The 72,089-nt window shown below is 36.4% G+C and overlaps 1 protein-coding gene across 1 annotated transcript; it reads right to left on the bottom strand.

Annotated features, from left to right (window-relative positions):
- Positions 1 to 30,929: 30,929 nt before the first annotated feature.
- LOC149847191 (protein SMAX1-LIKE 3-like) lies at positions 30,930 to 63,580 on the bottom strand. Its single transcript, XM_089993519.1, has 6 exons — positions 62,712 to 63,580; positions 62,400 to 62,489; positions 62,086 to 62,278; positions 60,908 to 61,957; positions 32,223 to 32,426; positions 30,930 to 31,106 (listed from the first exon to the last, which is right to left on the bottom strand). Exons 1-6 carry the CDS (start codon positions 63,578 to 63,580, stop codon positions 30,930 to 30,932), a joined length of 2,583 nt encoding a protein of 860 aa, XP_089849645.1.
- Between the last annotated feature and the right edge of the window lie 8,509 nt (positions 63,581 to 72,089).

The raw sequence follows: 72,089 nt of genomic DNA, 5'->3' as shown, positions 1-72,089 counted from the left end.
ATACCATTTTTTCTATTCAAAGTTCATGATCCAAGTGTCAATTCCTGGTAAATCAATCATGAACACATCTGTACGATCAGAATTTTGAAAAAAATAACAAAAAAATTCCATTTTTGTAGGTTTGAAACCGTTTTCATTGGGGAGGTTTTCATTCCTCCCACAAACATTATCTTAACATAACATGATAAAAGGTACCCTTCTCTACTATCACGTTCACAAATATATTCCACACAATGAAACTGTTTGCCCTGTCATCCAAATCACACTGAGCACAAGTTATGTTTCTATTCATAACATATTCTTTCCTCAAATGGAGGACTAATGGATATGACTAGCCATCCTACTTATGTGCTAATCACCAAAAACCACCAACCTTTGAGCTACAACATTTAATTTTTTTCTTCTTTGTTTGGAGGACATGAGAGGGTAGTGTGCGTTGTATGTGGATTAAAATTGGAACTTTTAACTCAATTCACTTGTGGAGTTGTCGCTAGAAATATTAGGGGTCATCTGAAAAATCTGTACCATGATTTGAACCAAACAAAAGACTAAAATGTCTGTTCATGGTCACTTATGGTATTGTGCTAAAAATCAGTGTCATCTCTATCATTGTTTCAATATAATATGCCCATCAAATCCATCAAGTTACATCTAAAAGTTAAGAAAAAATGTAATGACATATTGTTTTCTGCTTAGATTGCTTGTACAAATGACTACATATATATATATATATATAGAGAGAGAGAGAGAGAGAGAGAGAGAGAGAGAGAGAGAGAGAGAGAGTATGAGAACTAGAATATGAGAACTAAAAATATAGGTATTTTCAACATTTTTTTTTTGCAAATCCAACCATGTAGTTATGCTTGGCATGGTGAATTTCCTAGGAATCAACCATTATTTTCGATGAAAAAATGTGATTTTTGAATGCTTGAATATTTATGAAGATTATAAGCCATTGCTTTTAAAGTCTTAAAAAAGTCTCATGTATGCATCAAAATCGGATGATTCAAAAGTGGGTTCTTATAAAACCAAGCATGATCATATCCTCAGGTTAGATTCAAGAGAAGAGAACAAAAAATCCATGAAAATCATGGTCCACACATTAGTTCTCATATTTTCGGTTCTCATATTCTAGTATATATATATATATATATATATATATACTGTAATATATAAACCAGCAAAATATGTAAACTGGTGTGCACCGAGAATTTCATATATTTTTATTTTTTTATAAAATTTCACTATCCGGGTGTAATCTAGATGTTTGATTTGATAAAAACAGACTCTTAGATCATCCGATTACGATGTATTAAAATAATCTTTTAAGGCATGAAAATCAATGGCTTAGAATTTTCATAAATATTCAAGCATACAAAAATACATTTCTTCTGAGCAAACAGACCATGCCGAATGCATTTGCAGGGTCAGATTTGCAAAAAATACTATGAACTACTTATTTTGCTGGTTTACATATATATATATATATATATATATATATATATATATATATATATATATATATATATATATATATATATATATATATAGTGATAGTTGCAAGACCTTTAGGTGCGCAGCTACGAGTAATATGCTGCTGAGCGTGATGGATGCTCGGCATCTTTTTTTGGCAAAAACATTGTTCAAAAGATGCTTTAGATGCAGTTTTTGACCGCTAAATATTCATTTTTTTCATTGGGACTTTTAGCTATGGTTAAAACTGCCACTAATGCCCCCAGGGATGCATGCATCATTTAAAAAAATACTTAAGCAGGGATTTCGACCAACGCTAAAGGTACTAGCGGAAAAATGAACCTTTAGCGGCGGTCAAAAAAAGGTATTTTTGGGCGATTTCATGCTGAAACAACATTTTTTGGGCGGATTTCACTGTGATGGATGCTCAACAACATTGCACGCTCCTACTGATTCCGCACCTACACATCTCTCTCTCTCTCTCTCTCTCTCTCTCTCTCTCTCTATATATATATATATATATATATATATATATATATATATATAGAGAGAGAGAGAGAGAGAGAGAGAGAGAGAGAGAGAGAGAGAGAGAGAGAGAGTACATAAGGTGCATCTACTCGTTATTGGCAGTTGTAGCTTACCCAATTAAACAATTATGATAATGTTAAAAAAGAATGTTTTCATCTATTAGTGTGATGCCTTCAAACCCTTCACAATTTCATGAAGTGCTATGCCTTGGTATGTGTCACATTATATTATAGGTATACTATACTTTTATAGTTTTTTAAGTGTCAAAAAATTCAAGATTTAGTTTAAAGAAAATTAACTGATTTTTAAAATCAATTTTAAATGATCTTTTGATTCTAATTATTGAAAGTGACATTGAAGCTACTTTAGATCTTTTATCTAAGTTCATTGGACCAAGAATTTCTCCTGCAAGTTGTTGGGAAATGGTGCCTTCTCGTCTATGTGAAAATTGACGGAGAATCACACGCCATAAAAGTGGTCAACCACATGATATTTATTTTTACGTACAAAAACCTTATAATCAAGTGAAAATTTCATGCAGTAGTGCCAGGAAATTCTACTATAGTGATAATGATAAATACAATAGACCATTTCAAGTTCCATGACCTAACTCAAGGATTAGAAGAAAATTAACCATAAGTGATAACTCCTGAACTGTTCGGATTCTGGAGCTCGGATCTGCACCATCTTTTAAAATTTAAGTTGTAATATTTTTTTTTGACACAAGTCAAGAAAATAAAACTACTTTGAAACTTTTGAAGTTTTGTCTCCCTTTGATTGTGTTTGTTCTTTTGAAGTTTTTTTTGGTGCCTTTGATTACCTTGGAATAGGGATCCGAGGTTTTTGAAGTAGAGATACTCGGATCTCTAATCCTAGGTTCTCTAGTCCCAACAAACTTTTCTATTTATTTGTTTGTTTGTTTCCTTTTTCTTCATTGAGGAAAACCTGTCTCACTTATTGTGTGCTTTCGTCAATAGAACATAGAATTTAAAACAAATATTAAATATTCACTTAGAATATTTTAATCAGAAGTCACTTTGTTCTTCATTTTTAGTTTTCTTTTTTTTTTAAAGAAAATAGGTGATCGGTGACGAGTCATCACCAAGTGCGAAAGGCAGGTGATACGTCCAGGCACAAACACAAAGCAGAAATTCAGTTTATAGAGGCCCACAACAACAATGTTTATGATCTAATGGAGTCAATCCAGGATGTATCTTGGTCGGACCATTTGAGCTTGACTCTGCCAGTTAATTCCTGTGATATGATAGATATTGCCTTCTGCAGTGAAGAAGTGGTGGGAGCGAAAAAAATCGATTGTTGTGCTCTTGCCAAATCCATCTCCAGGTGATGAGAAGCCAGCAGCGTCGTGCGAAGATCCATTAAGGCCCAAATCGGTGAACCCTGTCTGCAATGAACAGAGAGTGTAATTCAGCTTCAATGGGTCAGTTCAGTTTTAGATCTCGCCAGCATGCATGGTAAAGATCTTGGACAAAATTACACAACCAGAATAGATGAGTATTTGACTCTTCCACTGCACAGCATAAGGAACATCTGCTCGCAAGGTGAAAGACCCTTTTCTTTAGATTGTTCTCTGTTTGGACTTTGTTGTGAAGCATCATCCAGCTCAGGAAAGCACCCCTGGGTGGGAAACCCGCACCCCACAGTGAGCTTGCTGGTAACCATTAAGCAAAAGGGGGCCAAGAGCGTCATGGATGTCATTTAGTCAGACCCATTTAACCTGTTCATTGGAATGAGCCATTCGTCCATTTCCTGCACACTGGGGGATATCCTGAGAGTGATTTCCCATGATCCGGTAGATGAGAGAAAAGCACAAATAGGATTCTCTTTGTGCCTTGCCAACTAATATAGAGAAGAAAACTTGTCCTTAAGAGGTTCCTCAACAGAGCTGGACCTGTCAAGAGGCCAATGAGACTTGGGCCTCATGCCCTTGGGCCAAAAAAATTTTAGGGGCCCATTTTTAATAGGGATTCCATTTTCAATAGGGGCCCAAAAAAAATTGGAGGCGCTGCCTTCGAACTCCTACTTTTAATAGGGGACTCAAAAAATTCCGAAGCCCTGCCCCCAAACTCCTACTATTAATGCGGGGCCTATGCCCCCGAACTCCTACAATTAATAGGGGGCCCATTTTTTCCCTCCACCTCAGGCCCCATAAAACACAGGTACGGCTCTGTTTCTCAAGCACCTAAACATCTTTCCAAAATTTTGTTGAGTTATCATTCCCCACCTCTATCCTAATTTCTGCAAGGAAGAGGTGAAGCAGCGGCACCCATCCTCTCCATATTCCCGAGCCCTCTGACCATTTGGAGTTCAGAAACCATTGCCATGGTGACCCACAAGATTGTATTTACATTTAATAACCCTAGTCCACCATTGATCTGTTGTGCAATTTGTCCACAGGCGCTTGATGAGAAGCACTTTATTCAGTCGTGCAATATTTCCAATCCCCAACCCTCCTTCACGAGTGCATGTGACAATGTCCCAATTGACATTTTGATGGGATGTCACTTTTGTGACCAGAAAAATTTTAAAGGTATTGTTTGGGTGCTTAAGATCCTTTTTGGGGATAGCAAAAATCTGTAAAAAGTGCATGAGAATGCATATCAAGGAGTGTTTGATCAGGGTTGTGCATCCCGCAGTAGAGAGAAACTGGGCAGACCATGTATGTAGTTTATCCCTTGTCTTACACTAAATCCGATCCCAATGGCGAGCCTTGGAAATCCCTTGATACGAAGGCAGGCCAAGGTACATGAGGGGGAGGGAGCCAAAGATGTTAATGGCAGCTCTCTAAAGTTGTTGATCACCATTGAGAACCAAAATCTATGACATGCTGGTATTAATTTGTAATCCTGAAATAGTAGAGAAGCATTGGAGGGTTGTCCAAAGTGTCCAAAAATTTTCTTTCGATGCCTCATAAAAAATGAGAACATCACAGCGAACAAGAGGTGAGAGAATTTATAAAGGCCCGGGAGAGAGAGCTGTTTAAAAAGTCCACCTGCAACAATACTATTAAACTTACAAGAGAGACCCTCCATAGAAATGTTAAGTAGGGGGAGAGTGGGTCTCCGTCTAAGACCTCTAGAGGGTTTGAAAAATTCTCCTCATTTTTCATTTACAGAAACCGCAATAGAGGCGCAATGAAGCAACTCTCTTATCCAATTTGTTCATCTATTGACAAATTCCGACACCTGCAAACAAGAGAGTATGTAGTCTCATTTTACCATGCCAAAGGCCTTGGCTGAATCCACTTTCAAAATGAAGACTCCTTGGATGAATGGATTGTGTGGAGGGCTTCATGCGCTAAGATGCATGAATCATGGATGCCTCTTCCAGGAATGAAAGCGCTCTGGGCTTGGGAGTTAGATGCTATGACTTTCTTGACTCCAAGTGCAATAAAATTTGTAACAATCTTGAAAACAATGCCTATTAGACAAATTTATCTAAAGTCTTGGATGTCCGAGGCACCTACTAAAGAACAGTAGAACTATAGAAAACACCACAACAAAGATATACGTGGTTCGACATATACAACCTACATCCACGAGTAAGAGAGACTCATTTTATTAAGAGATACTCACTCACATCATGACACCCGCAACATAAATATATAAGAGATGAGGAACATGTTTCCTTCCAAAAAAAAAAGGTGATAAAGGAGGAAACCCAACAACCAAATCTAGGTCAGCCTTATCAGGGTAACAGAATGCCACTTAATAAGGTAAGATCCAGAAACTACCTACTGTGATGGTAGGTCTCCTTAACAAGGAAACTGCAAATGCATATCCAAAGAAGATATGCTTAACACTCCCCCTCAAGTTGGAAGGCGTGAAGATTCACAATTCTCAACTTGAACATTGTACTAAGCATTTTTTCTTTTGTCACCGGTTTAGTGAAAATATCTGCATATTGATCTTCACTTCTGACAAATGGCGTTACAATTTCTTTGTTTTGAACTTTATCACAGACAAAATGGCAATCAATTTCGATATGCTTGGTTCTTTCGTGAAAGACTGAATTGACTGCTATATGTATCACTGCCTGATTATCACATAAGAGTTTCATGGGGTTATCTTGTTTCAACCCTATTTCCTTAAGAAGAGCATTTAGCCATGTGAGTTCACATGCTGCATTGGCCATGGCCCTGTATTCAGCCTTGACACTGGATCTTGAGACGACCTTCTGTTTTTTGCTCTTCCATGAAACCAGATTTCCTTCAATCATTGTACAAAAACGAGTAGTGGATTTCCTGTCAAACGCACTCCCTACCTAATCAGCATCTGCATATCCTTCAATAGTAGTGCTACCATTTCTTTTCATCCACAAACCTCATCTCGGAGCCTCTTTTAGATACCTAAGTATTCGATTTACAGCCTGATGATGGGTTGGCTGAGGCGCATGCATGTATTTACTTACCTCGCTAACGGCATATGTGATGTTCGGTCTAGTGACAGTCAAGTAGATGAGCTTTCCCACAATTTGTTGATATCTTTTTATGTCTTCAACTTCTCCTTGGTCCACCATATCCAGCTTGTGATTGACTTCAATAGGCGTCACAACAGGTTTGACTCCAAGTTTTCCAGTATTTTTCAAAAGATCTAAAGTGTATTTTCTTTGAGAAAGATATAACCCTCTTTTTGAATGACTTATTTCTATTCCAAGAAAATATTTTAACCTTCCCAAGTCTTTGATGTCGAACTTTTGATGTAGATATTTTTTCATCTTTTCAATCATGGAGACATCACTTTCTGTAATTACAATATCATCAACATACATGAGAACTAGAGAGATTTGGTTAATGGATCTATATGTAAAGAGAGAATTGTTTGACACACTCCTTTCATATCCAAACTCTAATAAAGTTGAGCTTAGTTTTGAATACCAAGCTCGAGGAGACTGTTTAAGTCCATAGATAGACTTTTTTAGCTTGCAAACAAGCTCACCTTGATTATTATATCCAAGACCTTGTGGTCTCATCATATAAACCTCTTCTTGGAGATCTCCTTGAAGGAAAGCATTTTTCACATCCAACTGAAATAATTCCCACTTTAGATTGCAAGCAATTGAGACAAGAGTTCTGAGAGTGGTCATCTTGGCAACAGGAGCAAATGTCTTTGTATAATCGATTCCCTCAGTTTGAGAAAACCCTCGAGCAACAAGACAGGCCGTGTGTCTGTCCAACGAGCCATCACTTCTAAATTTCAATTTGAACACCCACTTACAACTAACTGGTTTTTTTCCTGGTGGAAGAGAAACGATATCCCACGTTTCATTTTTAATTAAAGCATCTAACTCAGCTTCAATAGTTTTTCTCCACTCTAACTCTTGATAAGCTTGCTCAAAGGTTTCAGGCTCAATCATATTTGACAAGTATGTAAGAAAAGTCGTATGTTCACGAGAGAAATTGTCATACATAGCATGAGATTCAATGGGATATTTGATAGAGCTATACATCACATAGTCTCTCAGTCTAGTGGAGGGTTCTCAGATTCTTTCTGATTGTCGAAGAGAGACCATGTTGTTTTCATTCTGCCCAATATTGTCTTCTTCAATAGTAGAATCAGTATTTTGAGTCTGAGTTTCCTTTTGAAGAAGCATACACTCGACTTGAGGAGTTATATTTGGGAGAGGTAATTGATCGTTGTTGGTGGCTTCTTGCTCCCCCTGACCAACAATAGTGTTGAAGTAGATTTGAGATTCATCAAATCTTACATCACGAGAAATAAACATTCTTTTTAAAATTTTATCAAAGCAACGATAGCCCTTTTTTGTTGAAGAATAACCTAAAAAAGCACATTTGATGGCCCGACTTTGTAGTTTATTTCTATGTTTTGATGACCTTCAAACATATACCACACAACCGAATTTTCTAAAATGCTTAATTGAGTACTTTCTTCCCTTTAGGATTTTGATAGGAGACTTATTTTTATGAGCACGTCTAGAGAGACGATTTATAATGTAGTTGTCAGTAGAAATAGCTTCATTCCAAAAATACTCAGGAACTTGACTTTAAAAAATCAGAGCACGGGCAACCTCTAGAAGATGACAATTTCTTCTCTCAGAGACCCCATTTTGTTGAGGAGTCTCACTGCAAGAGGTCTGATGGTCAATCCCATTTTGATTCACAAACTTTGTGAATTGTTGATTTATATATTTGGTTCCATTGTCAGTGTGTAGAGTTTTAATCTTGACTCCAAACGGAGTGACAATCTTATTGTAAAAAATTTCAAATCTGGAAAAAACTTCATCCTTTGTTTTTAAGAAATATATCCAACCAACTTTAGAATAGTTATCGACAAATGACAAATAATATTTGAAGATGTTATACGATTCAATAGGGGCTGGACCCCAGACATCAGAATGAACTAAGACAAACATATTTTCAGATGTACTCTCTGAGGAATAGAAAGGAGGCCTAGTAAGTTTGGCATACCGACATATTTCACAGAAAATGCATTCAAAGTTCAAATTCGGCTTCAATTTTTTTAGCACAAAGTTGGATGGGTGTCTCAGACTGCAATGCCACACTTCATCATCAGTTTTATTTGAATTGGCTGCCAATGCCTTATTTGATAGGTAGTAAAGTCCGCAAAACTCTGAACCTTCACCAATCGTCTCCCTTGTGATCCGATCCTGAAACACAACCTTTGATGGCAAAAAAATTACATCACAGTTATAAGCCTTGGTTATCTTGCTTACTGACAAAAGGTTTGAAGCTAATTCTGGCATAAACATAGCATCAATGGAATTTTTCTTTGCAAAAAATTGAACATCTCCTTTCCCTGCAACTCTAATCTTGCCACCATTAGCTATAGTAACAGGTTTGATATTCGAGTCATTTTTTATGTTAACTATAGCCTCTCTAGAATCGGACATATTATCTGATGCCACTGAATCAATAACCCAACTATTATTTTCAGCGAATTGAGAAAAGAAGCCAAAGTTACCTATCTTATCGGTATTCTCGCGAGTTGAATCCAATGTCGCTGGATTTTGTCTAGTAAAATTCTGCAATAGTTGAGTAAGCTTTTCCATCATTACTGGAGTCTCACCTTGCTCTTCATGAAGGGCTTGAGCAGCTTTGTGTTTACCCTCATTGGTTTTTTTATTTAATTTCTAGCATCTCTCACGAGTATGGTTTTCCTTCTTACAATATGTGCAATATAATTTTTTCTTTTCCTTCAATTTACTGTCGGACATGGAACTATAGTCCTTTTGCTTGATCATCATAGCTGCTTGAGATTCAAGTATTTCCTCAGGTTTACTTGAGGTGTTCATAACTTGTCTCCTACATTCTTCACGCATAATAATGAAGCAAATGGCATTGAGTTTAGGGAGATCAGGGGTCATAAGTACCTGGCTTCGGAGTTGTTCATATTTGGGTCCCAAACCAGCCAACATTTGGAAGATCTTGTCTTGTTCTCTCCATTTCTGAAGAGTAGCAGCATCGGCGACCGAGGGAGTATATGACTCCCACTCGTCCCATAGAGCTCTAAGTTGGCCAAGGTATTCACTGAAGGTCTTGTCTCCTTTCTTCAAGCCATTGATTTCTTGAACGAGTTGATATCTTCGAGCAATATTGAACTACTGGCCATAGAGTTCATGAGCAGCTTCCCAAACATCTTTGGCTGTCTCAAGAAAAAGGAACCCTCGAGCAATCTTCTTGTCCATCGAGTTCAAAAACCACGACATGCCCGTATGGTCATTTGACTCGCATGCTTCTAACTTTGGATCTCCTGCAGCTGATTTTGGCTTGCTTCCGATAACGTGGCCAAGTTTTGACTTTCCACTCAAGAAGAGTTTAGCCGATTTAGCCCATGTCAAAAAATTGAACCTAGTGAGTGGTTCGGTGGTGATTCAGAGTGCAGGATTCATATTATCATTCATGCTAACCTACTACTCAATAGTTGAGCTATCTTCTTTTTGTGATGGTTCATCCGCCATGAAAAAAAAACACCTTGAGTTTCTTCAGAACCTAGCTCTGGTACCATAAAGAACAAAAGAACTATAGAAAACACCACAACAAAGATATACATGGTTTGGCATATACAACCTACATCCACGAGTAAGAGAGACTCATTTTATTAAGAGATACTCACTCATATCATGACACCCGCAACATAAATATATATATGAGATGAGGAACATGTTTCCTTCCAAAAAAAAAAAAAGTGATAAAGGAGGAAACCCAACAACCGAATCTAGGCCAGCCTTATCAGGGTAACAGAATGCCACTTAATAAGGTAAGATCCATAAACTACCTACTGTGATGGTCAGATGCATATTCAAAGAAGATATGCTTAACACCTACCATCTTGGGAATAAGGATAAGAAAGGACCGAACAAACTCCTTATGCAAAGTACAGTTCGCATGGAATTCCTTTATGAGCTGGAAGATTTCATCTTTACAGTTGTCTTAAATGCTTCTGAAAAATTCAATGGGAAAGCCGTCAGCCCAACAGTCCTACCCGAAGGTAGTGACCAAATAGCCCACTTGATCTCCTCAAAGATAGAAAGCTACCTCGAGAAGAGATCTTTGTGCATCATTCAACTTAGTAAGTGGCATCTTTCTCAGATGTCAGGGAATGGGAGTTGAAGAACTTGTTGAAAAAATAATGATGAATGGCCTGATGAAGCATGTTACCCTCAACCCTCTAATCGTTGATGGTTATAGCTGATGGATTGTTTATCCTTCTGCGGGTCTAAGCATACATGTGGAAGAACTTGGTATTTTAGTTGCCATTTTGAGCCATTGGATCCTTCACCGCCACTTCTATCTATTTTCTTCATTAAGCTGCCATTCAGTTATGCATGAGATGAGACACTCTTGCTTCTCTTTTAAGGCCTTCGATATCTCTCTTTCAGCTTGTGCCTCACCCTTTATTTGGATTTGAACTTCTTGCAGTTTCATTTCTCACTTTTTGAATAAGGTGGAACTTAGCACTTCCTTGAACTTTGTTTCAGAGAATTAGTTACTTCCTTAGAAAATGCAATTGGTGTGAGAAGCTTAAAGCCACCTATCTACCTAGTTGATCCTATTCCCACCACGATATAAGGTGCTCAATGAAGCTTTAAACACGTAACCACCATAGTTCAAAATGAAGCATTTTACTTGGGGCTTCCCAACCTATCGCCCACTGAAGCGATACTAGAGTGTGGTCTGAGATATTGAAAAGGCCAATCAAATCCTGGAGATCCTGGTGGTTTTCAAAAAATTGCTTGAACAATTCAAATCTATCCAATTTCCTCATTTGAGGTTGAGCTCTTTTGTTCGACCAGGTGAACCGACCACCCTCGATCATGCTGCGGTTGAACCAGTGACTGGAGTTAGTTTCTTCAAGCCTGAGTGTATATACAGTTAAAGTCGACTCCTATACACCAAGGTCTTTGAATTGATTCAGCCAAACCATTTAGGTGTTCCCAAAAAACGTCTTTTAGGAAACCTGTAGATGGCTTGTATACCGCTCTCAAGCAGAATGGGTCGGGTTTGTATGTGCTACTAAAGGTAATAATGATTGACTATTTGTGAATTGCGGTATTCTAACCCGAAATTGACTTGCACCAAACAACTAGGATGCCACGAGAACATCCTTCCGGAGGAGAGAAATTGAAGTTGAAATTTCTCCATATAATGTTTAACGAATGTTCTGTCAATAGTTTCCAGTTTGGTCGCCAACATGCAGAATATATCATAGTTTTGTTGTCTTATGTATTTTTTTATGAGAGAAAATAAAATATATTGATCATAATATGGTATGTTCAGGAGATATATCTTTTCAGCTAAAATACAATGAGATAATGGACGAGCAACGAGATATCACAAAACCCCATTTGTGAAAATAGCAAAAAGAAAGAAAGAAAAAGATCCTATTTGATAACAACCTCAATCAAGAAGTGCGAGAACAACCAGCCCGACACTCCTCGATCCAATCTGTGGATAGGCCACAAATTCGCACTGTCGATTTCCCAGCATAGTTAGTATTATATGCCCTCAATATCACCAGCTTTCCCATAGAAGATGTGGTGATTCCTTTCTATCCAAACCATTCGCCAAGCCATCAAAACCCATGAATGTTAGAGGAACTTACAGTGGTCTCCCTTGGAGTTGATGTGCGGTGCAATCAAAACCTCTCTAGGGAAGGTTAAGCAATCTCAATCTATGAAGACATTGTTCTAAGCACGGTGCAATAAGGTGTGAAAGAAGCAAAATTTCCAAAACAAGTGGTTTGTAGACTCTTCCTCACAAATGCATAGTGGGGAACGACCAGCGAGGTGAAAACCTCATCTCTTGAGTTTAATATCCGTATTAACCACATCGCAAAGAATGAGCCATCCCATGAGAGATGCTCGCAGTGGTAGGCACACCCCCTACAGGGCATGTTTAGGAAGCAAAGATGTTGACGGTGGCCCAAGAAAGATATACATGGACGAAGTGAAGAAATTCCCATCACTAGTGAGAGAACAAGAGGTCGTGTTTGTTGTCTTATGTAATTAGCCAGAAATGCCTGCTTATCCTAGCAGCCGAGACCCTTGAAGTTCCACATCCCAACTTTCATCCTAACAGCATTGGATATCCCCTCTAGAAGATGAGCCTTCAGTGCCCAAAGTGTCTACCCATCGCGCTGCCTAGCTCAACTTTTTTGAGCTCAATCGTGACAAGATGTCTTCCTTGGTGGGAGTTGCTAAGAGGATCTCATAGAGCTTTTGGATATGGGTCAAAAGAGTCACCCCATTAAATGTACCCTCTTACGTGAGTTTTATGAAAATGATTTTTAAAATAATATTTTATGTAAAAACAATGTGAAAGCCAAACACCAAATAATAAAAACTAGTTTGCACGAGTGATGGAGTCTGAGTTGATCTAGAGAACGGGAAAATATTTTATATTCAATCAAACAATTTAACTACTCTTTATTGTCAAAATAAAAGGATTAATTGAATAAATAAATGAGAGAGTGCGGCCCTCTGCGGAGGGCTAAAATAAATAAAATAATAGTGACCTTATTACAAACCTAATTAATAAAATAAAATAAATCCTAAGCCAGAAAGAAGAGAAAAGTCTTCAGTGCTTCGAGTCTTTAGTCCCTTTGATGTTTCACTTTTCTTCTTTGCATATCACTTTATGGTCCTCTTGATGAGCTTTCTGAGGGCCTTTTGAGGAGACCTTTTTGGGAGCTCAGAGGGCTCTTCGAGGGTACTTTCGAGGGTTCACCGTACATCTAAACGCTTTCTTGCAAAAACACAAATACAAAATATAAAACAAAACACAAAAACTCACAAAAATTCAAGGTTAGTTTCAGCTAAAAATCACAAATCCATGAATTAAACTAACATAAAATAAACTCATAACATGTAATTAACCCTACACTAAAAGACAAAATAGCAAAACAAACTAACTACACTCAAGAAACTAATGTTTAACAAACTAATGATTAATTAATTTAAGAAATCAAGAAACTAATTAAACCAAAAGATCAAGAAAACAATAAGCCTAATATGACAAACTAACTAATTAATTAATCTAGCATCAACAAGTAATAAAAATTAACAAAAACTAACGAAAGATAATTAGCTAACAAACAATGCTAATCAACTAACACGAATTAATTAAAACTCTTTACTAAACTAAATGCAAGAGGAAAAACTAACTAACAACCAAATGACACAATGAAACATGTACGGATTTTCAAAATTAAGCTTAACTGCCAAACTATGAAATAATATAACTCTTAATCTAATCTACTTAATCTAGAAAGGACTAAAAGAGCACCACACGGCTCGACTGAATGTGTTTTAAAAGAAAAGAAAAGTGAAAACGATAATCAAGTCCTAAACTAACTAATGACATAAACCAAAGGATATAAACTGACGTGACTTAGTATACAAAACTAACTGAATTAACAAATTAAAATTGCAGCAATGATGAGAATAACATAAGTTGTGCTAACAAAAATATACAATAATGGATGAAAACGAGGATTCAGCTACTTGTTCATCTAACTACTTTGGCAAAAAAAATGAAAAAGGTATGAAATCAAATGCTAGCTAACCTAACCTAGATTTAAACTAACTGAATGTGAATTAAAGCTACTATTGATCTACAACTAATCACGTGTGAATAAAACTTAACTAAAAAAAAAAAACGGTAATTGCACTTGGAAAAGGGAATCAGCTAATGTGCTTTTAATCGATCTAACTAATCTAAATAATCTAACTATGACTAATTTAATTCTATCAAAACAGCAGGAAACACATGGTTTAATCTGAACCTAACTAACCTTTTACCAGTAATTTAATCAAGAGATAACAGTGTTAAACTACCAAAAATTAAAATGATAAAAATTAATTAGAAAAGTCTAGCCGACTACTTACAAAGAATCGATAAAAAAAAATATTGAAATAAAAAGGGTATGATCCGAACTACTTTTAACCTAAATCTAACCTAAACTAGATTAAAATTCAAGAAAATATAGGAAGACGCTATGTTAAATATACCGATTTGACTAAACTAAAGTTATTTTATGCACAATCAAGAAAAATGGCTAATCTAGATTAAGCTATATATATATATATATATATATATATATATATATATATATATATATATATTTTCAGATGCTAAATCTAAACTACTCTAAACTAGAGATGATGAGTATGCAATGATCAAACAAAATAATATGCAATGCTATGATTTATAAGATGCAGAAACTAAAATTACAGTGAAACAAGGGATTAGAAGCAAACCATAGGATCCGCTTTCGATGGAAGGGTTAAGAAGAAGAAGTGTTTTTTTCTACTGCAATCAAACGAACTTTGCTCTTTCTCTGACACAGGGGATGCAAGGAACCGACAACGATGGGGTTTATAAGATGGATTGAAAAGCATAAGAAGCAAAAAGAAAGAGATAGGCAACCAGTTGATCGAACAAGGGGAAGAAAGAAAGAAGGGGAGGCAGAGAGGAGAAAGAGAGGGGGTGCAGGCTACTGAGAAGGAAAAACATGGGCTGCTACTGATAAAAATTAGGTCAAAACATGATTTTTTTTAAGTCTATTTTTTTTTTAGAAATTCCAAAACAAGTCTTCTTCAAAAACATATTTTTCAAAAGAGGTTTTTCCTAAACTAATTAAAATTAGTAACGACTCTCCTAATCTAATTAAACTACAAATTAAAAACTCCTAAATTAAATAAAATACTAAAAAATACAGGGCAAGCTTTGAAATTGGCAATTTTCTGATATTTTCAATTTTGATGCGGTTTCTCGAAACTAATAATAAAAATGGGTTTTTAACATGATTTTTCTATGGATCATGCATAAAATAAGATAAATAAAATGCGAAATATATGCATGATCACCCTCCTTGGAGTGACCATCATTTGGGTCAAACTCCTCCAAACCGGGGAGTTGCAGATTCACCCAAAAATCTGAGATGGTTTTCTTGTTATACATCTCACTCTGCAGGTCAACTGAATTATGTGGTGTGTTAGTGGGTTCGATGTGGACCCAATCATTGGGGCCCTTGATGAGATTAGAAACAACTTCAAAGTTTGTGGGTTGATGTTTGTGTATGTAGGGTGTTACCATGTAGTGGCATAATGGTGGAGTTTTGGTTGGTTAAGGATAGTGTAGTGGATGCTAAAAAGTAGGAAGTGGAGTAATGGGTTGGTCTAGTTCTTACTCTCTAGGAATGGTGGTTTTTGGTTACGTAAAAGATGGAGTAGTGGCCATATGTATTGAGTAGTGGCTACGTGTGTCAAATAGTGGATGGTGATGGAGTCTATATATATGTATATATATTTTTTGATATATATCATGTGTTGCCTTTCCACTTTTCAAATATGTCTCCTTCTTTTCTCTATCTTAAACATTTTACATGTTATTTTATGAAGAATAAAAAAATCAACAAGTTGTGGTATCAGAGCATTCAGGTTTCGATCAGAAAAGGAAGGGCCCATTGGTGCAAGTAGTCTTTGGTAAGAGGGTTGAAGTGAGGTAAGGCAAATGACCACTAACCCATATACATTAAATTTATCACACTCCTTGGTACCAATTTTTAATGGTGAGAATTATGAATTTTGGGGCATAAAAATGAAAACTTTTTTCCTTTCACAAGATTTATCGGATCTTGTTGAGAATGGTTATGCAGAAGTAGAGGCCTTCAAATCAAGGAAAACAAATTGAGAGAAAAGTGATGTCAAAGAAAGTCGTAAGACGGATGCTAAGGCGTTGTTAGTAATTGCAAATGTGACTAAATCAATGGAGGCATGGACCATACTAAAGCAAGAATTTCATGGTGACATGAAGATCACTATAGTCAAGCTTTAAACACTACGTAGAGAATTTGAAACATTCTCTATGAAAGGCAGTGAGTCGATTCAATTTTTTTTTTAAGGCTTGCTATTACTGTTAATCAAATAAGGACCTTTAGAGAATGTATTGTTGATCAAAAGGTTGTTAAAAAGGTGTTAAAAAGTTTCCCACCTAAGTTTGATCATGTAGTTACTGCCATAGAGGAATCCAAGGATCTTTCTATTTATACCTTGAATGAATTAATTGGCTCATTATTAGCACATGAACAACGAATGAACAAGGGTACAAAAAATGTGATTGAATATGATTTTTCATCCAAAATTGATAACAAAGAAGCAAACAACAGTGATAAGAAAAATGACAACAAAAGATGAGGACAAGGAGGCTATCGAGGTGGCTATCATGGTAGAGGAAGAAGACGTGGAAGGTCAAACTACCAAAGGAACAACAATGCTCAAAAAAATAATCAAGACACCCAATATTTCAAAGGTAAGCAATGATTCTTTTATAAAAAGTTTGGTCATTTAAAAGAAAATTGTTTTGAGAAGGCAAAACAACAAGCAAACTTTGTAGAGGAAGACAACAATCTCTTTCTCACCAACACAAATTTAAATCTTAGTAGTCAAGATGTGTGGTTTTTGGATAGTGGTTGTAGTAACCACATGACTGGTGAGAAAAGTTTGTTCAACAACCTTGATTAGTTTGTAAAGTTGAAAGTTTGGCTTGGCAATAACAATCAAGTTTAGATTGTGGGGAAAGAAATAGTAGGAGTAAGTTTTAAATCAGGTGAACAAAAGTTTATCAAAGATGTATATTATGTACCTGGTTTGGCACAAAACCTACTAAGTGTGGGTCAACTTATACAAAATGGTTGTTTCATTGTTTTAAAAAATGATGCATGTAAAATAATGAAGGATGAGAAGTTTTTAGCCAAAGTTCGTATGGCACAAAATTGCATGTTTTCTCTTGAACCTTCATGTTTTTATCATCTTTCCCTCGTTACTAGTATTGATGATACATCTCCACTATGGCACTTGAGATATGGTCATTTGCATTTTAATGGGTTAAAACTTCTTGGTGAAAAGAAAATGGTGTTTGGGCTGCCTCTAATTATATCCTCAAAAATATATGTGAAGGATGTGTTTATGGGAAACAACATCAAATGTTATTTCCAGTTGAAAAGGTGTGGAGAGCTCATAGGCATTGGAGTTAGTACATGCAAAATTGTATGGGCCAATGAAGACACTATCAATGAATAATAGTAAATATCTTCTATTGTTCACTGATGATTTTTCTCGAATGAGTTGAGTATATTTTCTCTCTCATAAGTCTAAAACCATTGAGAAATCTAAAAAGTTTAAGGTTTTTGTTGAAAAAGAAAGTGGTTGTGTTATTAAAATTTTACGCACAAATAGAGGGGGGGAATTTTTGTCTGATGATTTTGGCAAATTTTGTAAGGAAAATAGAATACACAATCAGTTGATAGTAAGAAAGACTCCTTAGCAGAATGACATCGTTGAAAGAAAGAATAGAACAATGGTGAAAATGGCTAGAAGCATACTAAGTGCAAACCAACTTCCTTTAAACTTTTGGTCAGAAGCAGTAGCTACTTCAATGCATCTATTGAATATATCATCAACATAGGCTATGAGGAACAAAACACCATATGAATCATGGAACAAAAGAAGGCCCAATGTAAGTAATTTAAAAAAATTTAGATGTATTGCATATGAACTAATTGACTCAAGTGATCGTTCTATATTAGACAAAAAGAGTAAAAAGTGCATTTTTATTATCTATAGTGATGAATCCAAGGGTTATCAGTTATAACCCTAGTTCAAAGAAGTTAATTGTTCGTCGTGTTGTAGTCTTTGATGAAAATAGCAAATGAAAATGGAGTAAAGAAGAAGCCAAATACTTAGTATTTAATGAAGATGCATTTGGACAAAGCAAAGAAGACCAAGCCTCCATTGATGATGAGCCCACATTTATGCCAAGGGAATCACCGATTTACAATAAAGGGGAAGGCTCAATAGAAGTTGATGGTGATACAAGTGTGCCTTTGCCCTTATGATAGTTGAACATTTGAATTATGAGAAAGCTTATGAAAGAAGAAATGCAGGCTATTGAAAAAAACTAAACTTGGGAATTAACAAAATTATCACTTGGAAAGAGTCCTATTGGTTTGAAATGAGTTTACAAAGTGAAATATGATGAAAATAGAAATGTGAAAAAATATAAATCCAGGTTGATAGTTAAGGGATATGTTTAAAAATATGGAGTTGATTTTTTTAAACATATTTGCTCATAACAAGGTTTGAAACTGTTAGAATAATTCTAGCGTTAGCCGCACAAAAGAAATGGAAAGTTTATCAACTTGATGTTAAATCATCCTTCATAAATAGGTATTTGAATGAAGATGCTCATGTGGAACAACCTCAAGGTTTTATTGTTGCAGGCTAAGAAAAAAAAGTATACAAGTTGAGGAAAGCATTATATAGTCTTAAACAAGCTCCTTGAGCTTGATATAGCCAGTTAGATGCCTATTTTCACCAAAATTGTATCCACAAAAGTGAAAATAAGCCCACATTATATATTAAAGTGGAAAATAATAAAATTTTGGTTGTGTGTGTATGTAGATGATATCATATATACCGACTCTTTAAAGAAACTTTGTGGTCAGTTTATGATGAAAATGATGAAAGAGTTTGAAATGACTGATTTAGGGCATTTGCACTATTTTTTGGGTCTTCAAGTAAGGCAGACTAATGATGGAATATTTGCCACCCAAGAAAAATATGTAGAAGGATTACTCAAGAAGTTCAATATGAAAAATTTCAAAAGCAGTTCAACTCCCATGAATGCAGGTGAAAAGCTCAAAATTGAAGATGGGACAACTATGACAAATGAAACATATTTTAGAAGTTTGGTGGGCAGCCTAATGTATTTGACACATACATGACCTAACATTTTGTTTGCAGTTGGGTTAGTTTATAGGTTTATGCATAAGCCAATCGTTCATCGTCTTGGGAGTGCGAAAAGAATCCTTACTACATCATAGGAACCTCAGATTTTGACATTTAGTTTAAACTAGTCACTAATTTTAATTTATATGGTTTTTTTATAGTGATTGGGCAGGTTCTGCGAAGGATAGGAAGAGTACAAGTGGCTTTGTATTCATACTTGGATCAGGCGTCGTATCTTGGAGTTCAAAAAAAAAAGTTTGATAGCATTATCATCCTTTGAAGCAGAATATGTAGCTGCAACAACAACATCTTGTCAGGCGATTTCGATGAGGCGAGTCCTTGAAGACATACAAGTCAAACAATTGCAAGCAACATAAATATTATGCGATAATAAAGTTATTATTTCTATGGCAAAAAATTAAGTACTATATGGAAGGACAAAACATATAGAACTCAAACATAATTTCATTCATGAAGTTGTAGCAAATGGAGTAATTGCAGTCAAGTATTGTAGTACGAATGACCAACTTGCAGATGGTTTCACCAAATCTTTAGCATATAAAAAGTTTATTAAGTTTAGAGAGTCATTGGGTGTATCTAGGTTCTCACATCAAGGGAGAGAAAATGTGGGTTGATGTTCGTGTATGTAGGATGTTACTATGTAGTGGCGTAATGGTGGAGTTGTGGTTGATTAAGAGTTGTGTAATGGATGCTAAAAAGTAAGAACGGGAGTAGTGGGTTGGTATAGTTCCTACTCTCTAAGAATGATGGTTTTTGGTTAAGTAAAAGATAAAGTAATGGCCACATGTGTTGAATAGTAGCTACGTGTGTCAAATAGTGGATGGTGATGGACTCTATATATATATATATATGTGTATGCAGTTTTTGATATATACCATGTCTATTGCTTTTCCTCTTTTTAAATATGTCTCTTTTCTCTTTCTTAAACATTTTGCAGGTTATTTTTGTGATGAACAAAAAAAACCAACAAAGTCGACATCACATAGACTTGTGTAGGAGATGTGGGTGGTGAATTTAAATGTGAAAGGTGAGTGTGTGTGGGACCCCTCCGGATGGACCAGGGTAGTCCCATGAGTGTAACAGTTGAGCCTTCTTGATGGCAAATTGTAAAGAAATACTTCACATAATGGGTTTCTCGAAAGCCTCACCAGTCAGTTGCCTGGGTATAAAAAGTAAATTTCTATTTTCTTTTAAATTGATTGATTTTATTATCAATTGATCATGGAAGCATGGGAGGCTACTGGCTAGGAAATTAAACTTGCCGTGCAGTAAAATTCTGTTATCCTTTTTTATTTTGGTCACGTAAGTGACTTTGAAGATAATGATTTTTTTTTTAAGACAAGATAACGGCCTTCATTGTACTTGACAATAATTCAGGTAGATTTAAGTTCAATATTCCCTTGCTGATATAAAAACACGAAACGAAGAGCCCTCTTTTCTTTTGACCTTCATTTCCTTCTCAAATGCTTTTTGCTAAAGTCTGCAAAAGGCCCAAGGTGTGGAAACTTTGTCGTCATTCCTAATATCTTTTACAGTTGCCACAAATGCTTTTAGAATACTAGCAAAAAGCTTTCAATGTGAAAATTTGTCTTGATGTCATAATGCAAGAATAATAATCCCAGCCAAGAATATTCTCCAAGATCTACATGTCTAGAAGAATGAGTTGAAAGAAGGCAACTAACCAAGAGTTAGTTTATGCATTATTGTAATATACTTTATCATAAGCAATAAGTTTTTTGATATTCCTAATATCTTTTGCAGTTGCCACAAATGCTTTTAGAATACTAGCATAAAGCTTTCAATGTGAAAATTTGCCTTGATGTCATAATTCAAGTATAATAATCCCAACCAAGAATATTCTTCAAGATCTACATGAATAACCAAGACTTAGTTTATGCATTATTGTAATAATATACTTTATCATAAGCAATAAGGTTTCGAGTCTTGAAACAGCAAATGCGTGGGTCGAAATAAAAAGCAAAACGATGAAAATCTAATAATGAACTTTGTGAGAAAATGATATTGCCATTAGAAGAGATCTAACAATCGAGTCTTGGATTTTAAATTTGGCCTTTCTAGAAAGTACACCAAAACTTGCTTGATCTAAAGGTCTTCATGTTACTAAATACCTTTGTGTTATTAAATGAATGGACAATAATTTCATCAACAACCAATTGCCACAATAAAGGTGCAACTCCTTTGTAGAAAGAATTCTAACAGATGACACACTTGAATGCTTATATGATATTTTGTTTCAAGAATTCCACATAATAAAGAATTCCACTTAATAAAGACATTACAAGAAAAATGTCTTTTAGTGGCACGTCCCTCCTCGCGTGTGCCATTAAACGAGCATTTTCACTGACGCTATTTTATGCAGTTGACGTGAAAGTGTTGGTTATACTGGCTCTACTGTCCCAGTATAATAAACATTTTCTGGTGCACACAGAAAGTGCTCCAATAAGTAATTTTTTTTGGCACAACAAATATTGTTCCAGAAAAAAAAGTTTCTTCTTACGCACATAAAAAGTATGCCATTAAAAAAACTCATTTTAAAAAAATTAAAAATTCCCCCTTTTCTGTCTTTCGTACACTCTTGCTCTCTCTCCTCTTTACCCCAGTGAACGGGTGACCGTCGACCACCCCTGTAACCGCTGGCCACCAGCTCTCTCTCTCTCTCTCTCTCCTTTGTCTTCACCACGTCTGACTGCCAGCCACCACCGTGTTCTCCAGCGTCCTCACTGAAGGTTCTCTCTCTCTTCCCCCGCAAGCTATTAGGGGTTTGTAGTGTCTTTTATTTGTAAGAACTTGTTTTACCGTAATTATGTGAGATCGAGCTCTTAGTGTTTTGAAGTTGAAGATAACAGGATTAGATTTAAACAGACGGACTAGGGAACAAATCATTTTCAAAATTTTGATTACCAATTTTCCTTTATCTTTTAGTACCTTAGTATTCTTTTATGAACAAAAGTGATTGGCATCAACATTGATGCAATGTGATTCATGCTCTTTAATTAAGCTCTTTCTCGATCAACTACATTGATTCTACATGTTGGGGAGGTTTCAGGCTTTTGGTACGGTAGATGGTGAACAATGTGGAGTTTTGCTCACTCTTAAGTAGGATGTAGTGGATTCAAATGCTAAAAAGGCAAAACCCCCACAAATTCCTTAATTTGTTGTGTTCCCTTCTCCCCAAAAAGGCGTAGTGTACTGTTTTTGAGTACCAGCCATATTAGCCCCCAAAAAAGGAGGTAGCTCTAGATTTGCATATTTAGCTTTGCACTGCATAACATAAGAAAACATTTAATAATATGCAAACATTTTACAATGGAGTCCCTTATCCTTGTTTGATGCGATCCTCCAGAGATTTTCAAAGGGAACCACTTTATAAAGTGGTAAAGGCACGTATGAGAAAGAAGCACCATTTAAAAAAACAGCAATCCAAACTTTGAAATTGTTCATGATTGTTTTCTTTTTTTTATTTTCTGCACATATTTAAGTTTTTTCCTTTAAGGATAATTTATAAAAGAAGTAAAAAAAGCGTTTATGTAGCTTATTGGTTGTCACAAAGTTAAGCGGGGTTGGCCTCAATGAGTGTGCCTCCATATGCAAGTATACCAACTTTGTGACCCCCTTTCTGCCAAAAGAATAATTATTTATGACCAACGTAGAGGCTTTGTCTTCATTTGACTTGTGCTCAAAAAATCATCATTTTGAGTGCCACTATGGTCTGATACAAAGACTATGACCAAAACGTAATATAAAATTTTGGAAAGGACAAAAAATAACCTCTAACTTAAAATTAATGAAACAGAGTACAGAGAGCAGCCGAACCTTCTCATGTCTTCAAGTAGGCACAGTGAACAGCTGAGAGTCCATTTGATAGGTCCTTATCAACAGAACCCCATAATAGCTGAGGCTCTAGGGAACTCTAGGATGTTTGACTGGTAAATGGGGAGCTCTGGGGCCAAGTTGCTTATATCTAGGGCTGATAAACGAGCCAAGCAGCTTGTGACTCGGCTAGGTTTAGCGCGTGACAAACTAGTTCACGATCGGTTTGTTTAGCTGACAAGTTGAGCCATGAACAGCTCGTTTAGCTTAATTGAGTTGAGTCTAAATATAAGGTACGTTTTCTACTCGGCTCTGCTCGGGAAGTCTCGTATAGATAAAATATATATTTTTATGTATAATATATATTTTAAGTCTAATATATAAAAAAATCCATAATATATATATATATATATATATATATATATATATATATATATATATATATATATATATATATATATATATATATATATATATATATATATATATATATATATATATACACAAAGAGAAGGATGCATGAAAATATATACCTAAACTATGAACTATTAAGTGTAATATATAAAATATGTTCTTTAAGTATAATATATATAATTATATATATTTCATGTATAAATAGAATAATAATGTTTTTACACAAGTTAGCTCGCGTTCAGCTTGTCTCATTCAGGGACAAGCCGAGCTTGAGCTCAGCTAAGATAAACACGAGCATGAGCCAAGTCACCAGCTCAATCCACTGGTAAACAAGCCGATCAAGAACATGCTCTGTTTGGTTCGTTGGGCTTGTTTACTAGCCGTACTAATTATATCTGACATCGGTTCTATCAGATGCCCAAGTGAACCAGTCTATGTTTGAGATATTTTTTTTAGTCATTTGAGAAATTAAATTTCATAATCGTCCTTTTGTCTATTTGAAGAAACAAGTTTTCTTTTATTCTTGCAGACTTGATCCTCCTTTATAAAAAAAAATCAGGAAATCAGGTAAATATGCATATGGTCAAAGCTGCACCAACAGCCTAGATCAACTTTTGATTTGAGTGATATTTTTTCAATTAGTTTAATATTACAAAGTAAAATAAAAATAGTGTGCTCTTTTTTCATTTATTATACGGAAAAACCAACACCAGATTGAGAGACCTGCCATGTTGGAATGTCCTGCCGATCTATATAGTACTGGCTCGGTGCTGCAAAATCCCAAGGCTGCCTCCCTGGCTCACCAGTGAGCCAGGTGCTTCAGTGTTGTGGTAAGAGACATGCACTCTGAGTATCAAACTCTTAAATGCCCTTCTACTTGAATGTCTCAAGCCAAACCAGAGTTGCCGGAAGCGCGGAATGTCACGCTTCCGAAATGCGCAGGGAAGCACCTTTTTTAAATGGGAAGTGTGCTTCCCCGCGCTTCTCCCATTTTTTTAATTTTTTTGTATTTTTTTTCCACTTCCCCCTCGCTTCCTAGGTCGCTTTTGGTTCGCTTTCTAGGTCGCTTCCAAGACAATTCCCGATTCGCTCTTAAGTGGTCCCACGCTTCCCGCTTCCTAAAATTTTGAAAGTACCTCGCTTTCCGCTTTCCGCTTTCCGCTTCCCGTATCTCTTCCCGCTCCCGCTTCCTCAACTGGCAACCATGAGCCAAACTACCTATTCAGGTGCATGAAGCTCTTGTGGATAAGTCTAAGTATGTTCTTACATATTAATTTTGGTTGTGGAATAATCTTCGGTTTGCTATTGCCTCTGCCACAGAATCCATCCCTGTTTGAAGCTATGCAACAGTAGCCTAAAAGTGGTGGTGTTGTCTATGTGAATGTAGCCTAAGACCGGGATGCCTGTTGTCTACAAAATTATATTCTATACATGGTTACTACTATGTTGTCTACCATATGTAAGTAGGCTCCACCACTTAGGGTTCCAATAGGTTGATCCCCTGTTGAAGCCGGATCTGATCCAGATCTGTCAAGTCTAGTCACGTACTTGGCTTGTGGAATATTGATACAGGTTATCCGGTCGGGTACCATCAGAAGTCCACTTGGCTTGGATCTGGGATGCTGTATTCAATCTTTCTGACCATATCCTTCTGTTTTATAATGGGGGAGCTTTGTGGTCGTGGCTGGAGGAAGCCCTGAATCCAAATCAACTCCCATATATCTTGTTGAGATTAGGATAAGATTGTGTATTGAAGATCTTATCTCAATAATATTGAAGATCGACTTATCTCAAAGATGGACTTGTCCCAACAAACTTCCTTCTCTTAAGGTAATCGTACTAACTAGGAGTTTTATTTCAAACAAATCCCTTAAGGATTTGTTATCCGTTGTAGCCGTGATCTACTATAACTCTTTTTATTTTTATAAACCTTATAATCTTATTTATTTTTGGTAACATGTGTAACCTCTATATATATACAAAGTAGTATTAAGAAATGACAAATCAAGAAATCTTTTATATTCCTTTTGCAAACTTTACATGGTATCAGAGCTTGGTGTCTTGAAGTAATCTTTTGTCGTCCATCCTCATCTTCTGGAGTACTAGCCGGACATCAGCAGGTACCCAAACGAGTACAGCAAGCTCCCCTGCCTCATCGAGCTTCCTGACATTCACTGCAAGCAAGCTTTTGTCATCCATCCTCATCTTCTGGAGTACTAGCCGGACATCAGTCGGTACCCGAACGAGTACAACAGGCTCCCTTGCCTCATCGAGCTTTCTGACATTCACTGCAGCTAACAGCGCCTTCGACTCGTGGAACAAACATGATCGACTTCCAGTTCTGCGTGATGGTGCAATGGACGGATATTTGTCTTGGAGCTTATAAAAAGGATCTATTGGCAATACCTATCATCATTTTTTGGTTACTGCTCAGGTTCGCTTTCCTTTTTTTGCTGCAAGATCTTTTGCAGTCGGCTTGTGTTTTCCTTTCCTGTTTTTCTATTTCAATAGCCATATACTTTTATAAGCTCAAAGGATTTTGTGACAAATTGTTTTCATATAATCCTTTACCCTTGTGTACATATGGTGCTGCCAAACAATTGAAAGAGTAACAAGAACGTGAATGAGTCTTTCAGTTTCTTATGGGTCTTAATGACTCTTATGGTACAGTAAAGGGACAAATTCTCCTTAAGGACCCATTTATGTCAATTGCCAAAATATACTCCTTGGTTATTCAGGATGAACCAAGTAGGGAAGCTCGAGTTAACCCTATAACTACATCAAATAAATAAGCTTTGTATTCAAGTTCTCATAATGATCATCGTGAATCATCAGTTAGTGTCATTCAATTTAGTTCAAATGAGCGAACCAAATATGCAAGACGTAGTAGACCTACCTATTCGCATTGCGCTATCACTGGACATGTTAAAAAAAATTGTTTCAAGCCGAATGGATACCCACCTGAACATAGATTTCATAAACCAAGCATGAGCAAGTTTGCTCCTACATCAACGGTTAATGCATCAGTATCACACGGAGATGAAACAAAAGGAAGTATAGATAAGACTGTTATGCTCACCCGAAGTGAGTATAACCAACTCATGGCTTTCATTAAAAGCAAGTCATCTACAGCCAACATCATAGGTTTGCCCTTTCATTCTCCTTCAAATACATCTTGGATCATTGACTCAGAAGTCAATAATCATATTGTTTCTTCTTCTGATTTTTTTAACAAACATGAAAAATTCACCATTCATGTTAGACTCCCAAATGGATCATATATGGATTCATCACATCAAAGTTTTATAAAAATTTCAGATTCAATCTCCTTGCAAAATGCTCTATGTATTCCTTTATTTAAATTTAATTTGACTTTTGTTAGCCAGCTAACCAAATCCTTGAACTATTCAATTACTTTTTTTTTCTAACTCGTGTGTTATCCAGGACCTAGCATCGAAGACGAAGATTGGTGTGGGTGAAGATCGAAATGGGCTATACTTGTTGAATGTATCATAACCTCTTATTGCATCGTTATCATCTCCCATGAATAGTTTGAACATTTGGCATCAATGTCTTGGACATCCCTCGACTAGTCGCATGAAACTTTTGTTTAAATATGATTCTAAAATTCCTCGAGACACTTCGTGTTATTGTGTTGTGTGTCATCATGCTAAACATACAAGACTACCTTTTGGTTTAAGTGACATATCTACAAAAAAAGTTTTTGAGTTGGTGCATATTGATATTTGGGGTCCTTATTCTCAAAGCTTCTTAAGTGGGGCTCATTACTTTCTCACTTTGGTAGATGATTTTCTTCGATGTGTTTGTGTGTACTTGATGTGTCATAAAAGCGAAACCAAACACTTACTTCAGAATTTTGTTTATATGATCCAAAATCAGTTTCTACATCGTATTAAGTCTATTATATATCTAACAATGGTTAGATTTTTTTTCTCATGAGATTAAAAGTATTTTTGAACACAATAGAATTAATCACCAACATAGTTATGTATCCACACCTCAACAAAATAGTGATATTGAATAGAAACATCGACATTTGTTAGAAGTAACAAGAGCTCTAATGTTTCAAGCTAGTCTATTATTCAAGTTTTGGGGTGAATTGTCTTAACCGCTACTTGATCAATCACACTCCTACTCCTCATTTAGGAGATCTATCACCCTATGAGGTTTTGTTCAACCGAAAAACAACTTCCAATCATCTTAAAGTTTTTGGATGTTTGTGTTATGCTACTAAGATTAATCAAAATAAATTCAAGTTTGATCCAAGAGACAAAAAATGTGTTTTCATTAGATACCCTTTTAGACAAAAAGCTTACAAAGTATACGATTTGAAAACTAACTTAACTTTTTCCGGTCATGATGTTATTTTTTATGAATCAACTTTTCCATATTATACAATTAAAGAGGGTGACAATGATGCAGTGTTGCCAATCCCTGCATCCATGGATGAATTCTCCACAGATCATGATCCACTTGAAATTAGTTTTGCTCCAACATCCACTTTTGAATACACTATTCCTCCAAGTAACCATAGTACCCAAGTATATGAAGTTGAACCAAATATTCGAATATCAGTTTGAGAAAAACGTTTTTGTGACATGTTAAGAGACTTCTACTGTACAGTCACTCAATCTGATCCTACTCCAATCAAAACTTCAACCAATGCACCAAAAGGTACTCATTTTCCCTTAGTAAATTGTATCTCCTTCTAAAAGTTCTTGCATGCCCGAAATCAAGAACGCATATTATCAATAAGGCACATGAATAAACCTAATTTAAGAATGTAAAAACCATTAAAAATGCAAATAATGTAACAAATCATGATTTGATACTTGAATACATAAAATAAACATTAACATGATAAAATAAACAAAAAAAGTCACGGAAGCATTACCACAAATTTGATTTAGCCACTAAAAGAGGGATTCAACCCATTGAATGATCGAATCTCGATCTTTTTTGGGCGTTTATCATAACAAGTATATCATCAACGAATTCAATGGATAAAAAATATATAAAATCTCATGGATGATCAATAGATCATCCTTTTAGGTCATGGGACATGGTATTTGAACAAAAAGAATAAAAAAAATCATGCATAGAGGGTCGGCAATGGCAAAAGTACCTAAAAAATAAAAAAAGAAAAAAAAAGAAAAGGAGAAGATGACTTACCTTGGGAGCAGCAATGAAGGAGGAGGAAGAAGCTTGAGGGAGAGGGAGAGCAATGAGAGATAAGGAGAGAAAAAGATGAGTTGACCCCCTTGAAGTCCTCCTTTTATAGATTTTCAAAACATTCATTAGGAAGAGTTTTGATTGGTTTAAAACTGCCTTAATTAAAAAAAGATAAACCAAAATGAGAGGGGTGATTTTTGGTGGAGTGTTCTAACCTAATCCAACTCTAACCTAATTGAGTCCTAATTAGACCCTAAAAAGATCAAATGTGGCACCACCTAGTGTGGGCCCATATTTGATTTTAAAAGTTATTATTTCAAGGTTTAAAAACAAGGTTTTAAAAAGTGGAAATAAAGGTTATGTTTTAAAATCAATTTTGATCTTTTTGAAATTCTAATTCAATTAGGACACTAACCAAACTTGAACTAACATCCTTCAATTGTGGTGCCACCTACTGTGAGCCCCATTTGAGTTTTCAAAAAATAATTTTTAAAGGGGTTAAAAACAAGATTTTCAAAAAGGGTTTAAAACAAAAGGTAAAAATCAAAATTCTAAATCAACTAGAGTCCTACATGAATTGAAAATCTCTTGAATGTGGCACCAATTGTGTGGGCCCCACATTTGAGTTTTTGAAAAGGTTAGAATAAAGGTTAAAAAGAGTTTTTAAAATAGATAAAAATAAAAGCAAAGAATAAATTCGAGAAAATTAGAGTCATAAACCAACTGAAACTCCTGACTAGAGTCCTAAAATTTTGAAACTCTTAAATTTTGATTTTTGAAAGACAAACAAAGAGATTTTGAAAGATCTTCTCAGAGATTAATAAAAATAAACAAAAAAGCAAAATGAGGGTGAGAGTCCTAATCAACTGGGACTCTAGAATAGAGTCCCAAAATTTTGAAACTCTGAGAATTAGATTTATTTTCTTAAAACAAGTGAAATAAAAGTAAAATGATGAAATCAGAGTAGAGTTTTGGACCAACTGAAACTCTGGGGCAGAGTCCTAAAATTTTGAAACTCTACAATAAAGTCCTGAAATTTTGAAATTTGATTTTTTTAAGGACAAATGAAGAAGTTTTTGAAAGATTTTCTCAAAAATGAAGTCAGAGTTAGAGTCCTAATCCAACTGAAACTCTAGAATAGAGTATTAATCCGACTAAAACTCTAAAATTTCAATCTCTTTCGAAATGTTTTGAAGATTTTCTTGAAAACAGGTAAAAATAACAACGCGAAATAGAGTCCTACTTCGACTGAAACTGTGTGATAGAGTCCTAGTCCGACTGAAACTCTAAGATTTTGGCTTCTTTTGGTTTAAAACTAAAATAAAATTTTAAAAAGGTTCAAAAAGGTGAAAAGACAGAGTCCTAAATCAACTAAACTCTGAAATTTGAGAAATTTGAATAAAAGAAGGGATCCATTAGCAACACCACCTAGATGGGTCTCATTTGATAACTGAGATCAGTTAAAAATAGATTTTAAAATGAATCCAGATCGCTTTCTAAAGAAAATATTTTGAAGTATAAGATCCCGGGGTTGGTAAATGGCAAATATCGATCTAAAACCCAAGTATTTGAAATTGATTTCGAAAAAAAAGGTTTTAACATCGAATCTAAATTTAAAGGTTTTGAAAAACCAGAGTGCTGGATCTCAAAAATGACATGCAATGATGTGCAATGCGATGAAATGATATAAAATAAAATGCAAAATGCAAACCCTAGATGATGGATTTGAAGTCTCGGACCCCTGGCAGAGACAAGGAATTAAAAATTCTTGTTTTTGGATGAGAATTGATAACTGAAATTGAGCCAAAATAAAGATTGAATTTTAAAATATTTGAATTTGGGGCAAAATTCGGGCTCTGAATAGCCCTGGCTCAGATGTCGACCGATTGGTTCCCTGAAGGATTTAGAGAGCAGGAAACAGCGGCAAGAAAAAAGGGTTTGTGAGCAAAGGTGGAAATTTTGGGGTGTTTACACCCAACCACCCTCACCTCTTCTTTTCTTTCCCACATAGCCGACCCTCTCCACTCTCTTCCTTCCTTCTCAAATCCCAGTCGAACAACCCTTTTCTCTCATTTCTCTCTCTTACCTCTGCAATGCTCCCCACCATAGTCGTTCTGCTACCAAAAAATTTTGTTTTCGCCTGGACAGTGGTTGAACGACGACCTAGCTGACATTCTCTCTCATTCCTCTATGGTCCAGCCCCAACCAACACCCACACTGGGAGTCACACGGCCACCAACTGCCACTCCTCTTGTTCGCCGAATACCACCCTCACCATCATGCGCCCTCTCCCTTTCTCTTGCTGCTACACAAGAAGAAGAATAGGTAGGATTTTTCTTTCCACTTTCCCCTTTCCCCTTTCATGCTAAAAATTGTAGAAGAATAGGTAGCAAACAAACCTAGAAATCGCAGAGAAGGTTGAGGAGGGAGGGAGTAATAGAAGATTTAGGGTTTTTTTTTCAATCGCGATCCTTATATAGGATTTTTGTTGGTTTCTAAAACTCTGTGAGGGTGGAGATGATTTCGAAGGAGTTTAGGTTAGGGCTGAGCCTATTCTCGGGGAGTCACTACGAGATGCAGTCGAGGCTCTGCTCTGAATCTTTGTCTCGTGTTTGGGACACAACTCTCTATGACGATCTCTCATCAGAGGGGGACTCTGAGATGTTCAGAGGAGAGACAACCCTTCCTTCAGAGGATCGATGTAAATTGAGTGTCTGTGATGATGAACCAAGATGACTACGAGGAAGAGGAGGAAGGTGTGGCGACTGCTTCATCTTCAACGAGCATGATCTCGAGCCTGAGCTTGAGCAACAACAAGTGGGGAGCGAAAATCGATTTCCTCTTGGAATTGGATTTATGAACAACTAAAGAATAGGTCAAGGCACTAACACAAAACCAACTTGATGAGGCTATAAATCCTTTAGGTTTTAAATCTTGGGTGTCTCCTCCAATTAATCATAACAACTTGGTTTTGGAGACCACCAAAGGAGCAACCTGAATCGATGCACAGAATAAATCATTCCCTCAACAAGCTCTCATATCTAACTTCTTGGTGGGGAAAAAATTGATTTTGATCAAAAGAACCAGCAATGACAACACTACAAGAAAATATGGAATTAGCGACGGAAGTTAGCGACAGAATTATTCCATCGCTAACTAGCGACGAATTAACAAGAGAAACAAATTCGTCGCTAAAATGAATAATATTTACGAAAATAGCGATGAAATAGATTTCGTCGCAAACGTTGTCGCTAATTAGCGATGGATTTTGCGATGGAAGGTTTTGTCGTAATAGTCGCACCATTTAGCGACGTATTTTGCGACATAATCTATTACGTATCTATTTAGCGGCGGATTTGGCGACGGAATAGATTCTATCACTATTTTTGTATTTTGATTTACGACGGCGTAGCGACAGAATTATTTCGTCGCTAAGCCGTCGCTAAATGTCGCGTAAATCCCTAATCCCAGACCTCTTTCTCTTTTCCTGTTTCGTTGCCTCTTCCACTGCTCCCGCCCGCCGCCCTCTCCCTCCCACCGCCCTCTTCATCCCGTCGCCCGTCGGCCTCTCTCCGGCCCCCACCATCCACCGCTCGCCGGCCGCCGCTCCCCGTTAGCCGCTCGCCGCCGCTTGGAGACGCGTAGGTAAACGTTTTCGTCGGCAGGGGGTCAACCCCCTGTGTTTCCGTCGGCAGGGGGTCGACACCTCTGCATTTCCAGCAGGGGGTCCACCCCCCTTGCGTTTCCGGCAGGGGTCCACCCTCTGCGTTTTCGGCAGCAGGGCGCAGGGGGTCGCCCCCCCTGCGTTTCCGGCAGGCAAGGGGTAGCCCCTCCTGCGTTTTCGGCAGGCAGGGGGTCGACCCCCCTGCGTTTCCAGCAGCAGGGCGCAAGGGGTCGCCCCCCCCTGTGTTTCCGGCAGCAGGGCGCAAGGGGTCGACCCCCTTGCGTTTTCGGCAGGGGGTCGCCCCCCTGCGTTCTGTGAAACTGCGAATGACTCATTAAATCAGTTATAGTTTGTTTGATGGTTCCTGCTACTCGGATAACTCTAGTAAAGCTAGAGCTAATACGTGCACCAAAGCCCGACTTCTGGAAGGCTCGCATTTTTTAGAAAAAAGGCCTATGCAAGATTTTTTCATTTGCCTCGGGTTTTTTTTTTTCGGCAGGTGGTGACTTCATTTTAACATAGTGTTTTTTGTAGATTTCTTAACGGAACTCGCTTGTGCCCCACCACCCATTGTAAGTAAGTGACAAAAACAATGCAAATCGGGTAAATACCCATGGTGAGTAAGTGATGCAAGCGCATCACATGTTATTTAATTTATTGGATATAACACTTTATTGTTCACATACTCACTTAGTTATTGTTATCTAGGACTATTTTGTTGGAGTTCGGAGATCATGCTGAGCATGATTTTAATGTATGAGAATAGAAGTGTTCTTATTTTTGGAGTACGGATTCCATGCTAGGCATGGTAGTAGTTAGCGGGATATTGAAGTGTGTTTGCTGCAGGTACATGTTTGATATAAATGATTTTGATATATTGCAATGTTTGATGTGATTGTATTCATGCTTGCATGTAGTTACTTTCAATTTGATTATGGCTTCCATATGAAATTGTATAATGAAAGCATGTTTCAAATGAATGTATCATGTCATGAATAGTTTGCACATGAAAATATTAAGTTATCAATGCATGCATCATTTGATGTGAATGAATTGAATTATTTGAATGTATTGTAATACTTGATGTGAATCATTTGAATGTATTGCAATACTTGATGTGAATGATTTGCATATATTGTAATACTTGATGCGAATGATTTGAATGTATTGCAATACTTGATGTGAATGATTTGAATTATTTGAATGTATTGTAATACTTGATGCGAATTATTTGAATGTATTGTATGCCATTTTTTATTTGTTAGAATATGTTCGTGAAGATTACAGTGGTCGTTCATCCAGTAGTATCCAGGCCCAGCCTTCATCTTCACGGGCTCCTGTGATAGGTATATCATTTAACTAATTGGATGCTTGATTAGTTGAAATGTGCATTCTGAGAATTTCTAACGGATTTTTTTACAGATGATGTTTCGCCTGTACATGACCCACCTACACCAGTTGATCACACAAGTCAGGAGCCAATACAGGATGCAGGGTCTTCTCAGTTTGGCACAAGAAGACTCATTCGAATAGTGTATATCGATAATCGACCGTAAGTATTTCGTTTTCACTTATTGCATATCTTATAAATATTTTATATTGATATTTACTGTGTACCAATTCATATGCAGCACGAGGTTTGAGCCACAAGAAGTAGTACCCGAGATTAGGAATTCACTTCTTCAACATCTACCAGGATCGGTCGCTCAATGGAAAGAGTATGCAAAAGAGGTGATAGACAGATTGTGGTCCTCATTCACGGTATATAGTTGTTTGTCATAGTTAATGTATTTCATATTTAGTTTTTTTTTATAGTTATGTCTACTAACTTTTTGAAAATATATATAGGCTTCGAATTGCTTCGCGACTATAGTGGAAAAACATGATGCAAGGAAGGTGTGACAGAAGGTGACTGCCAATCGATTTGCAGATATGATGCACAATATGAAGACTGCAGCAAAAAAAACATCTGGCGGAATAGATGATCCACTACAGTGGAAGGGCCATGGCCCTATTACTATCAGGAGAGATTATTGGGAGGGAATGTGCGACAAGTGGGCAGAGGATGCATTTCAAAATCGCTCTGCGAAGGCTACACAAAATCGAGCAAAAATGTCCGAAGCCCATCTACACACAGGTCGATCTAAGACTTTTGGGAGCCACCTGAAGAAAATGGTAACTCATAAATATATAATATCAATTTTATAAGTATTGTTGCAAACCTGTTAACTAAATCTTTTATCATTTAACTTCGCAAAAAGCAGAAAAAGGAGACATTGTACCATATAAAGATGTATTTATTGAAACACATAAACGGAAGACCACTGGAGACTTCATATCAAAGAAGGTGAGAACGACAACGATATGTATTTATTCTATTAATAATCATTGCAATATACAAGTTATCATAAACATTATAATTCTTAATTATTAATGCATACTGTAAACATTATTTTGTAGGTGGCATATGAGCAACAGATGATAGAGCGATATGGCGATGACTGTACTCAGCATCCATCATTTGATCCTGCAGCATGGGTGACTGCAGTAGGTGAACCCAAAAAGGGTCGTGTGTTCGGATTTGAGAGTAATATGAACACCTCATTTGTCATTGCTTCCTCTAGTCACATCTCACAGACTTCTTCCGTCGACATAAGCTCTAAGCAGCATCCTATTTTTTTGGGTGATGATGTACGCCAGATCATTAAGAACACAATGCATGACTACTTCCATGAAACCATCGCTGACGTTCTCCGATCTGAGTTCAACAATTTTTTGCTGAATAAGGGAACTTCGATTGCAGGTGCCTCTCAGGTATGAAAGTTTCATGCAATATATTGCACGTCGTTAGATTTCATGTAACTTTGATTGCCTTAACTTAGGTGCATTGGATATAATTTATTTCAGTATATTTTGTTTATCAATACTGACCTTTTATATAATATTTCAGTATAATATTTTTACTGCCTTAGAACACATATGAGCATAATAGGATCACATATACAGCTTTTTGCCTGCCTTAGAGCACATATGAGCATGGTACAATCACATATAGAGTTTTTTTGACTGCTTTAGAACACATATGAGTATGATATAATCACATATAGAGTTTACTGCCTTAAAACACATATAATTCATGATAGAATCACATATAGAGTTTTTTGTTTGCCTTAAAGCACATATTATTCATTATAGAATCACATAGAGTTTTTTGCCTGCCTTAGAGCACATATGAGCATGATAGAATCACATATACATTTTTTTTTACTGCCTTAGAACACATATAAGAATGCTATAATCACATATTCAGTTTTTTGACTGCCTTAGAACACATATGAGCATGATAGAATCACATATAGAGTTTTTCTGACTGCCTTAGAACACATATGAGCATGGTAGAATCACATATAGAGTTTTTTTGACTGCCTTAGAACATATATGAGCATGATAGAATCACATATAAAGTTTTTTGCCTGCCTTAGAGCACATATGAGCATGATAGAATCACATATAGAGTTTTTTTTACTGCTTTAGAACACATATGAGCATGCTATAATCACATATTCAGTTTTTTGACTGCCTTAGAACACATATGAGCATGCTATAATCACATATTCAGTTTTTTGACTGCCTTAGAACACATATGAGCATGATAAAATCATATATACAGCTTTTTGCCTACCTTAGAGCACATATGAGCATGGTAGAATCACATATAGAGTTTTTCTGACTGCCTTAGAACACATATGAGCATGATAGAATCACATATAAAATTTTTTGCCTGCCTTAGAGCACATATGAGCATGATAGAATCACACATAGAGTTTTTTTTACTGCTTTAGAACACATATGAGCTTACTATAATCACATATTCAGTTTTTTGACTGCCTTAGAACACATACGAGCATGCTATAATCACATATTCAGTTTTTTGACTGCCTTAAAACACATATGAGCATGCTATAATCAAATATTCAGTTTTTGTCTGCCTTAAAGCACATATTAGCATGCTATAATCACATATTCAGTTTTTTGACTGTCTTAGAACACATATGAGCATGCTATAATCACATATTCAGTTTTTTGACTGCCTTAGAACACATATGAGCATGATAAAATCACATATACAGCTTTTTGCCTGCCTTAGAGCACATATGAGCATGGTAGAATCACATATAGAGTTTTTCTGACTATCTTAGAACACATATGAGCATGCTATAATCACATATTCAGTTTTTTGACTGCCTTAGAACACATCATTCATGATAGAATCACATATAGAGTTTTTTGCCTGCCTTAGAGCACATATGAGCATGATAGAATCACATATAGAGTTTTTTTTTTATTTCAATATATTTTGTTTATCAATACTGACCTTTCTTTTCTTATGTAGGTTGCTGGCGATAATCAATGTAGCAGAGCTGAAGGGACAGATCAAGGCAATGAACAAGAAGACGCACAAAATCTTGGCGATGATTAGATTAATGTATTGAATTTGTTCTACTTTTTTTTTTGTTTCGAAAATGTAATTGTTGAATTGTAAATAATTAAAAGTTGTGAATTTAAAGTGGAAGGATTAATTGTTTTAGTTTCCTTTTATATGTAATTTTATGTGTACTTTGTTTTTTATTCACAGAAAATATAAATTGTACAGGAAATATAAATTGTAGCGCGAGAAATTTTTTCTCGATATTTAATTTTCAAATATTTTTTTTAAAATTTTTTCCTTATTTGTGACGGATTAGCGACAGATATATCTGTCACTAGATGTATAAGTTAGCGATGGATTAGCGACGGCTGTAAAGCCGTCGCCAAATTGAGGTTGTCGTTTAGTACCGACGGCTTTGCGACGGACGTTGTCGTTCGTTATTCCGTCGCAACTTAGAGACGGAACTGGCGACGGATATATGTTGTCGCTTATTAGCGTCAAAAAATTCTCGATTGAAGATATCCGTCGCTAAGCCGATTAGCGACGGATTAACGATGGAATTAAGTCGTCACTAATCCACTGATTTGTTGTAGTGCAACCACTATCTAAATCACGGTCCTTGCTTGGGCAATACCTCTAGCCTAACCTCAAATCTGGGTCATTTCCACTCCAGCAGCATGTGAGGTATGTGTTCCTCATTGCCATAATATTTTTCCTTCTTACTTTAAGCATTCTTTGTCAATTTTTTTATCGATTATGTCTTTCTTATTTTTCATGCCTGATTTTCAGCATTGAGAATCATGCCTAGCTATTGATGACACCCGTGTAAGCCATGATAGCATGGGTCTCTTCCATTTAGCCACCTTTTCCTTTGAAATTTTTATTTTGGATCGAGTTTTCAAAGAAATTCAATATTTTCCTTGAAATAGGTTGCCTTGATCTTTATGCAAACATTGTGGGTGTGCTTTAGAGAGCGTGAAAACCTATGGAGACACCTAGCACAACTATCCAACCTTGTTTTGAATTTTTAGTATATTATTTTATGGTTTTTCATCAATCGAGTTACTGATTTGTATTGTAATTTTTGTCATTTTTTGTACGAAAACATATTCCGACAAGTGAATTGTTATGTGCAGCACTGTAACACTCTCCCACTGTGAGAGGACGCCCAACCGACCCTATTCTTGTGGTTTGCTTGGTGTTGTGTGTCGCATACCAAGTATTCGGTGATTTGCCTAAGTGGCAAATTTGTTGCGGTTTTGTAGGGCCTTTGACTTTTCGAGGTCTGCTATATATTTTCATCAAATTGCAAAGGTAGGATTCCTAAACTAAATTTGTAGAATATAAATTCTTGTTGTTTGGTATTAATCTAGTGTATTTTAATGATATGTTACTTAAGTATCGTAACATAGTGCTATATGCAGTGAATTAGGTTTAGAAATGCCTAATTCGATAGTTTTGCATGAAATAAATTAGCAAATGCATTGATTTTGTTATTAGCATGATTAGTGTAGCGTATTAACATTGTTAAGCATATTGTATAATTCTGAAATTTGATTATGTCATGAAAATTTTGCCGCACACTAAGTGTTCGGTGAAATGCCCATGTGAGACCAAATTTCAGTTTTGAATTTGGTTTTCGAACAAGATTTCAAAAGAATTTTTGAAGGTCAGATATGCATGTTTGAAACTTTGTTTTAAAATAGGTTTTACATATGTTATAGATACGCTTTTGATTTCTTAGTTTGCATCATAAACATGTGCTTGAGAGTGTGTGAATATGTGTAGTTAACTATATTAACACGTACATTGCTAGTGTGGTCTTCACGTGCACGTGCATAGTTTGTATTTGCAAATAGAATGTGCTTAGATGTAATTATCAGTTTTCATTGTAATAGCATAAATACTTAGAGTTATATATATTGCACTGCACTAATTGATTTGCATGTACAAAAAAGAAAATAAATAATACTTATTGCTAAGTATTGTTTATGGCTAAAAAAGCCATGCACATTGAAAACAATGCAAAATGCAAATCAGATAAATACTCATGGTAAGTATATGGTGCAAATGCACCATACAGTAAATTTATTTTATTGTATGCAACACCTTCATGCTCACACACTTCACTTAGTTGTAGATATCTAGGAGTATTGTAACTATAGTTCAGAAATCATGCTAAGCATAATTTGAATATATGAGAATAAAAGTGCTTATATGCAACACCATTATGTACACACATGCCACTTAGTTGTGGATATCTAAGACAGTTGTGATTATAGTTCAGAGATCATGCTGAGCATGATTTGAATATATAGGAATAGAAGTATTTTTCTTGTTGTGATTCAGTAGATCATGATCGTCATGGTTTTAGATAGTGGAATATGGAGTCTATTTGCTATACGTATATTTCATGATTAATGTAATGGACATGACTATTATGAATGCTTGTAAGAAATAATAATTTTGTAAAGCATGTCATGTACATAAAATATGTATTGTGAATGTATGCTTTGAAATGAATGAATCATGTGTGTGAACATGAATAAGTTCTTACATGTATCTTATTTGTATATTGAATTATGATGTGTCATATATCATGCATGAGAAATTGAATCAGCTATGACATGTTTCATGCATAAAAACATATATGGTTAAATCATGCATAAGGCATGTTGTAACCAAATCATACATTTAAGTATGTTATAAATAGGTCATGCATGAGAGCATGTGTAGAGGAATCATGACATGATAAGATCATGCATAAAAGCAAATATAAATATGTTATATAGTATGTATGAGAGCATAGTTACGAGATAACATATAGCATGCATGAGAACATGTAAGATTAAGTCATGCATATGACAAACTGTTTAGTCATACATGAGGGCATGAACTATTGATATCATGTATGAGGGCATGAGAGGGTTATCCTGTGAGATAATGATACTTGAATATGACATATGACTTAATAATAAAGATAACCCTAAACCATGGGTCCATTTAAGGCATCAGTGAAGCCAGGCTCTCAAAGATAACTTGTTTTATCCTTATCTTATAAGATGGCTAGGTTCGCCCTGATCTCTTTATTTTCTTGGAAAATGAAAGGGTGGTATAAGCCTCGTGGGACATAATAAGTTTTTTAGGGCTAAAGGTGTCTCGTGTTTCTGTCCCACAGAGGTTACGAGACATGTCTACTAATGAGTTCTAAGTGGTAGTACCACAACTCTTTAGAGTTAAGAATGCATGCCCGATTTTCGCTAATGATTTTAGTTTGGCATAGGCCAAGACCTGAGACCATGGATCTGTTCTCTCAACCGCTGCATTGTAGGATTGAATCACTAAAAAAAAAAACTAGTTAAGCCATAGGAGGATAAATAAAATATATAAAATAATAAATACTCCTATGATTGTTTACATATGTCTATACCCTTGTACCAGATGGGTTTAAATAAACAAAAAATTAATAAATTAGATTTTTTTAGAATCACGGTTATCGTATGCATAAACATATAGAGACTACTAAGGTTTGCATGTCATTGCATATGAATTTGACATGAGAATGAAAAAGACATGTTTATGGTAGTGTGATTGACCTGTTGATGCAAGTTACAAACTTGTTTATGCACGTGAGGTGCTTGTGTATGTGAGACATACATGAAAGGTTGAGTTAGGGTTTGTTTCTTATATATATTAATGCAAGAGTGCATTAATGTCTTAAGAATAGTCCTAAGAATAATTGAAAGAATGCATATCATAGTCATGAGTTGGACATGAGTATGTTCTTTTGAAGAAAAAGAATATGAAAGTTTACATTTTCATAAACTGTTATGTCTTATTGCATTTGAAAGCATGCACGTATCAAGTACGCTGAAATGGTTAAATAAGATTTTGACATATTGGTCATATGCATTCTTTTAAAAGCATATACTATATTTGTGATGGACTCTGATGTCCTGAATTGTTTGAAAAGCATGTGCGTGTGTTTCATGCTAGACACAGTCAAATGAGATTTGACCTAATTATGTTTGTGCAAATATGTATGAATTGTGTATTGTCATTCATTTATATGAATACCTCTATGGATATGAATGAATATAATATTTAATGTCATCGATGCAAATGAATAAAATTTTGAATGCTATGTATGCAACTTACGTAATCATGAATGTTATGAAATGAATAATTATAAATGTGAATGAATGTTATGTGGATGTTTTGATGTGGATTCTTTGGACTCGTATTTTTTTAAATGATGGGAATCATACTTTGATTGTACTATTACAAACTTGATATGTATTCTTCATGCTTAGTTTTTGGTTTCTTACGGGCAAGTGGTTGATACCCTATAACATTATATATAACCTCTTGAAGGACTAAGGCAAAGTGCGGGTTGTTGCGCGGCTTAAGGATCCACTCTTACATACTACAATCTTTGGGGGATCCAGATAGTTTTGATGGTTATAAACTTGTAACGATGTAACCATGTTATTTCTGAATCTTTACGTTTGAAGACTTATAATATTTTAGAATAAGAATATTTATGAATTTTGTCTTTCTACTTATGCGATGGTTGTGCTTATGATTTTTAAATTTTAAATCTTTATGTAACTCCTCAATTGTCTTAAACCTTAAATAAATTTTGCCTTACATATTTTTCTACATGTATGTATCATTAGAGTAATAACTTTAATCAAGTTGTGTTTGTGAATAATTTCATACTAGATTTGATACTGGGAGGCTAATATGCGCTCGCACTTGCGCTCAGGCGAACTATCTAGTTTTTGAAACGGTTGAAATATGGTCATAAATGAACTCATTGATATATTACTCTCGGGAATCATACAAAACTTTGTAATAAATAAAAAGTTCTAAATTTTTCTCAAAATTTTGGGTTTGAGAAAGTTTTAAAACGGTTGGATTTTTTAGGGATGGTACACTTAATTGTCACCTTCATAGCCTATAACAGTGATTTACTTTTCGCTATTATCGACAATAACGGCAAGTTAATTCTCTCCATTACAGGTTATAAAGGCGACAGAATGTCATCGATATAAGGTGGGTCATCGCTATTGATGTTCACAGCTTCAGAGAGATTCTTCGTCGGTGTTGGGTTACACATTAACGGTGACCTATAAATATTGCCATTATTATTCAACTAAGGCAAAAAATTGGTCACCATTTTTTGTCACCATTATAGACTTATAGCGGCGATAAATAGGGCAATAGCGGCAAAAAAAGTCACCGCTATTGACCCTCATACTTGTGGTGTATCATCGCCGAGTATGCTTAAATAAAAGCATATCCATCCAAATTACAATAAGCAACATTTCTTGATGGACCCTTCATACATTAGTTACATACACACATGCATTTATGTGGTATGCTACACACGATGCATGTATACTATGTACAAGTGTAAATTTGTATGTTGACATACACAGACATGAATTATAATGTAATGGGATCATGCATCTGCATGTGCTATCTTGTGGTTAAGAATGGGCATTGTTTGTCCAAGAATTGTTGCAAGTAGACATGGCTGGCATGCATGAATCCTAATTGATGGTCCATCATATTTCATAATATCTTCATATTTGGTCTTTTATTTCTCCTTACAATTACATACACTTAATTATAAATTAAAAAAACACATATAAAAGGCAGCCCACAATGGCTCTGCTTTCCTCTCTAGGGGCGACCATACCTTGTCACCTGACATGAGACCACCATGGTCGGTGTATCTTGCAGTAAGATCAAAGTTGAGTGTGCTCTCTGGCAGGCAAGGGGACCTCAACGGTTTTACCAACTAGAGGCTCAGTGACAGAGAATTTTTCCTTAGTCTAGCCACACACACATATGTAATATATACATATATATACAGAGAGAGAAGTGTATCTTCGAGACTATTTGTCTCCCACACGGTCCCAGACCCTTTTAGAAAACATACTTTCATTTGTTTTTTTGTTTAATGTAAACCCATAGATGTGATCTTTATGCTTTACTTAGTAGAAAACATGTATTAGTTTAAGCATTTTTTATGTTTAGATATGTTTTTAGCTCAATAAAAAATTAACCGTATATATTGCATTAAAACTTGATTAAATAAAAGTCTTGTTAAATCGATTTGATACAAAACATGGTTTTAAGTAAATAAGCATTGGTAAAACACATGTATAGGTTTGGATTAAGCAAAAAAACTTTCACAAATATGATTTTTAAAAAGATACGAGACCGTGTAGGAGATAAAGAAGATACCCCATCACTCTGTTTATATATATACACACACAGAGATAGTCCTTTGAACGTGGAGATAAGTGGTTCCTCCAAACAAGCGGTAGTAGGTAGATCCCCATATAGAATAAACTGAAAAACATCAGCATATAAGCGAATATTTTCCAAATAATAACTAAATTTTTTTCTGAGAAAACTAAAAAACGTTTTGTTTTTGAAAGAAACAAATAATGAAATAAATTACTATAGCATTTTATTTGCTAGGAAAAGGAAGGTTTGAAAGATCAAAAAATTGATGTGTTTAAATATTTACCAAGCTATGCATCTGAGAATTTTATAGTTTAAACAAAAAATTTAAAATCTCATTAATTCTTCTATACGCAAAATACAACTTAGAGTCGTGCATGCAAGCACACATGATACATGCATGGATGAAATTAATTGGTTTTTATATATATGGTAGTCATTTTAGAATATGCAAAAATAAATTAAAATTAATAAATAATCTCAGTTAAAGGATAACAAAAATAAATGTTGGCAAAGTGGTTTTCATAAAGGGATAATTATCTAATGTTGCTTGCCGTTTAGTGGAATTAGCGTCTTCGAGAGGAAGGGAAAAGGGGGAGAAAAGCAGTCACGTGACGAGAGACAGACTTGCTCCTTTTTGTGATAGAGAAAAAGCTAGAAAGAGGAACCTAAAAGGAGGGGAATATATAATACAGTTTGAAAGGAAAAAAAGGATTGTGGGCGATGAGTCCATCATCCCTTCACACTTGAAAATAATTCATTAATTTTCCTAACACATTTTTTGATAATCTACAAATGACAAATTCCTACTTACAAGTAGGGATGGCAATGGACTGGGGGTGGGGGCAGGGGACAAGGTCTCCACCCCTACCCCATCTCAAAATCCGAACCTCCACCCCCGCCGCCATCCCCGCACGGAGATGGATTTTAACCTCTGCCCCTGCCTCCATCCCTGTTTCATGTCCTCCATACCTGGTCCAAACGGGGGCGAGGCGGGGCAAGATGAGGATGGGGATGGGGCTGGGCGGGGGAAAGCATAAGTCCATCCCCGCTTCCATACCTGCACGGAGATAGATTTTAACCTTCATCCCCATTTCATGCCCTTCATCCCGGGTCCAAACGGGGCGGGGCTCCGCTTTCCCCCGGACCACTGCCATCCCTACTTACAACAGCACGATATTGTCACTTTGGGATTCTATTAAAGCATCCAATTTACTAAATTCTCCTCCAACTCATGGTTAATGTATGGTGGTGCTGATCACTTTTGAAAATTAAGGGTTTCTTCCTTTTTATACCTTTTTATTTGACAAAAATGCCCCTTGACCAATGCTGCATGCAGTCCCTTTAAATTTGAAAAGGTTTTAAGGGCATTTGGTATAATATAAGACATCAAAACATAGTGGTTTTGACATTTAGGCTATGTCATTAATCAACGTCTTAAGTAGATTATCGTAATCTTCTTTGATTGGCAGAGTGATATCTTTTCTTGTAAAGCTATCATTCTTGTGAGGCTTAAAGGGGAGATGCCCTTTTACATTTTTGTATTAGATCTTTTTTAGCTCCTCACTTTCAAAAGATGAGGATGTTGCTTATGGCATCAAAAAGAAAGAAAAGGGATTCTTTTCAACGCATCACAATGCATTAAAAGGAGTGCTCTTTTTTTGAATTGAATTTATTAAGGATCAAGGAAGATTTTGCTTTTTCTTTCCAAAGTAGTCTCTCCTTTGCTCTATACCTACGTTATGGATCACACCTTAATCTTACCTTTTGCACTATCCAGTTTTATTTGTCCTTAATTGGTGCTACCAATTCATGCTCTATATTTATTTCTTTGGGTTCGGTAAGGAATTGCACCACCTGCGGCCCTACTCTTATCACACGCATTCAAAGGGTTGTAGCGCGGTAGTTAGTCTCTTTGAAAAGTGCCAACAAATTGAACCAGCTTTCTCTCACAAGAAAAAGGAACTTGTGTGTGTTTTCTTGGGTGACAGATTCCCATCTAAGTCGGTAATGGGATCACTGACAGCCAAGCCCTTATAGAGTGAAAGGCGCTTGCACACCTAGTGAGAGTTGAACCTCGGAAGAAAAAGTCACTACCTTCTCTCTAGGCCTACTACCACTCAGGTGACCGGGACGGGTGTTTGTATATTTTTCTTTATGACAAAAAAAAATCACTATTGATTTGGACATCTTGCATACAGCCCTAAAGGTGCTACAATGAGTATAATCATAGGGATGGCAGTGGACGGGGATGGAGGCGGTGGACAAGGTCAGCACCCTCGCCCCGTTTCAAAATTTTTTCCTCCATCCCCACCTTTATCCCTGTATGGGTTTTGATTTTACCCTCCATCCTCGTTTCATGTCCTCCATCACCAGTCCAAATGGGGCCAGGTGGGGCAGGGCCCCGTTTCTCCCCAGTCTACTACCATCCCTAAAGGTATTTTAGTTATTTTACTAACGGGGATTGGGTGGGGTGGGGAAAAGCGTAAGTCCATTCTCGCTTTCATCCCTGCACGGGTTTTGATTTTCTCCTTCATCCCTGCCTCTATCACTGTTTCATGTCCTCCATCCCTGGTCCAAACGGGGTGAAGCAGGGCGAGGCCCCGTTTTCCCCGGTCCACTGCCATCCCTATATAGTCATGTTTCAATATTGGTAGTGTAAAACTCTATGCGTACTCTCCCCCCAGCCGACCAGAGAATGTTTTTCATTGGCTTCAGTTTACACATGACATGTATCTACCTGGGTTTGAAATCGAGATATCTCCTAGCCTGGTGTGCAGAACCATATGGGCAAATGAAACTTATGCTTAGGGCAGGTAAATGAGTCAAACAAACCAAACAGGGTATGTTTGGGCTCAGCTCATTTGCTAGTGGATGGAGCTTATGACTTGGCTCGTCCATAAGCTAGACGAGTAGGCTCATGTAAACAATTTTTTTGTTACTTATACATGGAATGTTTTTTTTTCTATACGTTACGTTTTTTTTGACAGAACTATATATATATATATATATATATATATATATATATATATTAAAGTTTAAACTTAATAGTTCATATTTGTATACATCTTTCTCTTTGTATATGATGTTTGTAATGTTCGCCCTTTATATATCACACAATATATATTTTTATCCATGTGAGTTCACACAAGCTGAGCCGAGCCCAACATATGCTCTGTTCAAAGTCAACTCGTTTAAGTTAGACAAGCTGCTCTTGACTCATCTCACCAGCTGTATGAGCCGATCATAAACAAGTTTGTGACAAGCCAAACCAAGCTGAGTCGCGGGCTGTTCGTTTCATTACTAGCCCTACTTATGCTTGTTCAAACCAATCTATTGAAAAATTTACCGTTCTAGCCATCTCTCTTGCCTGCGTGCATGCTTATTGTTTGGGTGAATTCATTTTGATCAAAGTACACGTACGAGAGAAATATGAAAAATAATAATGAATGTGAGATACGATAACTTTGTGAAGGCCTGGCTTCCATATGACAATGCCCTATTTGTTCTTTCTTTTTACTTTGCTTGTGAAGGCAGCTATCAGACCTCTGTATATAACTAATAACTAATGAATAAAAGTTATCGTAACAACTGAGGCCATTATCTCAGAGAGGGTTGTGTATGTTCGCCCCCGATGATTCTGTGTTCGGGGCTTTGAATGAGCACAACGTATACAAGCACATGGGGCTCGTATTCCCGTGTATGTTGACATAACTTTGCATCGGACTCTGGTGTTGTTGCAAAGACTTAAGTACCCTTTATTGCTATTCTTCTCATAAAGTGATGGTTTGAGAAAATGACAAAAATGCCTTTCATTCAAAAAAGAAAAAACAAATAGTTCAAAAAAAGGACAAACATGTTCTCCATCCAGAAAATCGAGGATGATGTTGACTCTTCAAAGTCTTCTTCTTTTTCTGTTCAAAAAAAGGACAAACATGTTTTCTTCTTCTTTCTCCGTAAAACACTGTAAAACCCTTTCTCTCTCTAGAGAAGAAACATGTTCATCTCGTTCCGGTGATGGGTGTTCTACGAAATGTAAATCCCCCCTTCTGTAAGGGCAAAAGGCCATGAACACGTTGGGAGGAGCCCTCAGACCCCCCTTCTGTAAAGGTAAAAGCTCTGAATCAGACTCCATAACTCTTCAAGTTGAATGATGCTACCCACACTGGGAGGAGCTCTCAGACCCCCCTTTCTATAAGGGTAAAAACTCTAAATCAGACTCCACAACTCTTCAACTCCAGGGAACGAGATGAACACCCGTCACCGGAACGATGGCTCCGCTGAGACCTCCTCGCTAGGGAGAAGAAGACGACGTGGTGGAGCTTCTGCTGGCCATCCTCAGCGCGACTGCACCGACTGGGTTGCTGTTGAGGAGGAGGACGAGAACGGTGACTCTTAGCTTGGGCAATCTTTCTTTTGATGATTATGGTTGTAATGTATCGTTGAAGTTAAAATGGGGAATGAAATGACAATAGAAATTACTGAAAATTTACAGAAATAAACTAGACTCAATAACGAAGACACCACTTTTTACGAATTTGGAATATGACCTCCGGTTAGGGAGATATGACTCTGACAAGTTGGTCCTAATTTGCGAAAGACACTACAAATCGCTATAGCAATTTGCGGAAGACACTACAAATCGCGGATTTGGAATATGACCTCCGGTTAGGGAGATATGACTCTGACAAGTTGGTCCTAATTTGCGGAAGACACTACAAATCGCTATAGCGATTTGCGGAAGACACTACAAATCGCTATAGCGATTTGCAGAAGATACTACAAATCGCTATAGCGTTTCGCGATTTACGGAAGACACTACAAATGCTACAAATTGCTGTAGGAAAGCCCGATAATACTATAAATCATTGTTGGAAGGCCCAAAAAATTTTTGGTCCGGAGGGTGCTGCCCCCCGAGACCCCCGCCAGGGGCGGCCTTCCCTGGACCCCCGCCCGCTGACCGCGCAGCGGGATCCGCGCCGGGGGGGAGCCCCCGGACCCCCCTTCTGTAAGGGCAAAAACTCTAAATCTGGCACACAAGTAGAGAGAGAAGGGAGAGAGAGTGAGAGGGTTGGTGTTCATGGCCTTCTCTAGGAGGAACCCTTTACCTCTCTTGATTTCTTTTCTACAGAGAGAGAGAGAGTTTTACAGTGTTTTACGAAGAAGGAAGAAGAAGAAGATGACGATGCAGCAATGTAGGATCGTCTGTTGGATGTGCACAGAAGTAGAGAGAGAAGGGAGAGAGAGTGAGAGGGTTGATGTTCATGGCCTTCTTCAGGAAGAACTCTTTGTTTCCCTTGATTTCTTCTCTAGAGAGAGAAAGGGTTTTACAGTGTTTTGCGGAGAAAGAAGAAGAAAACATGTTTGTCCTTTTTTTGAACAGAAAAAGAAGAAGACTTTGAAGAGTCAACATCATCCTCGACTTTCTGAATGGAGGACATGTTTGTCCTTTTTTTGAACTATTTGTTTTTTCTTTTTTGAATGAAAGACATTTTTGTCATTTTCTCAAACCATCACTTTATGAAAAGAATAGCAATAAAGGGTACTTAAGTCTTTGAAACAACACCAGAGTCCGATGCAAAGTTATGTCAACATACACGGGAATACGAGCCCCATGTGCTTGTATACGTGGTGCTCATTCAAAGCCCCGAACACAGACGTGGGATTCAGTGAATCATCGGGGGGAACATATAACCTGCTTTGATTATCTCAGGACTCAGGTTAGCTTAGGGGGTTGTTGTGAACTTATTTAAGCACCAAGTCTCCCCCTTGATAGGGTACATTTAGGTGTACCACTGACTGATCACCATATATCCGGTGACAAGATGCTTTGACAACGATATTAGTCTCTCTCTCTCTCTCACGCACACACACATCAACCATCTTTTTTTATCACCAAGATTTCTTTATTGAAATCCATAACAATGCAAAAGCATCGACAAGACATGTAGCCCTCGAACTCCACTCTAGCTGCTGATTCGAAAGAAAGGACTTAAAACCATCACAAGAAAAGAATATGTTTGTAAGAAACCTCCTAGCATTACTATAACCAATGTTGTCAAAAATCGTATCGACTATCAAATCTTTGGGCAACCATTCAGGTGAATGGCCGATACCGATTCTCAAGTTCGAATCATCTGAATCGGCTGAAAAATATTTAAAAAATATTCTGTGTCAATCAGAACGTGACAGTGTTAAAATCATTATTTTTACATTTGTTAAAAATAGTCTATTCAACTTAGTATCGTATGGATTTTCTGCTGAGCACCTATATTAACAACATTGACTATAACAGAGAAAAGCAAGTCTCCGATCCATCCATGACTTTATCATATACGAGTGTTTGCTTGCTATGTTAACTTGACAATTGATGCTTAGAATTGATAAGAAAAGTCCTAATTCAGTGTCCATCTTGTGACCTGTGGCAGAAATTAATTGATCAGTTGGTCAAAGGCTTACATTGTGAGATACCAAAGCTTAGAGGCACACAACAACAATGCTTTTTTAAAAGCCACAATAGATCCGCTGAGATTGAATCCGAGTGGAGTAGGATCGAACACAACCTCATTTCTAGGGTATAACCAAGCCTCTATCACACATGCAATATCAACAACTCCTATCATTGAGTAGATTGACCACCACAACAAGGCTACCTTGAACAACTTGGAAGAGAAAACAGAGAAATGAAGAGTGTAAAGAGAGAGTGTGGAGAAGAAGAGGAGAGCATAAGCTTGTTATGCCATGACCTGAGGCACCCTACAGTTTGAAAGATCATTTGAATGGGCTCATAAAGGTCAAACGGGTTACATGCACTCATTAATGATCAAATGGCCACCCAAATTGGCTTCATGCACTCACTAACATCCCAACGTGTCAAAGGACATTGACGCTAGCTGTTAAGGTTATGTGTCGCTCCTTAGTTATGTTGAAAATAAACTTAAAAAATAAGTCTTTTAAAAGGTTTTATGAGTTACAAGATTATCCAAAATAAGTGATACAAAGATTTGTCAAAACAAGATCAAGACCTGGGTCAAGCCTAATCCAAGTTCAAGTCCAAAATTCAATTAACAAGCTACTTGAGGGCCTTGCCGTCTAAGTTAATTCTATACATTTTAAATCCAATGTGTTTCTAAAACATGTTTAATATGAAATTAAACATATTTCATAAAGTAAGTTTTCTTTTCAAAATCTATTTCTCAAAAATTTAGTCAAATATAGAGCTATGGCCAAAGCTCTTGCTTCAAAAGGTTATAAATTTTGAACAAAACAATAACATGCATCCCATATAAGTAAGATGGGATTGTTTACTGGTTGGTAAATGTATAAACAACCAAGTCTAGGTAAATGTAGTTAGAATCGGTATCAGCCTTGAATTGGTTTCAAATGATTGAGGGAAACGACTGATTCTGATTTTAAATTAAATAAAGCTGAATCGACCAGTTTTTAACTAGCAGATGATGCGTGTTAAAAAAGGTTAAAATAATATAAAATATATTTAAAAATATATATATTTGTAAGAAACCTTCTAGCATTACTAAAATAGTAAAAAGCAAGTCTCCCATACACACGACTTTATCGTATGCAAGTGTTTGCTTGCCCTATTAACTTGAGAACTAATGCTAACCAAAAAGGTCCTAGTGCAGTGTCCATCTCATGACTTATTGCAGAAATGACTTGAATAGTTGGTCCCGGCTTACATCACATGCATATAAATGAGATGTGATTGTTTTTTTTTTTTTGAGAGAGAGAAATATCTTTATTGAATCAGTAAGCAAAGAACAGAATTATAGGAGTGATTAGGTATCATTCCCATCAATTCCAAATATAAATAGAGAACTAAAACTGTAGAAAAACAGAAAATCAGATGCTTGACAAGTGCATAGGACATTAGCCAAGGGATGTATTAGAATCGATCCATTGAATGGCCTGGTTCAGCCATTTCCTGCGCACCCTAAACGATATCTCCCACTTCAGCTGAGCAAAAATATAATCAGGACTTCTTAACAAACCACTGAAAATGCATTGATTTCGTTCATAGCAGATTAGTTTTCAAGCTGTTAGAACCTAGACGCGCCATAAGAACTTCCATCTTTCCTTTATAGTTTAGGGTACTAGCAATCAAAACCTGTTTCTGAAATCCTAAATCATTGCAGTTCATGTTCATGTTCATATCCCACCAAGCTTGCTGCAGCGGAAACCTGACAAAAGAAGAGTCCCAGATAAATGTTGAATCGATTCGTCATTGCACAAACATAAGGAGCCATGTGAAAACCTAGTCGTTGCAACTTGGTTTTCGTTTTCATCTTTCCTTGTATAATTAACCAACCCATCAGCTAACCACGTAGAGGTAACCCACCCCCCAAAGTGAGTTCTTTGGCAACCACATTGTTGAAGGTGTAACATTTAGAAATTTTCAATGTTTAATAAATTTTGAAAATCAAGTCTTTATGAATTTTGTATCAGTCAGGATATGATTTAAAGTCTAAAAATCCTGATTTGCATAATTATTGGCTCCAAAAACTGATCTAAACTTGTATCTGAACTTTTGACGGATCCAAACATAAAAATTTTTAAAGTTCATTTTTCAATGATATATTTGTAAATAATTAAATTGTCAAGGCTAAAATGGTAATTTGTCACTTTGGTGGTATATTTTGGTAAATTTTTCAACTATAAAAGGGTAAAAAGGTAATTTTTATGTTAGAGATATTTTTCAAAGAATTAATAAAATTGTTATGAGTAAAACAGTATTTTGCCCTCCTAGTGGCAAGTTTATGAAAATTTTTAAATCATTAAATGATAAAATAATATTTTTTCATATCCAAGTGGTAATTTGGTTATATGAGATCTGAAGGGCAATTCAGGTATAAAATTTAGGTATTAAAATATGATTTAATATTTTTTTATTATTTTTAATGAACAGAACATGGTTTTCTCAAAACCATGTCCTTCAAAACTATAAAAGAACTTGATTTTTCTAAAATCATGTCCCTTAGGTGTCAACGTTTTAGAGAGAGGATGACACTCTCCCTCTCTCTCTTGATGACACTTGACAAGGGGGAGAGTGAGTCACCCTTTCTCTTCTCGAAAACCTAACACACGGGAGGAGTGTGAGCCCCACAGGGGGGTGCCACCTTCTGAGGAGCCTATAAATAGCTCCTCATCCCATTTATCTCTCTACAACATTTCACTCCCATTTTCTCTCTCTAGCTTTCTCACTCCTAAATTGCCTTTTTCTCTCTCTAACCTAAGCTCTTCTCTCTAGAAATTCTAACCCAAACCTTCATTAAATTTTTTGTTTCTTCCACCAAAACCCTTTAAGCCCCTTGCCCCTATCCAAGTATGGTCTTTGTTTCTTCGAATGAGTGCTGACGAGTCAAAATCGGCTTTTTGAGTCCAAATAGCAGAAGTTTTGCTTAATTTAATAGAAATTCTAAAATTCTACTGCAGAAGCACTGCCCAAATTTTTACAAATAAGGTAAGTATATGTATTCCTTATCTAGACCTTAGCATGTCCTCGTAGGTCCTCCTATTTCTTTCCAAAATCCTTAAGATTTTTTTTTTAATTGAAGCAATTTTGCCAAAATTTAATCCAATTTTGCCTCTATATAGGAGAGGTTTTGTTAAAAAATTTATAAATATTTTTAAACATTCATAACTCTTATAGCACTAGTTCTGCCAAAAATTTTATAAACATTTTTGAAAAATATAAATATTATAGCAGTAGTTTTGGCAAAATTTTTATAAATATTTTTAAAATTTAAAATTATTATAACCAGAATTTTGTCAAAAATTTTATAAAACCCTTTTCAGACATTCAAAACGTTTTTTTTAACCTTTATTAAAAGTTTTATGACAAAAAATCATGTCAAGATTTTTACAACTCGAAATCAAGTTCAGGACCTTTTTCAAATATTCGAGTCATTACAGAGGAAACTCTTTAAAAAAATTTATAAAAAATAAGGCTATTTTAAAATAGCCTTTAGATTTTTCGTATAAATACAATTGAGGCTCTTAGAATGATTTTTTTTAGGACAAGTGCTACCCAAATTTTTTTAGAAAAACATAATCTAATATGATGAAATTTTTTACCAAAATACTACCAACAGTGATCATTTTGCCCTACCTTGATACCCTGGTTACTATATAAAAATCAAATTAAGTTATTATACCAAAACCTTATAATTTAAAATGTTAAATATATTATGTATACTTGTATTAGAACTATAAATGTGAATTATGTTAGCATGAACAAATTGTATACCCTGATCCATGTTCACATGTTTTGAACTATGTTTACATATATTAAAACCAATTTGCATGATTCAATTTAAGTTAGTATGCCTTGAATGCTTGTTATAAAGATTTTTGTTCAATAATGGGATTAGGGTTTAATGAAACCCTGCAGACTTTGAATTAAAATGCCTGAAATTATTGTTTATGAAATGAGTTATTTTGGCCAGGCTATGGCCAAAGTTCGAGTAACATTTGTTGCCATGAAGCACATTGATGATTGTGTATTATGTGATTATTGTTGAAAAGTATCATTGTACTAAAAAAATTTTTATGTACAAGTTATCAAATGAATCATGCTTACACATAAACTTAAACTGATTTTTTGCCTTCATAAGTGAAGTGCCTGTATATATAAAGCAATATTAAATAGGTTAAAAAACCTAATAGAAACACATGGAATAATATAGTTGTACCTTACCTTGGAGAGGGTATGTGGTACAAGCCTCAGTAACATGTAACAATGTTTTTTAGAGTGATAGATTCTCATGGGCCACCAGTCACTCGCAGGTTTTGGAGACCGAAGCAACTGACCGCCCATCTGAATCAATGTTTTAGTGGCCCTTGGAGGATTTTTTTTTTGTTGCAAACTGTTCCTCTGGGATTCATACACTAGTCATTTGAGGTAATTGAATTACACATGACATAATAAACCCCCAAATGGTATCAGTTGTACGATGACTAGTGGCCTATGAGTACCCATAGGGTTAATAAATATCAAAACAAAAGCTCTAATATTTGAATAACTACTTGCAAAAAAGTAGACAATGTTATTGTTATTAAATGCATGAACTATTATTTGTATTAAATGCATGAGTGATTATTTGCATCATACTAAATACATGAGTTGTTTTTTGTTGAAATTATGTACTTCATATAGTTTGAATTTGAATTGCATAATTAAGTAGAGTTAAATCATGATTTTTGAATATGTTTTGATATTTTAAGTTACCTAGAAATGATATTTACTTACTAGGTTGTCACAAGTTTAACCCCGTGTTATGAAAAAATATAAGTTCAGGTACATGACACCTTGCACGACAGTGGATACTGGATGAGAATGGCATCGAAGAATCAAGATTTTCAAGATCTCAAAAAAACTTTAAGATTTTTATTTATCAATCATAAACTTTTGTAAAGGACTTTGTATATAATGTATGTTTGAATTAAATTATGTATTGATTTATACTGTAGTTCCTAAAATATAACCCACCCGAGGTTTCAAACCAAAGTTAAAATAGTTTTTGTTGCTTATTTCAAAAGATATATATATATATATATATATATATATATATATATATATATATATATATATATATATATATATATATATATATATATATATATTTCAAAATTTTAAAATCTCGGGGACGGGGCATTACAAAAGGGTTGCACAATGTTGTGTATAGAGAAACTAAAAAAAATTGTCCATCATTTGACATCGTCTAAATCATGTCGTCAGCTTGCTGTATAAAAAAAACAGAAGTTAAATCAGCCATGAGGACCGTTCATTGCCTAAATACTTTATCAAATGGGTTTCTTCTAAAAACAATGTCCCATTCACTCGAGGTTGGTGTCTAGATGGCATGTACAATACGGTATTTTCTATGAGTAGCATGATATAATTCAAGGAATTCCTCCCGAAGAGATCATTCACTTCTCCACTTGTCCTGCCAGAAGAAAGTATGTGTGCCATCACTCACGCATATCCTTAAGAATTGACAAAACTCATTCGACACAGAAGTCCACCCCTTCCAAATTCCTGAACCCCATTTCATTTGTGATTCTCTATCCAATTTCAAGGTCATTCCGATAATTCATATTCTTTAGAAAAAACAATGGGCAACTTTTCTTCTTTCTTACAAATCAACCATAACCATTTTGTAAGGAGTGCCATATTCAAACGATGAATATTGCACAAACTCAAGCCACCAAACCCCAATGGTTGAGATATTACCAACCAGCCCATTTAGAGGTTCCTTCTATTATTCTGTTCCAAATAAAATTTTGAAAAATCCTAACCAACCTTTTTTTCCACTTTTTTGTCATTTTAAAGATTTGAAGAAAATGTAAAACCATGGTAGAAATATTGTATCTTACTAAATTTATTCGGCCCGCTCTAGATAAAAGGTGCACCGCACAAGATTGTGTTATTGCCCGAACATGGTCTTCTACCTTACTCCAATACAATTCATGAGAAACCCCCAAGTGAAGGTAAAGGCCAAATAAGTCAAAGGTAAGGAGCCAATATCATAGTAAAAAATTAGTGACACCTTTCTTTGCATCACACCCAAAGTATCTTTAAGAACCAAAACATGGCTCTTACACCATTCATTTTCAATCCTGAAATTTTTTCAAAGCATCTTAAAATCACCCATAATGTCCACATATTCTCCTCGATAGCTTTCCCAAACACTAATAAGTCATTCGCAAAAAAACTAATGTGTTATGATAATAGGATTGAAAACTTGACAACCACGAAACTTACCCACAGCCTCAGTTGAGTTGATCATAACTGACAATGCCTCCATGGCCAATATAAAAAAACAAAGGTGAGAGATGATCCCCCTGTCGTTGGCTTTGAAAGGTTCCCCTTTCTCCCCCATTAGTAGAAACTACAATGGAGGATGCGTAAAGTAATCCTTCAACCCATAACGTCCACTTATCACCAAATTTCATAAATTTTAAACAATTTATCAAAAAAATTCAATCAAAAGAATCAAACTCTTTTTAAAGTCGATCTTTTAAATGAACAAAAGATTGCATAATTGCTTAATGGAATGAATTGATTCATGGGCCATAATAGATACTTCATGTAATCTCCTCCTAGGAATAAAATCACTGTGTGAACAAGAAATAAGAGGCCCGATATGCAGCTTTAATCTAGATGTGATTGTTGCGATGGCCTCTAGTTGCTTTTTGTGTGGGAAAGAAGGAGAATCAGCAGAACATCGGTTCATCCAATGCCTTGTCTCAAAGGAGGTATGTTATGCAAGCCTCGAGTATCCATTATTATCTCATTGTATAGATGGAGCAAACATCGTTTCCGTCACAAACTCATAGCTCGCAGTTTGGATTGTGCCCTTCCAAGTTATGATTTGGAAACTGTGAAGCATAAAAAATGATATTTGCTTTCAAGGGGCCTTGCTTAATTCAGATCAGATCCAACGTAAGTGTCTTCATGCCGTGCGAGAGCAGGTGTTGCGGATATGCTCTAAGGTGGATCACCCAATAATGTGAAAATGGAGACAAGTTGATAACTGGTCTCCACATCCTCAAGGTTGGATTAAAATCAATATCTACAGTCTTTTTAGAAGGCGTTGGCAGATAGGTTACACTAGCAGGGATGCCCAAGGAAGTTTTATTAGAGCAGGGTGCTTTGTTGAGGACTCATCTATTGTAAACCGTGAGTGGCACAGTTGGGGAAATATCATGCAATTCATTCGTCGCACTTCAAAGGTGTTGAATCTCCAAGAAAGGACCAAGTTCTGCTTATCAATAAACAGATGGAAGGAAGAGGTCAGGCGACAGACAGCCTGAATTGTCTGGTGGATATCCTGTTTTGTTTTAATAGTGTTCACATTCTAAGTTGCTGCAAAACAGGAAAACAGAATAGCTAGGACTCTTGCGAGGCGAGTCTCTTTGGTTTCGGAAATAGAATGGTTAAATATGGCTCCAGATTGGAGCCCTTCGAAAAAAATGAGATGGGATTGTCTACCTATTGGTAAATGCAAATAGCCAACTCTGGGGCAATGTTGTCAGAATAGGTACCTGGCCTAAATGGATTTTCAAGACGATTCAGAGAATCAGCAGATTTTGATTCTACTGAATTGGTCCATTTTTAACCAGCAGATGAGACGTGTCACATAATATTAAAATAATATTAAAAATTATTTTTAATTATTTTTTAAAAATTATATAAAAATAAGCCCAATCGGCTTGGTTTCATATCAATTTCTGCCTGAATCGTTTAGGAATTGGCCGATTCAGGCAGATTCTCAATGATATTGATGGCATTGCTCTAAGGGTCCAATCTCTGTCTTGATTTGCGGGACCATCAACGTACAGCAAAATTTTCTATTAGATGGGTCAGGTCTGGCATCAAAACTTTTCACACACAAGAATCCCACTATTAGAGGAGGAATAGATGTTGCTAAATTCTCTTTAAATTGAAAAGACACGATTAAAATTAATTATTTCTAGAGAATAGAAGACCCAGCGAAGAAATATAATGAAGGATAAACCTAGACGTAGTTAAACTAAGGCGTGGATAGATTCTAGCTATTTAATATATGGTGAATGTCAACTTTGTTAACTAGGAAAGAGGATAAAATGGATTAGATTGAGTGCTACTTCAACTAACGCACGACAAACTTTCCTGATAGGGACTAATGATGCATATTTTCTGGTTCCAATAACATTTAACTTTCAAACTTTTATGAAAGCTAGCTATACATCCATATAGTGCTCGATTAGAAACGATAGGAAAATTCGAGAAAACAAGCCCCCTTGTATATCTTAGCCATTAGATTTCAATGAACTGGCTAAAAGTTTATTGAATGTAGTACTTAGTTGACGAACCTTAGACAAGGTCATTGTGGCAGTTATAAAGATCAAATTATTTTGATGTCTTCTTTTGTGCATTGTGAACCATTAATGTTCAGATTCCCTGAAATTAAGTCTGCATGCACACATCAAAACCACTTAATCTAATGCATATCTTCAACAAACGAAGAGACCATGCACATCATATTTATATTGACAGATCTGTACCATTTAGGCTGTGTTTGGAACCTTGCAATGAGATGGGAGAAGTGGTTTCCGTGCATTGGTAAAATATTTGAGAATCAGTGGGACTACGAGAGAGTATGCTCTCACGGTTACAAAAGTCTCTCTTTCTCTCAATTTACGCACATCCCCTCAGCCGCTTGGAATGCCACTCTTCAAAAAGTCCAGACCAAAATTTTCTCCTGAAAGGCTTCCTACCTTTTCATCGCAGGTAGGCTTACCCTCATCAAGCACGTCTTATCCTTTATTTCAAAATTTCTTATGTCTATATTCTTGATGCCCACGGACGTGGAGAATAAATTCTCCCATTTGGTGATAGATTTCCTCTAGTATGGCTGTCATCCTTAGACTAAGTGTCATCTGGTGGGTTGGAATTCTATGTTTCTCCCTAGGTGTGTGGTGGGTCTGAGGATTCTTGCTCTGAGACTTAGAAGTATTGCTTTCGTCATGAAGCAATGCTGGATGGTGCACCATCCTGGCAATCTGTGTGCTTCCTTACTGCATGCTAAATATGTCTCCCTTGAGTCATTCTTTTTTTATCATTGTCATCACAAGCTTCCTACTTCGCACTTGCGTCGCATGTGGCTGAAAGCCATGTCTTTCATCCTCATGAATAAGGGTGATCCTGACCCTGCCACCCAGCTTTTGCATTGGACAATTGCGCCTAGCGGCGCTTTCTGTACCAAATCTCTTTATTGGTCTCTTCTTCCTCCTAGAGCTGACTGACTACTTGAGCATTTGTTATGGGCTAAAGGCCCAACTCCGCATTCTCAGTTTTTATCTTGGTTGATTCTGCATGATCAGGTCCAGACGGATAGCTTCCTCAAAAGAGTGGGTTTTCAACTTCCGAGTCGATGCGTCCTGTGCAATGCGGTGGAAGAATCCACTTATCATCTGTTTTGGGTATGCCCCATCTTTGTAGATCTCTTCAAGAGTATGTGAAACAATCCTGATGTCAACGTGCGATAGGACTCCTTCGCGCTCGATCTTCTGTGGGGCCCGCCACAGGTACGCAGTTGCAAGAGATGACGGATGATCTAAAGAACTTGACTCATCACTACCTGGTGGGTTGTTTGGATGACCCACAACAATGCGATATTCCGTCAAACTTCAATTATTTTCAATAAGCTCGTGCATTGCATCTTGGCTAATGTGTACGCAATTTTGCACCTCTGCTGCCCTGGTCTCCACCGCCTTCAGGCGGCCTCTCTTCCTCCTGACCTTGGCTGAATTTGTCGGAATTTTGTTCTTTTTTGGCCTTCTGTCCGTATGTTTTTTTTGTTTTTGCTTTTTGATTTTCGGCCCTTGGTTTGGGTCTGCTGTTTGTTTGCTCACAGGCTCAATGTTTGTTGGCCCTTTGTCTTAGTAATGTTGATGTTTCGTTTGACTCTCTCTCTCTCTCTCTCTCTCTCTCTCTCTCTCTATATATATATATATATATATATATATATATATATATATATATATATATATATATATATCCGCACTCAATCGTGTTGACCGTCCATCGCGATCAGCATAAAAAATGAGCTAAAAAGCATAAAAACACATTTTTTGTTTAAAACATCCTTTGGTGGTGCTTTAAAACACCGATAAAAGCCCAATGGAGACACGTGCAGCATTATATTTTTTGCTTTTAGTGGCACTTCAAAGCATCGCTAAAGGGTGTTTTTGCGCTTTTTCACATTTTTGTGTTTTTTGCACGCACAATGGACAATAAGCGCACTTAAGTTCAGATTGAGCACCTACCCCTTACTATATATATATATATATATATATATATATATATATATATATATATATATATATATATATATATATAAACTCATCCATGTTCTGAATCTAATACTTCAAGAGTTGATCCCTATAAAATATACATAAATCACATATGTACCGTTAAAATTTAAAAAAAAAACAGAAAACCCCATTTAACACTTTTCATTTAGCACGGATGTATATATATATATATATATATATATATATATATATATATATATATATATATATATATATATATATATATGAAGAGGTCTGTGTCTTTTACTGCTAACTTTGTCTTAGATTACTTCACGCAACCTTCTATGAAAGAAGATTTTATCATCTGAAACTCTTCGCTGCAAGTTGGTGGGGAACGACTCAACAACCTATCGATAGTTCACACTATTCATAAACCGAAGAAACAAAAATATGAAAAATGATAAAAGAAATCAACCACACAAAAAACAAAAAATTTACATGATTCAAAAAGAGTTGCCTATGTTCATGGCTGCATTGAGATCTACTATTAGGTTGAGATATACCCACACACCAATTACAAAGAAAGGGCAACCTATTGGGGTAAAATTAAATAATTATACTTCAAATTAAATTCGTAAAAATTAGAGATTTATATCAAAATAAAATTCAGACTCCGCACTCTTCCAACACTAGCGTGTTATTTGTCCTAACAAGAGCTAGACAAGTGCATGCCTACCTATATAAACAATAATAAATATTTGGTCAAAGTTATTAAACCAGATAAAGACAAACTGGTCGCTGATCGACCTCCTTGTTGTTTTGCATGGCCATGAGCACTCAGCTCACTACCTGCATGGACATGCGAGAGAGAGAGAGATTCAAGATGCGATAAACAAATTACGTGTTCCACTAACCAATTTTTACATACTAAAACCAATCCATAATGCCCACCAAGAAAGAAAGGAGAGAAAACGTTTCTATGATACAAAGCTCTCCACTCTTCCAAAGTCAAAAACAAAACTTCTGTCCACATACTTGAGCAGCTCCATCTCACAGTACTGTTCCACGCTCTCATTGTCTTCCACGTTGAGATTCAAGTCCAAAGAAATGCATGGACTCGTACCATCCTTCTCTCCTCCCTCACTGCTGCTCATTCTCTCCTCTACCTCCTCACTGCTGCTCCATGACTTCTGCTTAACGCAAGGAGAGCAGGCTCTAGACTTGGACCTAAAACTCACACAGCTCAGAATAATGATGGCATCCCCAAGACCAATCTCGTCACCATCAGGTCCAAACACCATCCCCTTCTCTATAGACTTCCTTATATTGATCAGAGTGTGATAGTCCACCTGCTCTACATCCTCTAGAAATATAACCCTGTGTGGATTGTATCGTATGGCTTCACTGAGTTTCCCAAAGTAACTGAAATCTGCTTCTTCTCTGCACCTTTTCCCTCTGAAATCCTCATTTGAGTCTGTTCTCACTGTGGAGAAACTACTTAGCCCAATGGAAAAAAAGCTGTTTTCAGAGCAGAAAACCTGATTTGCTAGCTCTCTTGCTATTATTTCCTTACCCTCTAAATCCCCACCTTCAAATAACAGCCAAGTGTCTTCTTTTCTCTCTCTTTTTTTCACCCATTTTCTTCTTACCATCCCTGACCTGCACTGCAAGACCACGCTTGCAATTTCGGGAATGATGTCTTTCTGCCATGTGGCTTTCTGCTCAAGTGCACTGCAGAGGCTCTTTAGGCTTTCAGCATTGAACTGCTTGAATCTCATGTCTGTATGATCAGGAGATGAATTAGGGCAACAGTGTTTGGAACTCGGAAGATCCAAAAGGGTGGTTTCTCTCTCTGATATACAGATGTTTTGTGGCCCCCATGAGTCAGTATATTTCCAGCTGCTCAAGTATGTAATGGAAGAAGAGGGACAAGGAAAGCAGAAATTCATGGTGTTTTCTGCTTGGGCATGGTGTTTGTGGATTGAATTACATATACCGTTCCATTTCCTGCGTAGCTCCCTAATTTGAAACTGATCCTGCCAAAGAGCAAAAGACTAATTAATAAAGACGTCACTGACTAATTTACTTTATGTTCCTGCATAATACTTCATTGAACTGTAGCCTCAGATTCAAGGAAAAAAGTAAAAAAAAGAAAAACAGTTACCAGATCATTACAAGTGAGATTTCTTTTCTCATCTTTACATTGCTGTAACCATAAGGGTAAGTTAGAGCTGATGGAGGAGTCGTGGATGGTTCTTGCTAATCTTTGTACATCCATCTCAAATTTACTTAGGCAGTCAACACAACAAGTGAGCTGCTTCTCAAAACTAGCCTCATGGTTTTTGCCGAGTGAGTCACTGAGAAAATCAAACCCTTAAAAAATTATGGTCCAGAATCCAAAGTCTTGAGATAAAGCAAAAGAGAAAATATAAATTCGCTGATAAAATCTATATAGAATATTTCGATAGTAGTGTATACCTTTCTGAATTGAGACTCAGTCCCAAGCTTCCAGTAGGGATGGGAAGAGGGTGAAGCCCCCACAAACTTTCCAAAGAAGGATGACCCATCCTACATCTCATGAAAGTATGATAACTTGCAATTCCGAGCAGCCAAAATCTTCCACTCTCAATAAAATCAGATATCAATCTTCCAATCTCAAAGACTATGTGCTCTATGGGACAAACATATTTCCTTCTTTGATCATCATCTCTCTCTCTAAACTCAACTGTCCATTTCAGGTCCCCCACATATAATATAGCCCCTCTTCCTACGCACCTCCTTAGCACACACCTTAGCTCCCCAAGCTTATGCTCAACATCTTCCTTGCACATATGACCAAACGGGAAAAGTGGCAGTGTTATTAACTGAGCACCCTTCAAAGGGTCAGGGATCTCTCCCTTGTCAATCTTGGCTTTGAGTCCTCTCACCACACTCTCTGCGGTCCCAAGACACTCCCCTACAATAACAGTGCTTTTTGTTCTGCTGCTCAAGAGAGTCTCTACAAGGCTAACTACATCCTCACTATTTGCGGACTCCAAACCAGAGAAAGAAGATGGTTTAAGGCCAGAATTCAAGATGGGTACCCCTAAATTTGGTTCTTTTGGTTTAGAGAGAGAAGGATTGGAGCTAATCTCAAGCGAGACTGCTTGCTCCACATTATTTTTCACTTGGGTACTCGAAAACCCGGCTTCTCTCATCACCCTACTGACGCTAGGGTCATCCAAAATGGAGATTATGAGCTGTTCGACCTCTACCTTTAGTGCTAGCAAAGGCTGTTGCTGGTTCTCGATGGATCCGCGCCTCTGGTGGGCCTGAGAGCGCTTGAATGCAGCAACGAGTGCGTTAGAGAGAGAAGGATGGTGGTGGGGGTGGTGGAAATTGGAGGATCCACCGGTGGTGGTGGTGGAGGTGGTGGCTGGGAGGCGGTTGAGGGCTACGTTGAAGCAAAGCTCCAAGGCCTTGCACTGGAGTGGGTGGGAGTGGCACTGCATGCATGCAGTGCGTAGGAGGCCGGTGGAGGAGGAGAGCATGGTGTTGGCCACATGGAGGGGAGTGACCTGAGCGTGGCCTCGCCGCCTCGCCAGCATCACCGACTGCTTCACTATGGTGGCTGTCTCAGGTGCGAGGGTTTGCTGTAGGCTGCTTGCTCCTGCCCTCATGGTTCAGTGCCTTGTTTGGACATGAGACAGGCGAGAGAGAGAGAGAGAGAGAGAGAGAGAGATGTGGGTGTGTGAGATATTGAGCTTGTCTGTGGGTTTTTGTTTTGTGGGAGTGTGTGCTTTTCTTCACCAGAGAGGAGAGAGATTCTGCTTTTCTTTTTTACTTTTTGAATTTTATTTAAAATGTCTAGGGGTCCAAAATCGATTTTGTAGTGGAAAGTGGCAGGCATGTGCAGACAAGCTACTTTGCCCTCTCTCTCTCTTTGTATTATTTAAATTAGCATCAGATTTGCTCAAAAAAATTTTATTTAAATTAGCACAGGATGAAATTTTAGTGCGTATGGCTTATGTGTTTGGTTCAAATTTCTTTCTAAAAGAAAAGGGATTTTGGTTGATATAAAAGTACCATCACGCCATCTTCTTTTGAACTAGAGAATTATCAAGACAGGCCTTAAGAAAAGGATAAAAGGCTCTGCAATATAGCTTTTTGAAATGACAAAAACGACCTACAAATTTGGCCTTTATGAAAAGGCGAAAGAAAATTAAATTTTCCGTCGTATCGATATAAACCTATTTCATACTCAAAGTATCCGAAGGAGCGCTTGCATGGTGACCATAGTGACAAAAGTTAAAAACGGCAATTTCTCCAATGTGAAATTCTCAATGAGATTTTAAAAAAAAATTAATTTTCTCAAGTTATTATCTATAAAATCTCTGAAAAAATATAAAATATCAAATAATCTCAAAAAATTAAAAAACAAAATAAAAACAAACTAATTATACAATTAAATTTTACATGAAATACAAAGTGGGATTGTTTATGTCAAATAGAAATAGAAGGTGACTTGAATTTGAGGCAGCAATTTGTGTAATATAATCGTTAGTATTTTATTTTGAAGTTAGTGATGTAGGAATAGAACATGCTAAATTAGCATTACGAAAAGGCTTCCCAAACTTTACAAGATGACAATATTTTAGATGTTTAGGCAGCCGGAAATCATGAACTATATCTTGGATTTTAATTAAAATCCCAGGAATCTGGTTAACAAGAAAAAACCCACCATCTTAATATTATTAACACTACAAGAAACCTGTGGATTAGCGAGGACCTAAATTCGTCGTTAATCCAACGCTAATCCGTCGCTAAACAGTTTAGCGACGGATTAGTGTCAGATTAGCGACGGAAAACTTTCATCGTGAATTTTTCGATGCTAAGTAGTGCATGAACTTATCCGCCGTTAATTCCGTCGTTACTTTGCGACGGATTAGCGACGGATATGATCCATCGCGAGTCCTTCGCTATTTTAAATTAGCGATAAATAATATCCATCGTTAATCCGTCGTTAAATTTAAAAATAAAAATAAAAAAAAATTGCTCGCTGCCGGCCCGTTCTCTGACAGGGAGCAATTTTTTTTTTACAGAATCTACGCATTCCGGCGTCAGGACGCTCTTCCGTAGTGAGCCAGTCACGACGGGAGAAGGAGTCGTATGGCGTGATGGAGAGCAATCAGGTGCTTAATGCACAAATTTTGTGACGCCGCAAAAACTCGCACAGAAAAGGGAGACGAAATATTTAGGCGAGAAATAAAAGAGAGATTTGTGACTACATGAAGGTTGATCGTTTCTACAGAACAAACCAAAAACTGATAAACTGAGATCCCTTAAGAAAAGTAAAAATTAAAGTTAAAAAATAAAAAAGGAGCTTAACCGAAACGAGAGAAAATCAGAAATCTCTCAAAATCGAATCCAAGACGAAGCAGAAAGAGAGAGAGAGAGAGAGAGAGAGAGAGAGAGAGAGAGAGAGAGAGAGACTTACTGTTTTAGAATACCTACACCGGAAAACCCTCGACCGATCAAAAACCATCACCTGCCGACTCACCGAAAAAATCCTGCGGGCACCGAAATCTTTCACAGAGAGAGATACGGGTGATCTACGGCTAGGAATCTTCCAGCTAAAGAAATTGACGGCTCTCTTCGCGCAAGCACATACTTCCTCGCCCTCTCGCTTTCCTGCTCGAAAGAAGGGAAGAACACCCTCGTCCCTTCCTTACCTCCTTTTATAAGGGTTGTGCACAAGATGACATCATCACCTCAAATTGACGGTCAGGATTCAGTGCAGAACGGGGGGAGGGAAAATTTTGCGCCTCAGGTGGATGGTTTAAATTGAAAATTAGCGACGAAATTAGCGAGAGAATTTTTCCGTCCCTAATCCGTCGCTAATTAGCGACGAATTAGGGACGAAAAAATTTCGTCGCTAATTAGCATTTTTTTCGTAGTGTTTTGGCGACGAAAAAATGTTGTCGCTAAGCTATCGCTAATTAGCGACGGAGATATTTCCGTCGCTAATTTTGCAAATATTTCAAATGTTAGCGACAAATAGTTTTCGCTCGCTGATCCTTCACAAATTTGCGACGAAAAAAATCCGTCGCAAATTTTCGTGTCTAATTAGCATTTTTCTTGTAGTGTAACCATGAACAAAGAATCAAACACCCATATCTCATTGTATGCTCCACTACCCAGACCTCAACAAAACTTAAAGAAAGTAAAATGCTGTGAAAAATTTTTTTTATCATTTACATATTCTATGAATATATATACAACATAAAAAAAACGATCCCTTAATATGAGAGATGAGGAGGTTACAGTTGCAGTAGGTTGAGAAAGGTCAGCTACATTCAAGGGATATGTTACAAGCAGTTATAAATAATATATCATCCATTACTACCCTTAAGTTGGTTGTGGAGACCCGTAACACCCAACTTGAATAATACGAAATGGAACGGATTATGTCCAAGAAGTTTTGTTATATCAGCTAACTATAGTTTGTTGGGAACATAGAAGGTGGAAATGAGGCCAACTTGAATCTTTTCATGAATGAGATGACAATCGAGTTTGATATGTTTAGTACGTTCATGAAAAACTGGATTGGCAGCTATATAGAGAGCAACCTGATTATCACAATACAACTTTATAGGTGATTTGTGATGTAAACTAAGATCAGCCAAAAGAGCTCTCAGCCAAATGAGTTCACAGGTAGTATTTAACATAGAACGATATTATGCTTCTGCAGAAGATCCAGAATTGGTAGATTGTTTCTTAGACTTCCATGAGATTGGACTATGATCGAACATGATAAAGTAGAGCCTCTGATAGATCTTGGCATCATCGAACAGGTGGCCCAATCAAAATCGCAATAAGCGATAAGGTGTGTCTCACTACTGGAAGACAAGAGGATGCCTTTTTTAGGAGAAGATTTGAGGTATTGCAAGACTCGAGGGGCAGCATCGAAGTGAGTACGGCAAGGTTTTTGCATAAATTAACTAAGAACTTGCACATAATAGACGATATTTGGTCTCATGACTGTAAGGTAGAGGAGATGACTAATGAGTCATAAATATTGGGTTGGATCCGAGAGAGGATCATCGTCATCCGCAGAAAGATGGATTTTTTGATCCATGGATCATGCTCCTAAAAGGCTAGTATTAGAAAGAATATCAAGAATATATTTGCGTTGGCTTAGAAAAATGCCCGATGAAGATCGTGCCACTTTGATGCCTAATAAATACTTTAACTTTCCAAGATCCTTGAGATTAAACTTAGAATGAAGAAAAGCCTTCAATGTATCAACATTCTCAATATTGTTACCAGCAATGACAATATCATCCACGTATATGAGCAAAGCTGTAAATGAAGACCCAATACAGCGAGTGAAAAGTGTATAAACTATAGTAGATTGAGTAAAACTAGCCTCTTTTAGAGCTAAGGTCAGCTTAATGAACCAATTGTGGGAAGATTGTTTCAATCCTAGAGGGACTTATTAAGGTGACAAACGGATCACTCCCCCTTTTCATGAAAACCAAGAGGAAACTACATATACACCTACACCTTTTCAAAGAGATCTCCATGCAAAAAGGCATTGTTAACGTCAAGTTGACAAAGATGATATCCATGAATAGTAGCAAGAGAAAGCAAATATCAAACGGTAACTAGTTTTACAACAGGTGAGAAAGTATCATGGTAATTCAACCCTTCAACACTACAAGAAAACTGTGTATTAGCGACGGACGTCAGTTGTCGCTAAGCCATCGTAAATTTGTCGCTAAAGACGTTAATGACAGATTTTGCGACAGATTAACGATGGATAACGTTCGTCGCATAACCCTAGTCGCTAAACTACGACATAATTTATCTGTCGCCATTTTGTTGCTAAGTAGCGATGGATTAGCAGCGGATCATGTTCGTCGTTAATCCGTCGCTAAATAGAGACTGATTTGGTTTTGTAATGGAATTTAATTCGTCGCTACTATTTAACGAGGGATACGTATCCGTCATTAATGTTCGTCGCCAATTTGGCGACGGACTAAATTCTATTGCAAACTGACGACTGCTTCAAATTAGCGACGGAGTAGCGACGGATAATATCCGTCGCTAATTTTAAAAAATATATATAGATTTTTTTTTTTAAATTTTCTTAAACTCGAGAAAAAAAAATCGTTATATAATTCATATAACCTGCTTATAAAAAATAAAATACACATAAAAAATACATATTCAGGTGGAACAAATTTAACACAAGTTCTCAGTTAAGCAAACTTTAACAACCAAATACAGTCATTGCCAAGTTATAATTAGTTACAAGTACGTCAAACAAATTAAACAAATGAATCTAATCCTCATCAAGATTTTGGGCATCATCCTCTTCATTTTGTCGATTTGCCCCTCCCTTCTTGCCTTCATCAGCTCCTCTACGCTGATCATCTCTAGCATCCTATAAGAGAACAAAAATGTTAGTATTTATAAACAAAATATAATGAAATAAATTATAAGCAATGCACCTAATTGACTGCACATGAATTGATACACATTAATAATCGATTGTCGATATACACTATTTATAAGATAAGTATTGGACAAGTGACAATGAAATACTTACGGTCGACTATCGGTATACACTATTTGAATTAATCTTCGTGTGTCACACTGAGAAGACCATGCATCTGACGTTGTCTCGTAATGTGTATGCGTAGCTGGTGTAGGTAGGTCAAGTGTAGGTGAAACATCACCTACAAAACAATGAGTTAGAAATTCACACAATACACATTTAAATTAATCAAGTATACAATTATTTAAATGATATACCATGTAGATGAAGGCTGGGATTGACTATCACTGGGTGTTCGACGACTATGACCTCCATGAACCATATTCTAACAAATAAAAAATGTCATGCAATACATTCAAACATTGCAATACCTTCAAATCATTGCAATACATTTCAATACATTCAAATCATTCACATCAAATATTGCAATACATTAAAACATAAGATATGAAATCACTTGTTAATCATGGATAACTTATCCTTAACTTGCAATACAATTGGATCAGTTACACAACTCTATATCTTCATGGATACATGATCAAATAAAAAAAAACTTCATGCAAGACATTCAAATATTGCAATACATTCAAATAATTCTAACACGTTACAATACATTCAAATCATAACTCTATACCTATCAAAGATATATAATCAAATAAAAAATAAGTTCATGCAATACATTCAAACATTGTAATACCTTCAAATCATTGAAATACATTTCAATACATTCAAATCATTCTAATCATTCAGATCAAATACAGGTATGTATTACAAGATGTATTTCACTAGCTCGAGAATGCTTCTTCATCACTTGTTTGACTTTCATATTCTTCTTATTCTTCCTCCTCCTCTTCGTCATCTTCTTCTTCTTCATTGAGCGCCCATTCACTTGGTATATCATTTAGATCACATTCTTCCATGCATGTGCCATCGGACAATGGAGATATGACATGCATACCATATGTGACATTATGACCATAAGAATGTATACCATCGTCTTTACCAACTCTTTCAACCATGCCACAAACTTATTTTCACGTTCTTTTTGTACTTCTGCATCAGTGAGATGTGAAAGTTTTCTTCGCAACTCCAGATCAAATCGTCTGCACTTAACAAATACTTATAATATCGAACCATGTACGCACATATAGAACTTAGTGTTACATATTAAGTATACTTACTCGATGTATGGGTCGATTGCTGAGCAATTAAAAAGGATATAGATTTGTGTTGCGTCTTGCTCTCGATCTTCTAAGAGTCTTGACTGACAACTGCCAAATGCATACCCAAGTTGTTGAAATATAGATAATTTTTCAGTTATAGTAAAGTACTCTCCATCATCATTACGAGGTGGGCATGTGTAACATGTTGGAATGTGAGGTTCAAAGTACATAGATGAGAAATTTGAAATTTCTTCTAAAGTGTATGCCTCACAAATAAAGTCCTCTACTCTTGCTTTATTTTTAACCATTTTTTTGAGGTCAAACATGCATCTGTCAATAATATATATCTCAAATTACAATAAATTTCTCAATAGCATTAAAAAATATATATATATAAAAAAACATATACCTTTCAAATGGGTACATCCACCGATATTGCACAAGTCCACCAACCCTAAGTTCATATGACAAATGTATGATCACATGTTACATAACATCGAAAAATACTGGTGGAAAAAGCTTCTCTAGCTAACAAATAGTAGTGACGATAGAATTCTCGATATTATTTACCTCAGATATTATGACTTCTAATGTGCATAATGTTCTAAAAAATCTACTCAACTAGGACAATACCCCTCATATAAGTTTGTCTAACATATCATGGAATGCTAGGGGTATCAACCGTTGCATAATGACATGACAATCATGGCTCTTCAACCCATATAATTGTCCCTTGTCTATCTTCACAGCCCGAACAATGTTAAAAATGTATCAATCTAGAAATCTTAATTGTCTCAACCATTGACATACCAACTTTACTTAATCTGGTCCAAGCATGTACCTTGCTTTTGGTTTCAGTACTTTACTCTTTGAGTTTCAATTCTGGTCTTTTATATATTACTTTTAAATTTATACGGGCCTTCAGATTATCCTTCATTTTCTATTTCACATTCATTACTGTATTGAACATATTATCAAACACATTTTTCTCCATATGCATAACATCCAAATTATGTCATATTAATAAGGTTGGTTAATATGGTAGTTTCCAAAATATAGATTTCTTTGTCTAATTGTGATCCTTCTCAAATCCAAGAAAGGGCGTTGGCCTATGGGCATCTGTCAGTTCACATGAAAAGTATCGCAATCTTCTTAAAATCTCTATGCCAGACAACCTTGTGGGTAGATCTTCCATTTCAGTTGTGCCTGCTCGAAACGCATTCCTTTATCGTCGAAACAGATGATCGTTGGGTAGAAATCGACGGTGATAATCAAACCAGCACGGCTTCCTTTCATGCGTCAATCTAAAAGATTTTGTATCATTCATCGAGTACGGACATGCCAACCTCCCATGTGTGTTCCGACCATATAACATATCATATGCAGGGAAGTCACTGATTGTCCATAGAACAACAGCCTTCATATTGAAGTTTTGTTTTTTGTGGGCATCGTATGTGAGAACACTGCCATCCCACAGTATTTTTAGTTCATCAATCAATGGCCTTAAATATACATCAAGATTTTGGCTTGAAGAAGTCGGACTAGGGATCAATAAAGACAAGAAAAGATTTTGGCACTTCATACACAAGCTTGAAGGAAGGTTGTATGGGGTGACAAATACCGGCCAACATGAGTATGTGGTTGATCTACCCCCAAATGGATTAAATCCATCTGTACATAAACCTAGCCTAACATTTCTCACTTCCATTATGAAGTTCTGATGAGTACGATCAAAGTGTCTCCAAGCTTCTGCGTCAACAGGATGTGTGATCTTGTCTTCATCATGTCGAACTTTATTTGCATGTCATATCATTTGTTTAGTTATCCTCAAAGACATATACAGTCGTTGCAATCTAGAGATGAGAGAAAAGTAGTGGAGTGACTTATATGACACTTCTTTTGACCTTATGTTACCATTTTCCCTTGTCTTTGGCTTGAATCGAGGATGTCCATATGATGTACATAATCTGCTATTTTTTTTATCTTTGAAATACAACATGCAGTGATTTAGACAATGATCTATCTTTTAATACCCCATACCTAATGCATTGACTATAACCTTCGCACGGTAAATATTTTGTGGCAATTTCTCATCTTTGGGCAACATACTCTTTACAATAGAGTACAGACGATCAAAACATGATTGACTCAAATTATACTCTGACTTCAAATTTAGTAGTTGAAGAACTGCAGACAAGATAGTGTGACTCTCTTAATCATTCCACAGTGGCTCATCAGCATCTCTAAGTAAGTCATAAAATCTACTAACTGCATCATTTGTTGCTTCTTCCTCTACCCTAGTTGGTGTATCACTATGTCCCATAGCAGAACTCATTTATGGTTCTGCGGCATCAAATATCAAATCCACATATGAATTATCATGCACCACATCTACCCGTATATCAAAATTATTCCAAAATTCTTCACCATGAAGCGTTCAATTCTGATAACCACTAACAAAAC

This window comes from Nuphar pumila, chromosome 2 (assembly GCF_984573655.1).
Source record: "Nuphar pumila chromosome 2, dmNupPumi1.hap1.1, whole genome shotgun sequence".
NCBI lineage: Eukaryota > Viridiplantae > Streptophyta > Magnoliopsida > Nymphaeales > Nymphaeaceae > Nuphar > Nuphar pumila.
This window is presented reverse-complemented; position numbering and strand designations above follow the sequence as displayed.

Bases quoted from the DNA above. Each gene is read 5' to 3' on its own strand.
- LOC149847191 (XM_089993519.1), bottom strand. From the start codon at position 63,580: ATGAGGGCAGGAGCAAGCAGCCTACAGCAAACCCTCGCACCTGAGACA. The intron at 62,490-62,711 runs GTGTGTGCTAAG...CATGAGATGTAG, and splicing joins CATAAGCTTGGGGAGCTAAG to GATGGGTCATCCTTCTTTGG. The intron at 31,107-32,222 runs GTCTGGGATTAG...TTAGCATGAAAG, and splicing joins AAACAGGAAAAGAGAAAGAG to GGGAAAGGGGAAAGTGGAAA.